The 72089-nt window shown below is 38.4% G+C and overlaps 1 protein-coding gene across 2 annotated transcripts; it reads right to left on the reverse strand.

The window, feature by feature from the left end:
- Window positions 1-2946: 2946 nt before the first annotated feature.
- On the reverse strand, window positions 2947-42647 carry SPOPL (speckle type BTB/POZ protein like). Of its 2 annotated transcripts, none has more exons than XM_060776131.2 (11): window positions 42287-42647; window positions 18946-19101; window positions 18442-18563; window positions 17350-17501; window positions 15575-15702; window positions 11251-11428; window positions 11106-11161; window positions 8861-8983; window positions 7765-7907; window positions 7618-7671; window positions 2947-7007 (listed from the first exon to the last, which is right to left on the reverse strand). In XM_060776131.2, the coding sequence occupies exons 2-11, from the start codon at window positions 19039-19041 to the stop codon at window positions 6863-6865; spliced, it is 1197 nt and encodes a 398-aa protein (XP_060632114.1). In that variant the 5' UTR covers window positions 19042-19101; window positions 42287-42647; the 3' UTR covers window positions 2947-6862. The 2 variants fall into 2 exon arrangements, with proteins under 2 accessions (XP_060632114.1, XP_060632120.1); XM_060776137.2 differs by having other exon boundaries at window positions 18964-19101; window positions 42287-42646.
- Between the last annotated feature and the right edge of the window lie 29442 nt (window positions 42648-72089).

Genomic DNA, 72089 nt, shown 5'->3' on the forward strand with positions numbered 1-72089 from the left:
TCCACCTTAAAAATAGTTTTAAAACCACAGTCAGTTTTAAAACTGTGGTCAAAAGTGCTACCCCTAGTTTAAAGAACCAAAGGTCAAGTGAAATAGGACTCCCTTAATTCCCCTCCTAATTTTTTTTGGTTACTATTTATTATTATTCTATTTATATCTCACTTTTCTCCCCAAATGAGATTCAAGGTGGCTTACAATTAAAAAGAAACCAACTCCATCTACCTGCAGAATGACAGCAGGGAGTAAATTACACTGGTTTATACTGTATAAGAAAATACATTATTTCAAGTAAGATTCAGAAAGGATGAAGCCATTCTGGTCAGGGGTGTTCTACACGTTGGGGTTCCCTTACAGATAATGTTCTTTGTTCAGCCTAATGTCCCCAGGGTAATGGACACCAAATAGGGACTCCAGGGAGGATCTTGGATTTTGAGCAGGCTTATATGATTCACCAGTTTTTCCACTGTCCTGACTCAATCCTTTTAGAGCAATTATGTCCAACTTTTGGTCCTCCAGGTGTTGGACTTGAGCTCTCTGAAATCCTGACTATTGGACAAGATGGCCATGGTTTCTGGAAGTTGGAATCCCAAACACTTAGAGGACCAAATGTTGCTTTTTGGGTCACCTTGAATTCTTTTCTGAAGTCATCTGGAAACTGGAGTAGTTCAAATGCTTTTCAAAAACAGTCCCATGTGCATCACATTTTAGTAGTCTAACCAGGAAGTAATAGATCTGATCTCCCTAGGAAAAGGTACAACTGTCACACAAACCAAAATTGGGCAAAGGCACACCTGACAAAAGCAGCTACCTGATCTTCCAAAGACAAGAACATCTGAAATCTATGAACCCAGTCAGAATGGGTGGAACCCAATTCAAGTTGTAATCACAACTTCATATTAATTTTCCTACCGACCAGCAGAACTTAGGTCTCACCTGGAGTGAGCTTCTTTTTATTTACCCATATCTCACCCTTCATTGCATCCAGGCAATGGCTCATATACTCAGGTTTTTGACAGGATTGGATTGAGGAAAGATCATGTGGCTCCTTTCCCTGCTTCAGTCAGATCAATTCCTCAAGATAGAAATGAAATGATGTGGGATGGAACTTGGGACACCACAGAAGTAAAAGCAAATTTCCCATAAGACTGCCTCGCATAAGCAGGAGTGATTTCTAGCTTGCTTAAAACTGCTTTGCCTCCAAGAAATGAGAAGTTGCTGGGTGCAAAGAAGCACCAATGTTTGCATACAGCACTGGTTGAGACAGCCAGCTAGGTCCTGCAGTTCCTCTCCCCCCTGGATTTCCTTGGATGGTTATACATAAGCCTTTTACTTCTTTCTTACCTGCCATGGCCATTTTCACCTTCTTCAAGGAGTTCATGGATCTTTTTGTTTCCTTTTCTGGGTAAGGAACAGCCATGGGCAAAAGAGCAGCCAACCCTAATAATGGCTGCAAAGTACATGCATAATAGGCAGCCAGTGGGGCGCTTGTAACCAAGCACAGGTCAACTTCTTTTTATCTGCCTCATTATTCCCCAAGGATTTTTCTGAGACAATAAACACATTTCATTTTTCTTCTTCACAAGAGCATTCTGAGTAATTAACTCTTGTTTCTAATATAAAGTCATATTGCACTACTCACACTCTGCATAATACATATGGCAAATATTGTTCATTCTTAGTTATAATAATTTGTTTCTGTTATAGACTATGTTGGCTGTCTTTTTGGGGAAAATAGTAACCATTCTGTTTAAATGAAAGCTGCATGAAGCATTTAAGAGGTTTGAGTCCTGAATTCCCTTCTATAGTTTTCCCTGTTTTGGAGTGTATTTGTGGAAGGTCGTGAGTCTTCACAATTGCTTTCTCTTGGAAAATCTGCTCTGGTAGGTAGGAGCAGCTTCAAAAACAGTTCTGAAAAGTAATTACAGTTAATTCCAGAGCATTTAAAAATATAGTTCCAGGCCCTCTACCCCAGTAGTGAATCAGAGATACAATTTTAAAGTACAGTTCATTTGAGCTGAGTGCAATAAAAAACTGGCTTGGGACTTGCATTCAGACCTACTTTTATTTCAGCCAGTGGTTTGACCTACTGACTTGGTCAGTGGTTCCCAACCTTTGATCCTCCAGTTGTATTGAACTTCAGCTCCCAGAAATCCCAGTTCCCAGCTGTTAGGAATTGTGAGAGATTAAGTCCAAAACAATTGGAAGAGCAAAGGCCAGGAACCATTGATTTAGGTGAATGTCAACCAGTGTAAATTAAATGCAGTCAAATGTAGCAACTTAAATTACTATTCAAATGTAGTAACTTATATTGGGCCCAGAAAAACTAGCAATGTCTCAGTTTCAGAACATTTTAGTATGCTTTCACCATATTCTCATACACACTGAGACATAGGCAGCAGCATTCTGTAATAGATGAAGTTTCCCAACCATCTTCCACAACAGTAGTACTTAAAGTAGTAGTTTGTGGACCAATACTGGCTTGCAGCATATTTCCAGGACACAAACACATGTAGCCAATGAGTATAAATATAATGGCTTATAACACATTGAAAGTAATTGATAACCCATGAGAAAAATAATTTGATGTATGAGTGCCAAATGTTTGAATGCTTCAACTATAAACTGTGCGTCCTTAGGGTAACCCACAATTTTAACAATAGCTTGCCATAACCTGTAATGCACTTTTGAATAAAGTTCTTCTATCTTCAAGTTGGACTCAGGTCTGCAGCTGGCACAGGTTGGGGGGAACAGAACATCTGAGGAGCTAGATCTATATAAAATGATTGCTTCAATTACAAGCATTTTTCCATTGGCTCTTAACAAAGATGAAATGGCAGCACATACCCTGTTAAGAGCATGTTTTCTCATGTTGCTATAATTCAAATAAAATGTAGCTCAAAGGAACAGTAGTAATGTTAAAGTTCAAAAGACAAGAAGATACACAGATTTCTGTATAAGTAACAACTTTATTGTAACTTGATGTTCTGAAATGCAAAAATATTTTCAGCAACAAGGTACAAAAAGTATTTCACTGTTAACCTCAGGCGGATATAAAAGGCTGGATGGTCTCTGATGCAAGTGTTTTATCATGATAGATAATGCGAGGAACTTTCAGCTAAGACCAGGTTTAAGTTCTTCCAAAGTTTTGATTCTAAAACAGGACTAAAAGAAATAAACCTTTATTCTGACATATCAAAATCCAGATTTTAACCTAAAAGTATGATCAACGCAAACCACAGCAAACACTGACAAAAATAATGAGAATCCATTTCAGGAAAAGTCCATTTGCTGCAAGCAGAAAGCAAGTAAATCAATGCAGTTGTGTTGTAAAACAAACAACTAGCAGTTGACAGGAGTCTTAAGAAAATCCAATCAACCCATCCAATAAAATGGAAACTGGGTGGGGTGGGTCAATTGTTTTAAGTAGCCATATAACCTAAAGCCAAACATCTTCAGCTGCTAACACTAATATTTTCTATGGGAATTTCATAAGGACAATCCTCTTCTATAGAAGGCAGCAATGTGCAGGACATGCATTGTATTGCTATCTCTGAAGTCAACAAGTGCTCATTGCCATTCCATATTTAAATAACGGAAATGGGGAAATTCCTACCAATGCAATTCCTATCCCTTACAAACCCCAATCCTTTAATCTGTCTCATCTTGAGTCCACAGAAATGCCTCCAATCATTTTGGAAGGAAATGAATAAATATTTCGGAGTTGCAGCTTTTGAAGACATCCAGGTTGACGAACACATACTTAATTTAATCGATATTCACAACTTGCTTACGTATCAGTCATATCTGTCTAGCTTTCCAAGGCATTTCCAGAATTAGCCATCTTTTTAATCTTACATTTCAAAAAGGCACTATGCTTTCATACTTCAGCCTGCAGTAAATGGACTGTCAAGATCGGGATGAGTTACTGAAGTTTCCTTCATTGAAAAACACTTATCACATAAGTCATTTAAGTGGAACCTCTGCCACTTTTAACAGCAAACGGAGTCCTATTTGTCCTAAAATAAAATCTTTGTTAAAAACCACACATTATTACACAACACATGCAGGGCGCTTCCTTCGGGGGAAAGTTTGATGGTGATGGCTGATGGGGCAGAATTGGCAAGCCAAACATGGCACTTTGATAACTGTGCTGAAAAATCCTTTAAGCAAGCTGTTGCCTGCCTTTACAAAACGCCTAGCTTTCAGCTAGAAAATACATTTAGAAATAAACTTTTTTTTCTCTTGCATTATTTTGAAATTCATCACCTATTTTTATGGAAACGGGAAATACAATCAGTCTACCTTTACTCAGAGAAAATCCTTCTTGCCAGCTCCTTCTGGACGAGGAAGAACAAGGCAAGTCTTTCACTGCAGAAAAGGGAGCGCATTACAGTGCACCCAATGAACAAAACATTTTTTGTGTTTGTGTCTGGCAGATAACATAGTAAATCAACCATCGTGATGAGTTATTAAACTCATGTAAGGTATGCATTTGCTAATTTCGATAAGTGGATTTCTATGGAGAGTAGATACTCTTACAGCAGTGTTTTGGCCATATTTTTGGTACAAAGCGTGCCGTGAAGCTTCTTTAAAACGTTAAACAAAATGCTTCAGATGTTCCATTTGTTCTCTGTATCTAACAGCAAGCTGAAATGGACAATTACAGTATTAAATATTCAAGTCACTTTGCATATTATAACTGCAAGTTTTTAAGATGCAAGGTTGTTCATTATGATTATTTGTTACACTGCAGCACATGTTTCTCTGTCATTGAGTGGCACATATTCTTACACTTCTGATAAGAACACTACAAGACTATAATTTAGATGAAGAATAATGTCAAATAAGTGTTAACAGATAAGTGGCATCCCTGTACCACTTTGGTTCACTGAATAATGGCCAAGCCCACTGAAATCACCGGGAGTGCAACTATAAAGACCCTTTTAACAGGGCCTAAAATATAGCAGTTCAAAAAGTTCACAGATTTCCATTGGAAGAACAAGTTTAGCCAAAATATGGATGTGTTTCAAGTTCTAGCACTGTGCTGGATTGGGAGCACTCTCCTCTCATCCCCCAATCACACTTTTAGGAATGGTTTACTCAAAATAACAGTGCAGAATAAACCTGCTCCAGAGCTTTCAGCATATCAGTACTTCCTTACTGAAAACAGAAAAGCCACATCCTTTGATAAGGTAATGAAATTTGTAGATAAAATATATGGGTTAGATGGGCCAACTAAAATATTTAGCAACAAATTCAGAGGAATTCCCTTTTCTCACAGATAAATGCAATTCTTCCCACACAACAGATACAGCACATCACCATTTTAAAAACTAAAATTCAATGTAATAGGGTCAAGAGACATTTACAATGTGCACTGCTGCAGACAAAATCCTCCCAATTGTAAACAATGCTAGAAAATATACTGGAAGTGGTGGCATTAAAGCTAAGGTTTTTGTTTTTTTTTAAGAATAAGAAACTGGCCCATTACAAGCAGTTTACAGGTTGTTATATCCTTTTCACATTATGCAGAAGTTCAATACCATCCACGATGCTAGTACAATAACAAATGCTAAAAACAGCAAGTCAGTGCTTACAAATACTGACGTTTCAGACTTCTATTCTTCCTGCTAAGTGTGTGTCTGTGCAACTCCCACTAGTGTGAACAGGCTTGTGCGTACACACACCAAAGGAACATAGGAAAGCCTGCCCTAAGTGTGAAAATAGAATGGATTCTAACATGAACACTTGAGATACTCACTTGGAATCAACACCTCTAAAGTCATGCTTTCCTTGTTTGCAGTAACAAAACTAAATCCCATGTGGCTGTGGGCATCTTAATGTATTTCAAAAAGTTAGGCCACAATTACTGTACCATATTTATCAAAACCAAAATATATATGTACCACACAACATACAAAAGTTACACATTAAAAGTGCATACTGAGAATCCATAATTTGGCCCATTTTTTGAAATTTACATTTGGTCATTCTTATGCGTCCTTGACCTTCCACGTATTCCATTTGAGAAACCACTATTTATTCCCAGCACATTTCACTTATCCTCTCCCCATACTAGTTTTCACTCAGGTTCAGTCCAATGCAAAACACCCATGGATCATAAAGTAAACACAGGCCAAAAGGGTCGCTGTGTGCTCCTTTCAACCCACTCGATGGACCCACTCACACAGTAAGCATTTGCAAATTCTCCCAAAAATACATTTCTGGGTCAAGACATTGCATATATCCCTCACTCACCTGAACCAATGGAAAATAAATTATATTTAGAGTAGTATATTGCCACAGCATGCCTGACAGTACTCTTCAAAGACAGCACTCAAAGCACAGTCCTTGGACTGGAGTGCTTGTGGGCCTTCAGTTCAAGTGCTTCAATGAGAGGCTAGCTGAAACCTTCCAGTTACCACAAGACCAAATGATAATCTTCATTATGAGATTGAGGGAAGAAATGGAGAAAGGAAGAAGGAAGGAAGGAAGGAAGGAAGGAAGGAAGGAAGAGTAGGAAGATCCCTTTCAAGAGCAGTCTTCATTTATCAGCATTACTGCGTTATGGAGCTAGTGCAATCCTACATAGCCGTGTCAAAAAGACGAGGCACAATTTAAGAAGAGAAAACCAAGGAAATCACAAATGAACTAGAGTAGTTGACGTTAAGGCCTTTCAGTGAACTGGAGAGTTATCAGTCTAATTTAAAGCTGATAATTAAACAATATATTATCCATTCTCAAAAGCTTTCAGGTTCTGTTCAGTGAACAAGGGTAACAAATTCGGACAGATGTTTTGTTAAAAAGAACCCCTCCGGACAGGGACGAGGAGTCATTAATTTTCTATAGTTCATGGAAGATTTCATGACTGTTTTAGTCGTTTGCGTGGAATGCCAAACTGTGGACACTGTGCAGACGCAAGAGCTCGGAAGGCCTCGGCTACTAAGTGGGGATGGGAGTGAATCATCGACTTCCAGCCTGCTGTTTCCATTATGTCTGTTGCTTGGCTGTAAAACAGAATAGACATGTAAAAATCAGTTCCTTGTTTAGGAGAGTAACATTGAAATAATTTACATGTCCACGTTGATCCTATTAACTTTGATGTCAGTGTAACCTAAAGAAGGTATGAAATAAAGATGGCCGAAATCACTTGCGTCTCTAACACAATTTTCATTTGGCTGGGGATAAGACCCATTGAACTCAATAAGACTTTTGAGTAAACATATTTAGGACTGTATTGTTTTGGTCTTATTTCCAGGTGTTTTTCAAACAATAATTTGCTATAAAAGAATACAATCCAATTGCTACAATTCTCTGGATAATCTATATCACACTCTCCTTGTTGCACGCTTGAAGCTAATGGTGACTTAAATGGAATTCAAGAACAAAATTAGGATTGGTAGTTCAAACGTTCAAAGAAGCATGTTTGGGAACCAACAACAAATTATGTATTCAGACTGTAGTTTTCTGCTAATTAATGAGTCATGGTTCAAAAGTAATAACAAGCCACTTCTAAACAGACCACCACAAAATTTGTTGTGATATGTGCATGTGAACAACATCAGGACAATGAACAATTGACTGCAGACAACGCTGAAGAGTGAATTGGGTACGTACTTGCTGTTCCAGTTTTTCCCATCTTTACAACCAAGTTGCCTAAGAACACTGCACCTGAGACATAAGAGAGTATCCAGATATTAATATGTTGCAGACTTTCCTTTAAAGGATAAAGAATTTGTTAAAAACAACAAGCTAATTACATGCCTGTTAATAAAGTCTATTGCTTGTGCTTTCAACTGTTCTGCACTGTGCAAATCTGCGAGAATCAGAATCTCTGCAACATTTTCTACTGAGAGGTTACTACACAGAGCTTCCTCACACATGATCTTCAGCCGTTCCAGTGCATACTAACAAGAGAGAGAGAGAGAAAAAAAGAAAGAAAAAGAGAGAAATTGCTCATTGTTTATATTTATTGTTTCCTACTATACTCTGAACAGCACACATTTCTAGTACTTCACAGGAATTCTGAAACTCTTGTCACCCCATATAATCATGCCAACTGTTTTAAACAGAGAGACTATACAGGCAGTCCCCAAGTTACAAACATGCGACTTACACATGACTCATAGTTAAGAGTGGGCGTGAGACAAAAGAAAGTGAGAGAAATATACATTTAGGAAGGGAAATCCACTCCTGAAAGAGTTATTCTCATGGGGAAAAGGTGTCTCAGCTGAAGTTTTGTCACCAATGCTTGTTTCTACAACAAGCCATTTTTTTCCAAATCCAATTATCATAGGGGCAGAAAGAGAGGTGAAATCATCTGAATAGGGACACAAACGGCAAAACAAACACCACAGGGCTGTGAACCCTGCACTATGTTATTCAAAATGACACACACACACATATACACAGTTACACTTAGTGCTATTTGCCATGGGCCACAGATTGGACACATCTGGTCTAAACCATGGATGGAAAAGTTGGGTTGGGAGGGTTGGGAGGATAGGTCAGCTTCCCCCCCCCCCCCCCCCCCCCCCCAAATCAACCAAGGCCATTGCCATTCATCCCATGCTTCCAAAGATTGATGGAAATCTGCTTCCAGGAATGCAAACTGGATTCAAAATAAGCAGAATGTCCCAAGACATCTCATTTTAATGCAACTGGGGAGCTGTACGTAATACATGGGCTCCAGATACCTGCAATAAGCAGATTCAGTACAATTCCTAGATCTTATTTTTTCTCATACATTTCTAGAAAATTTTCATTTTATAATTACATAAAAACTCCAGACTACTATTTTTGGAATAATGTATAAAGCCCTTGTGTGATCAATTTCATAAATAATGAATAAATTACTTACTTTGTCTGCTGCTGCCAACAAACTGTCAGCCATTTTATCAAGGTTTGGAGCTTTTCCCGTATAAATGAATCTCATCATCTCTTTAAAAACTTCAGGGTCTACATCACTTATTTCTACACGATTCTGTTACACAGAATGGGGAGGGAGGGAATATTGTTATGAATTCTGACTTAAATTAGCATGATCCACTTGCACTACATAATTTCTAAGACATCTTGACTATGCAATACCAGTGTTCTGATACAAAATGACTACAAGGGAAATTTGGCTTCCATTATAGTTATTAAGGCCTCTTAACCCAAAACCAATGCTGGCATACTCAAAATCTATTTGAGTACTAAGCAACCCAACTTTGACTCTTGAATATGAGGTGGATTAATTCTGTAAATAGTCATGAATGTTATGGAGAGCACTGAACAATGCCACTTGCTGGAATGAATGAAGTTAAACCTTTAATCATATGCATGCTTACCAGGGAGTGATCTCCACTAACTATAATAGTATCTAATATTGGGTATACATGCTTACTAAGAGTAATATACCCACCCTATCTAATTCTAAAATTTCTTTGTCTTACTCTTACAATACTATTCGGCATGATCTTTCTTTCACTTCCAATTTAAAGGGATCACATTTATGTTTGATTTCAATATAAATTTTAGTGAATTGCCTTTAAGATTTTTTTCAAGACAAATCCTAGAAAAATACAATATTTTCCCCATGACATATGTGGCATCATGATTAAGTTCCTCTGTGAAAACAGAAATATTCTTATTATGAACCAGAAAGACAGCAGCATTTGCTAGGACATGCTGATTTTGGAGATCATATCAAACTATATATAATAACAAAAGAGGGAAAACAGTGAGTCTCTGGTTCATTTCCAATTCATTCCAATTAGCAGGTTAAAGACTCATCTTTAAAAAGTCAGTGTTTCTTTTAATCAAAAAGAATGACTATTTGGAACTATGGGTGCCACTGAATTACAATATGGTTGCCATACAACAGTTGGTTAGACAGGTGTCTTAACGTATTTATTAGAGGTGTGCAATTCGGCCAAAAAGCATGCCCCATCAGGGTCCATTTACAACCTAACCCTTCATTCTGTTTACTGGAAAGTAACTCAAATTGGGAGGGGTGTTGCCCTTTACATTTGGCAAAGATTCGGCCCATTGGCTACAATGGGAAACTTTAAAAGCTCAATCCTCAGTCATTTTAAGGCCTACCTGCATGAAACCTAGCTCAGTTTTAGACCCCATTTATAATTGCAGGCCTGCCAAGTTTCAAAACAATTCACCAATCTACTGTTTTTTAAGAATTATTTTAAGTTTTAACCATATTTTTTTTTAAATAAGAAAAACCGCTAGAGTGTATTCTGGGAATTGTAGTTGAGGGTTGTGTCCATAATCGGCCAATCAGGCTTTCTTTTGGCTGAGAAACACACAGAGAGAAAACTTCAACTCCCATCATGTTCTGAGAGGAACTCAGAGACTTTTCAATGCCCGCCCCATGAAAGTGTTGCTGGGAAAGCTCTCCTGTTTTGCCAAGCTTTTCGGATCCCTCCTACCTAGTCTGTTTTCGAGGATTATATTAAATGGACTACCAAATATTACAAATTGTTTTCGTTCAAACTGATTCAGGCCCAAGCCTAGTATTTATATTATTAATATTTTAAAATGACCTTTCTGCCGTGGCTCTTGTGCAACTTTATCAATAAAAAAACATACAATTCAAAGAAAGGATGCTGCTGCTGAGAATTATCTAGCTTTTATTTAGATTAATAAATTAAATCTCCATACTTTTGCATATCAAGAAGGGCAATTCTGAATAGCTTTTCCTATATTTATGCATGCATAGACAATGCAGCAGGTGCCATTTTAGAGCAGGTGTTCCCTCTTGTGAGAGATGAAGTAGAAATATTGAAATTTATGGCACAGAAGCAGGCAGGCCAGACTGTGCCACATATCAGTCTTATTGTAAACGCAGCTCCTCCTGCGAGAGCATGAAGACAGACTGCCTTCTAATCTGGCACCCTATATAGAGCCAGTTGTTGTATTATAAATGACTATATTTCTTGAAAATTGCCAGTTGTCCAGCAAAAAATTGAGGCATTTTTTATTCCTATGATTTTTAATCATGTAACTTAGCCAATTAATTGACTTCTGAAATCTTAATCTACTCAAAAATACAAGGCCTTATACTGAATAACACAGGAACTGATTGTCAGATAACAACAGGCACTCACCTTTTTGCTTTCCTCCATTTCATGTTCAAACATTGCATTAAAAACAGGAGAACGAGCTGTAGTAAGGGATATAAGCATTAATATCATATACCACAACTGCAGTAATTGGATTCAACACATTATTAAACACAAAAGTAAAAGGTACCTGCAAGAACAGATTTATGAGCTTTGAATTCTTGCCCTCCTACATTAAAACTGCAATCTGTAAATCTTGTTGTCTCCCAGAGATTTCCTAAATCTTCTGATAGTCGACATTCAGGTACTTTTAATGTGTTTGTACTCGACTGTCCTGATATATTCACTGAATCTTGGACCACACTCACCTAGAAAAAGAGATCAAGATCATGTGATAGTAATCATAGTGTCAACAGCTACTAATCTGTACTGATCAGCCCAAAAACAATGAAAAAAAATCAAATATTTCAGACATTACTATATACAATACTGGGAGAAAGTACAAAAGTCACACAAGCTCACATTCATCTGTGTGACTGGCAGAAGTGAAACAGTCTCTACTACAGTAACCATGAAGCAAAGATACAGTCACAGCAGACTTTTCTTTGAACTTTACCTCCAAATAAACACAAAAGCAACAGGCAATATTGCAATTGTAATGTCTTTCATCCTGAGTGGACCTTATGCTAGTTAGCATTTTCAAAACACAATTGACCAAAAAATAGTTGGTACCCTACAAACTATGTGGGGAGAAGTCTAGAATGGATGTTTATATCAACATATTCAGCCCTCTGCTTTTGCATGTTTGCATTTTTACAGATTAATCACAGATTTGAGTAACACAAATCTCTCCACAGACTTCTAGGTCCTCCAGCACAGCTATATGGTCAACTTCCTAAGGAAACTGATCATACTTGTCCTGGAGGATCTAGAGATTACTCTCTTCTGAAGTCCACATTAGGCAGAGACTGCATCTTCAGTGGCAGATGATCTGCTCTATTCCCAGAGTCAATTCTTGGCATCTCGAGGTCATATGAGACTTTTTGTGGGGGCCAAACTGACTTGACTACCACATTTCCAAAATGGAAGGATAAGTAGAATCCAATGCTAAGATACAAATCTGAGGTTTTAGGCATATATGCTGAGGTATTTTTGGATAATGATTCACTTTGAAGGGAGCTGCATTGATTTTCCTAAATCAAATCATCCAAACTACTGCAATGCAAACTATTTCACATGCACTCCTAAACTCCATCCTTATTAAGTATTCCGTTACAAAATTAGTTTGATTTACAACACAAAGTATTTGAATCACGAATATTTTATAGAATAGGAATCCTTCCAGTCCTAGACATGTGATGCATCCACTTACCAACTGAATAATTGCATTCATAACAAATTCATCACACAGTTAATTTAGCCTGTCTATCTAACTAAAATAAGATGCAGTATATTTGCACCATTTAGTCTCAGGGGCCACATTTCAATTATTCTCCCTACACAGCATAATGACACATAATTAAGTTGTAATCTTGCCAAGAAAATTTTGTACACATTTCTTGTAAATACAAAGATCAAAGTAAACTTATTAGCACTTAGAGCGTCTATCATCCCCCTAAGCCCGTAATCAGTCCGTGGCAGCAGTGATAACCTGCCAATGTATATTTAACACTCACAGCACTGGGATCGTAACCTTCTTCACTAGATTCCATTTTTAAGCATCGTAAGCAGTCTTACTGGATTTGACTAAGACAGTTTAGGTTACTGGCATAATTTATAGCGATTTGCATATATTCATCTCTAAGGCTGAAGATCTATTCCACCAGAGAATCTCTACTCATTGGATTTTTGGGTTAATTCAAGTAACTTTCGTGCATCCAATTGCTTGTGAACAGTAAGGGGCACTGCTATTTTGTGATATCATGTTGAGATGGAACTATGCCATAACTATTTATTTGTAAATATCTAAAATTATCAAGGGGCAGTTGGTACAGAAACCTTATCATTAAATAGAAAGTTAAACTGGTCTTAAAGAAAATAATGATGTTCACATACCTGAAATTTTGTTAATATTAGTAGTTGACACTGCAGTCACTAACCAGGGGCATAGAAATTCAGTCCTCCAGTTGCCATTGGTGAATTTAGAAACAAAGACTGTAAATTTCTGGTGTTTTAACTTTGTTATGTGCTTTATTATAACTTATACTGTTGTCTTGTTGTAAGCTGTTCCAAGTCCCTTTGGGAGATGGGACAAGATGTAAACAAAGCTTCATTCATTGAATGAAACTCAATTTCAATGGCAGAAGTACTCTATGGTCAAGATCCAACAGTGTTGTTCTGCTCATAGAAACAGTTCTATCAGCAGAAAGAAAGGAGAGGAGGGATTTTTGTGTGGCTCAAAAGGAGGAAAAAGGAATGTATTTCCATGCATATGTATGCCACACAATAATGTATTTAATCCTTTATTTCCTTGGATACCAAGCATATCTACCATCCAGTTCTTTATTATGATAATCACAGAGTACCAACCAAGAAATCAACTACTATCCAGGATCAGTCCTGGTTAGTACTTAGATGTAAGACTACTAATAAATACCAAATATGGCTAGGCCATATTTCAGAGGAGGGAACTAACAAAATGACCTGAGTATTCCTTGTCTAAGAAAGCTTTATGAAATGAATGGGGTCAACAGGTCAGTAAGTCAAAAGGTGAATTGAAGGCACATTTACACACATCTGTCTTTGAAACATTTCATATCTTGTTATTTTATCAATCACTCCTAAAAGTTAACAGCTGTGAATGGTACACCTATGTCCTTGAAAAACCAGGAGCGATTATGCATAGGTGAACTCAAATCAGGACTGATGTCAAGTAGTTCTGAAACAAGATAGCAATAACTGGACATATCACACAGGCAAGCCTTCACATGCTATATCTTTGTAACTGGCCTGAATGCTACTGAGTACAACAATCTAATTAACTGGAGATGGTGAATTCATATAAGGATAGATCCAATTGATATTATTGTTGTTGTTGTTGTTGTTGTTGTTGTTATTATTTCTATCCCGCTTTTCTCTCTGCAAGAAGACAAAGCGGCTTACAACCTATAAAATCAGACCATTACAGTAAAAAAATCAACACAAGTCTCCATGTAACAATTAGCAAATGACAACATTAAAAAAATTCCCATTCCCCATAACAACAGATATAAAATGGACATAAAACATATTAAACATAGTAATAATAATAGTAATGATAATAATAACAATAATAATATTTTATTTCTAGATTGCCCTCTCTCCCTGAAGGGACTGAGGGCGGTTTACACATACAAAAAGGCATACAATTTAAAAGTCATATAATATCCTATTCCTTTAGGCCGTAAGAAACAAATCAATCACCAGACGTCTGCGATATATAGCTGGAGTATTGCCCACCATTATAGCTGTCCATCTAGTAATCTTCTTTGGGGAAGGCCTGCTTCCAAAGGAAGGTTTCAACCTGCTTCTGAAATGACAGCAGGGAGGGGGCCATCCTCACCGCTCTAGGGAGGGAGTTCCAGAGCTGCGGTGCTCCCACTGAGAAGGCCTTCTCTCTTGTTCCCACCAGCTGCACTTGAGATTGTGGTGGGTCTGAGAGCAGAGCCTCTCCTGATAACCTCAGGGCTTGTAGGAGGAGATGCGGTCCGATAAGTAGGCTGGGCTCAAACTGTTTAGGGCTTTATAGGCTAAAGCCAGCACCTTGAATTACGCCTGGAAACAATCTGGTAGCCAGTGCAGTTGTTTTAGGGGAGGGGTAGTTCTTTCCCTATACCCAGTTCCTATAAGAAATCTGGCAGCTGACCTTTGAACCAGCTGAAGTTTCCAAATGCTCTTCTGGGGCAGCCCCACGTAAAAGATCTGTTTTAGTTGAAATCTATGTTTTATAATTATAATTTAAGCATATGGATCCCTGAAGGTGTAAGTTTGCACATGCTGTGCTCCAATACTTGGGAATCATTTTGGAACAGTCAAGCTAGCATACTTTTAAAATCCAAGCCAGTTTTAAAGCTAACTGGTTGGAGCAGTTCTAGACAGGAGGAAGCCTCTCTTTATGCACTCTCATACCGACCAAAGGAGGTAGACATCAAGAATCATTCAAGTACTCTAGAAACCTTTGTGTTTCTTCAGGATGTGCCAAGCCAATGGGGAATCACTATCATTATTCAGACATTCAAATATGTTACTTCTTTCCAAACTTCTTTCCCACAAGATGAATATCATTTATATTCCAAGACCGCTCCTTAAACTTCCCTTCAACTTACACTAAGTAGCTACATTCCTGCATGGATAACTTATTTATAGAAAATTGATCTTGTATCAGTTACTTGACAGAACCATTAAGCTCAAAGCTTTGATCATAGTATTTTCTTAACACAGAGAGGATAAACAGAACATTTAAAACATCCCTCATTTCTCATTCATAGCCATGGAAACCAATATTCTATTTTTAAAAGTACTGGTTGATTACCTACCTCACAAAACAATGTAAGCTTATCATCTGGTAAAAGACCATTAGCTTCATCAAGTAAAAAGTCTCTTCGAATGAATTTTTTAAAGCCCCAGTCTTTGCCTTGAACAAATCGATATGCTCTTTGGCTTTCTATCAGCAAATAAATAAAACAGCAGATGTTCAATTAAAACAGACACAAAGTTTTGACATAATTACACATACACAATGAAATCCTATAGGCAAATACAATCAAATTTGAGACAGTCAACTGCTATCACTGATGCAAGTTTGCAAGTATTGTTTGTTTTAAAGGACTATCCCAGGTTGTATTTTGAAATGGCTGGCACTGAACAGAAAATTTACTGCCACAATTTCAGTGTCAAATGAAGCCACAGGTAGCAGTGAGACAATCTATATTTTTAGATGAAGCTTGAGAAGGGAAAAGGCATCATTCAGCACACTGGGTTTATGGTGATTTTTAAGGAACGTTTTGCAGAATAATTCTTACTTCAGATCTCTTTATTAGTCAAAACAGCCTTTCTAGAATACTGTTGTCATCAGCTTTTAACACAGCACAAGGGGCTCAAGGCCAAAAAGTCTTCAAGATGCCCAGCATACAAACTAAAGTGTCTGTATCTACCATTAGGACACCCTAGATCTAATGGCAAATGTTTTAGAGACTGAATGCCCAAACCGTGAGGGGGAGGACAGGACGCGGGGAGTGTGGAGGGGGGGGGACACAAGCAAGCGGGGAGGGAGAAGGCAAGCAGGGGGCGGGATGGCGAGCCAGGGTGGCGGGGCAATGGTGGGCAACAGTGCATGTGCCAAGAGAGATGGTGCTGAATGCCCGTTCTGGCACACATTCTATAGGTTCACCACCACTGCCCTAGACACTGGCTACTATACTTAAGAGGTATAGAATTAACACATTTCTCTGGGATTTTCTCTACATCCCAGCCAAAAAAATTGGCCTTTTAGTTATGAGTTTGACTCAGAAGTATAAAAAGGTATACACTTCTGACTTCTACAGGCATATTTTATATGAAAGCTGTGGACCACAGCCTACTGAAGTCAGGAAATCATGAACAAACACTCACATAGCAGAAAAGACTGTACCAAGTGATACAAAATGTTTATATAATTGTTCCCAGTTCTGGAACTCACAGTGCCACCTTCTCCATTAAAATAAAGTACTACTACTAGTAGAGGAGAGGCAGGAAAGAAATAAAATGTATTATTGTTACTGCTATTACTGTTACTACTACTACTATTACTCCTACTAATCAGCTTTTGTCCCAGTGCTGCTTCTCAGAAGCTTCACAAAGACGCAACATTATTACAAAAACACTGTTTTCTTCCACTTGTTGTGTGAGGTTATTTTGAGCTCAAAATGTGTGCTGATTATATTGGTGGAAGGCACTCCAAGTGGCCAGATACTGGTCAAAGGACATTTAATCAACTACCAAGCTTGCAAACTTTGTGTTTTGTCTGTTTGCTTGTTTGCTTTGTTAAAAATGTAATACAAATGTCTGGTTGCTCCTAACACGATAAATAAATATTGGTGGAAGGGGGTCTTGGGCAATAGGTGGATAATGGACTACATTGGAAGTACAGCCAAATGTGACACATGGGCCTTGCAACTGCCATGATTGCGTTACTGACAGAAGAGGATTTCTCTCTATATATCACAGTCATATAAAGTATAAACTAAACTAAGCAGTTCAAGTGGGGAAAGTCAAATAACTTTTCCTTTAAACTGAAAGCTATTGATATTGGACTATTTTCAAATGTACTTACCCATTGCTTTTGTTTCCTCTCTTTTTGCATTCAAGAGAGAAAATTTAAATTTTGCTCTCACTTCACTTTTTGGACAACTAACTAAAAGTAAATATAATGAAAGGTAATCCTTGCTTTCGTCATCTAACCCTTTAGGGTTTACTCTCAGGCACCTAGAATGTAAGAAGCAAGTCTTAGAAAAACTAATAATGCATTCATGAATTCTTAATTTGCCAGAGACTCTTATAAGCAGGCCTAATAGTCTCATGTGTTTTTACTTTTCTAGAATACGATTAACCAGTTTCAATGAGTTGATTTAACAATGCCTCCAATCCATCTTTGTGTCTTCTAAAAGCATATATTTTCCTCTTTAAACTAGCAGTCCCCAAATTTGAGTGACTAGTTTCTGCTGAATTTCCAACTGCTGGCCATGCTTGTTGAAGCTCAAGGATCTGGAGCCCAAGAACATTTCTCATCTGAATTTTGGAAACCATCATTTTCAATAGTATCCACTAATTTTGTCACATTTGTATCCCACTTCAAGAAGCTCAGAACGAATGTGTACATCATTTCATTCTATTAATTATAATGCCACTAAGGTATTTGGAAGTTATTCTGGTATCACAAAATATAGTTTACAACTAAAATAAGATGAAATGCAAAATTATATAATATCAGAAAAACAGAATTATGCCAACCTATCTAGAAGTTATATTAGGTAAAATGGTTATAAGATAATCTGCAGGTCTACAAATCTTGTGACATAAAAGCCAAAGATAACAGTGATAAAGACAATTCCCATAAGATGGGCCACACTGTATATTTGTGGACTAAATGATAATTTGTATCTTGAACTTATGTCTAAGAGTCCTATGCATCAGACAACACTGTTGCATGATATCACAAAACTGTATTTATGACATTTAGCCATACAGGTCCCTAAACTGTAGCTAATAATCTCTGGCAATTTTTGCTGGCTCCATTAGCAAAGACTCTTTCAATCTGAAGAAAATGTACAGTACCATAAATGTGATTTGATCCATGATGAATTGAAATAATTTCTAGAGCTTATGCTTAAAGGAGGGAAAATGGAAATGACTAATACCATCTTACCATTTCATTTTGTCATTTGGCCCTGATGAAAAAGTAGAACTCTTTAAAACTTCACCCATTTCTTCTCGGCAGAAACTGAAGTTATTAATGGTCCACATATAAGAAAATTTTACAACTTTAACCTGAATAAAAGATGCAGACAATCACATAAATTCACCAGGTTCATTTTTCTTCAGCTTAATTTTTTAAAAAGATAGATCAACTACACAGTTTAAGCTGCTTAAATAAAAACACTGTCTAGTAGAATTAAGGAATCAATACAATCTATGCTGGAAAAAACTGTATGAAAATTAATGTTTCAGGATGAGGCTCCATTCGTTCAGCTTCTCCTTCTGGTCCTCCAGCTATATGCTGAGGGGAGTGGTGCCGTTTTCTTCTTTCTTTGGATGAGTTTCCATTCTTGGGACTAAGTTTACTGCAGGGAAGTGTCTCTAGAAGGCTGCTATTCTACAAAACTAACATGAAGAAATTAATTATACCAGTAAGCAGAATTCCAACACTTACGCAAGATATGTAGTTTACCTGCGTATAACACCAGCTTTCAGCTATAGGCCCACTGGACATCTCTCCAGGTGGCGGTGGAGTGGCAGCTCTTGACATCCCCACTTTATTGTAGATTTTTACAATATAAAGGCAGCAATTCCACCATCAGTATTCTTTCTATATATAAAAAGGTAAAAGCAAGCAAAAATGAATATAAATTCAAAATACTTAACCAATATGTTAATACTATAAAGAAAACCATCCTGAAAACTGCATTATGTATACAGTACTTGTAAGGAAACAATAGTATAAAAGTGTTTCTAATACATAACCAACCTTTTAAAGAAGATTTCATATAAAAAGTAATGAAGAACAAAGATAATTCTATGAATGGCCAACTGACAAATGTAATGTTTTTATGTTGCGAATAAAGGATAATATCTATCACGTTTTAGTAATGAGAAATCTTGCTGCACTTACTAAAAGCAAAGGGAGATGAATTGGCTACTTTATGATAAGCTTTGTTTCCTCCTATGTTCAGGACACAAGTTACAGATATATATTAGGGCTGGGCGGTTTCGTTTCGTTAATTCGTAATTCGTTAATAATTCGTTATTTTTTTCAATTACAAAACGATAACGAACCATTCTGGAGCAATTTTTTTAAAAAAACGAATTTTTAAACACGTTTTGCAAATGCTTCGTATTTCATTATTGTATTCGTTTCGTTATTGTTCTGAGGTCGTTTCGTTATTATTTCCGCATGTCTGGGGCAAGTTTTTTGTTTAATTAGTGAAAAAAAAATTATAATATCACACCAACAGTCAACAACAGAGGGAGAGGGAAGCTTCAGAAGTTTTTGGAGGTTTTTTAGCATATTTCGCGGTCGCGTCCGCCATTAACGAATCGATTCGTTATTGTTTCGGAAATCGATTCGTTAATGTTTTGTAATTTTTTTCACATTTACGAAATTTCGTAAATACCGAACTTTTTTAAGGGAAAATTTTGTAATTATTTTAAATATCGAAACAAAAAAACCCCCCAAATACAAATCGATTTTAGAAACAAATTTTTCCGTTGTTACCCAGGCCTAATATATATGTGGGTGATGGGGGAATATTAAGGAAACTAAAAGCAATACATGGAAATATTACGAATCTGCATACTTTGTCATCTATATAAATAAAAATGTAATGTTTGTTTGTGAGAGTAACATAACTCAAAAACCACTGGACGAATTGACACCAAATTTGGACACAATACACCTATCAGGCCAACAAGTGACCATCACTCATGAAAACATGGAAAAACAACATATGCGCAAAACCACATATATATACGCAAAGACACATATACACAAATATACACACACACATATAACCCGGTGGCACAGTGGGTTAAAGCGCTGAGCTGCTGAACTTGCTGACCGAAAGATCAGTGGTTTAAATCTGGGGAGTGGGGTGAGCTCCTGCTGTTAGCCCTAGCTTCTGCAAACTTAGCAGTTTGAAAACATGCAAATGTGAGTAGATCAATAGGCACCGATCCAGCAGGAAGGTAACGGCACTCCATGCAGTCATACTGGCCACATGACCTTGGAGGTGTCTATGGACAACGCCGGCTCTTCGGCTTAGAAATGGAGATGAGCACTAGAATCCCAGAGTCGGACATGATTGGACTTAATGTCAGAGAAAAACCTTTACCTATACACACACAAAGCACATATTCACAGACTTGGCCACAGCAACACGTGGCTTGTGGAAGCATATATTTGGAATCTAATTTAGTCTCCTGTGAATGAAAAGTCTTCTTATGTCCCTAAATGAAGGCTTCTAAGATCCAAAAAGGCATTTGAAGTCCAAATAATATTACAAAAATACAGGACACCCTTACTGAATTACCTTTAATTTAATTACAAAATATTTTTTACCAGAAAGTAAACATCGCACAACTAGCTTTTCAATCGCCTGAAACAGGCTGAGTATCTCTTATGCTGAAATCCAAAAAGCAGTCAGTCCTGATAAAGTTTTATATGACCCTGGATATATAGCTACATAAAATAGACATGAAAAGCAAACATTTACTTATAATAAATAGGCATTGGAAAGACTTGCTAAACAGGCTGATTTTCCTTTTTATAAAGTATAGCTGAAGCATCTTCTGCAGAGTCCATTGTACACATTGCACAACAGATTCATGTGAATGTCTAAAACAGCTGCAAGGTGACTTTCAGAGAACTTTCACTGTTGCCTAATTTTTCGAGACTCCTATCACTGAACTAAGGGGGAACTCTATTCGGGGTTAGAAGCCACAGTTTAAGAAACAATGCTCTAAGGTTTTTTAAAAAAGTATGTTGTTTTGGGTTGCTGTGAGTTTTTTGGGCTGTATGGTCATGTCCCAATAGCATTATCTCCTGACGTTTCACCTGCATCTGTGGTCGGCATCTTCAGAGGTCTGTCATTTTTTAATGATTTTTCATTTTCACAAGGTTTTGTGCCTCTTGCAACAGAAAAAATTGGAGAGTTGTATTCCAAAATTGTCTACATGAATACCTGAGACTTTTACTTTCTGGTGGTTCAATGGCTGGACTATATCTACAAAGCATTATGATAGATTTATTTATTTATTTATCGTGTCATCAGCAACCATTGTATTACAATTCTAACAGAGCAAAACAAACACAGAGATTAGAAAGAAAAAGAAAAAAGGAAAAAAAACCACACAGATTTTGCAGATTTGGTATTTGGTTAAATGTCCTTTGACCAGTATCTGGCCACTTGGAGTGCCTCTGGGGTTGCTGCAAGAAGGTCCTCCGTGCATGTGGCAGGGCTCAGGGTGCATTGCAGCAGGTATTATGATAGATGAAGTAACTACAAATGTCAAAAATAAAAGATTTAAATGAAAGCTCTGACAATATGCATCTAAACATATGAAGTTACTTAAAATCCAGTGTGTATCCTGCACTCACTTGCAGCAGATATCAACTGGTATGCAACCAGGGAACAGAACCCTCCTCCACCCCAACATATCCTCAGTATGAATTATAAAGTCCTCAGAAAATTGGCAGCTTCTATTTGCAATGAGTAACTCAAAGCCTCAAGGACTCGAATGGGTCTCAAGTGGTCCCTTTTCTTAATTTTTAAATTTGTGCTAGCATTATTAATGCTTAGCAATCCCATTGTGACATGAATTGTACAAGACTGATGTTTCTCCCCTGAAGATCAAAGACAACATGCACCAGAAGCTCAGAAAAGCACAAGGTAACAGAGAGATTAAGATGAATAACTGTCAAAGTACTTCACAATTGCCTGCTACTGTCAAGTTTTCTTTCATGGTTCACAGGACAGCACAGGGAGACTTTTAAAGATGGATCTGATCTGAGGAGGTATGCAACAGCTGCGTTTCTGATGTTTGCGGTGAACTACATCAATGAATCTACTGCCCTGGGAACAAGAAGCTTGTGAAGTTTGATCAAATGGGCATCTCTAGAAAAGCATGGGTTTAAACATCTCAATGTTCATGATGAAACAGAGAAATATAGGTGGAAGGAAACAGATATGCAGTAATGAGCATAAATCATTACAATGGAACTAGGATAACATAAGAACAAATTGATGTTTTCTGTATTTTGCTAAATACCAGTATCATATATTGTGTTCCTAATTATAACACAGTGATAGAAATATGTAATACAGGGCAGAGAACACTATTTAAATCCTCAGCTTCTTATATTCTGTAGTACTCCAGTTCTAGAGAGCTCTAGCCCACCCAGCAATCTGAGGCAGAAGTGAGAATCACATGGAGAACTCAGATGTTGCTTGATGGCAACTTTTCCATTGCCTCACCATTGTCTACACTGGCCAGAGCTTGGGGTGGGGGGCGCATAATCCCAGCTCTGATTTCTGAAACAGTCTTGAAACTTAGGTATGCCAAATCGTCTTCTTGGGGTGGGGGGTATCTATAATAAAATTCACATATACATGTCATCAGTTTCTCCATCATAAAGACAGATGAACAGACTACTAGAAATCAGGGATTGTATGTTTATAGATGTAATAAACACACATTTCACAGAATGAACAACAAGCACTGGAGGCAAGTACCCGTGAGAAACAAAATGTTTTGTGCCAGGGTCTGCAGCAACTCTCAGCAACTTTCTACCTTTCCACAAGAGATGTTGAGTGAAACGTTTCCCAAAAATGGGAAATTTTCCAAAACAGAACCATTTCCAGTGCTACACTTCTCCATGGAGAAATATGGATATTTATCTATCACTAGCTGTCCCCTGCCACGCGTTGCTGTGGCCCAGTCTTGTGATCTGGAAAATAAAGTAATGTGAAAATGTTGGTTTCTAATATATGTAATTTCTTTAAGCTTGTTGGGTATGCAGTATTTCTTGCTGTTTCTTTGTCAGTGTTGATGTGGAGATTGTCTGATTTGCCTACTCTGGAACATGTCATATATTATTGTCCTTCTTTAGGGATCCTTTTCATATCTATGATACTATGTGTGTGTGTGTGAATCATATATATGGCTGAATGGCTCTTTGTCAGGAGGGCTTTGATTACATTTTCTTGTCCTGGTGAAGGGAGTTGGACTGGATGGCCTTAAATATTTTCTTTTGCTCATGGGGGTTCTGTGTGGGAAGTTTGCCCCAATTCTATCGTTGGTGAGGTTCAGAATGCTCTTTAATTGTAGGTGAACTATAAATCCCAGCAACTACAACTCCCAAATATCAAGATTCTATTTTCTCCAATCTCCACCACTGTTCACATTTAGACATATTGGGCATATGGAGTATTCATGTAGGGTTTGGTCCAGATCCATCATTGTTTGAGTCCACAGTGGTCTCTGGATGTAGTGAACTACAACTCCAAAACCAAAGGACACAGCCCACCTAACCCAGTATTTTCTGTTGGTCATGGGAGAACTGTGTGCCAAGTTTCCTTCCTTCCCCCCTTTTTCTTTACCTCCCTTTCTCTTCTTCCTTCTTTCCTTGTTTCCTTCCTTCCCGTCTTTCCTTCTTTCCTTCCCTCCATTTCTCTACGGGGAAGGGGGGCGGGGCTTGGAGGGGGCGGGGTTTGCAGGGGAAGAAGAAGGAGGGGGAGGAGGGATAGATTTGGACAGGGCAGGAAGGGGCGGGGCTTGGAGGGGGCAGGGCTTGCAGGGGAAGAAGAAGGAGGGGGAGGAGATGAGATTGGGGAAGAAGGAGGAGGAGGTAAGATTGGGGCATGGTGTGGCGTGTGTGTGTGCCGTGGGGGAGTGTGGTAACGTGTTGTGGCGTGTGTGTGTGCCACGGGGGGGAATGTGGTGAGGTGTTGTGGCGTGTGTGTGCCGCGGGGAAGTGAGGTGACGTGTTCGTGCTGGGCGGGTCGAGGGAGGGAGGTGCCGAGGGTGCGTTGGCCGTGTGTGTGTGTGCTGCGGGGGTATGTGGTGAGGTGTTGTGGCGTGTGTATGCCGTGGGGGTGTGTGGTGATGTGTTCGTGCTGGGCGGGGCGAGGGAGGGAGCTGCAGAGGGTGCGTTGGCCGTTCGGCCATGTGCGCACGCGCGCCGGGGACTTTGCGCCATTGCGTATGCTCAGTTGTTTTGTGAGTGTGTTGTTGTGTTGTTTTTCATTTTGATTCAGTTTGTTTGTACCTAGTGGGTTGAGGTATGTGCATGGGAATTTTGGTTAATTTCCGTTGGGTTTTTTTTTGAGTTTTGCTTCTCCGTTCGATGCCACTTTAGATTTATATATATAGATTGACTGAGCTGTTGTTTTGCAATCAATCGTGTTAGATGGTCTAAATATAGGCTACAAAGTTCTAGAAGGCAAGCATTGGCAAGCCCTAGTGCTCAGGAGAAGACTAACAAATGAATACACCAGTACTTCTATTTTAAATAATTTCTTGCTCCTCAATAAGTGACAAGTTCAAGTAGTCAAGATGAATGTGATAACTATAGACTCACATGTATCCTTCAGTGGAATAAAAAGTTCAAATAATAGCACTGATAACATTTTGTCTAGTTTAAATGCAACTGCTAGGAAGCACAGACTGTATGTTAGACTGAAGCTATAGGGTCTTTGGTCCACTTCTTCTCTCTCTTTATGTGATTCTCTCTCTACCTTCCTAGATGTAGGGTCAGTTTAGACCATGATTTCTTAAACTTTTCTACTCAGGACCCCTTTTGGCCCATTAAAATTTTACTTGACCCAGATATATAGGTATAGAAAATGAGTATAAAAATTTAAAATTTACTGATAACAAATCAGCATTTGAAAGGCTTGTGTTTAGCTGATTCTTCTTCTTCTTCTTTTGGTGAAGTACTGCTGCAGTATCTTCTAATGCACTGGCTCTCAACGTGAGGGTCCCCAGGTGTTTTGGCCTACAGCTCCCAGAAATCCCAGCCAGTTTACTAGCTGTTAGGATTTCTGGGATTTGAAGGCCAAAACCTCTGGGGACCCACAGGTTGAAAACCAGTGTTCTAAAGATCCACTGTAAACATTCAACGTTGCTGCTGTCAGATTCATGTAAATGCCTACAACAGCCACTAGGTGGCCTTCAGAAAATATTTACTGTTGTCAAATTTTTTAAGGCAACCTATTTGGAGTTTAAGCACTGGTTATCTTTCTTGGCTAGACTGGAGTTCCTACAATGAAGTTTACTTTTTAGTTCTCTAACTACTTGGTGTATTTTTCTCCTTAAAAGCTATTTCTCTGTACAAAATTACTAAAAAAATATTGTGTAAAATTACTTTCATTTATATAAATATATTTCATTTATATGAAATATAAATGCAGTTCATGGTTAGGCTTGGGTTCCATCTCTGAGCTATCTCATAACGTATGTATATGCAAATACAGATATTCCAAAATCCAAAAAGTAAAATCAAAATTTGTTCCCAAATATTTTTGGTTATGAAATATTCAACTTGTTCTACAGTTATACCCCAGCAAACAAGCAGGTATGTGTTCTTTCAGAAGTAAGCATTTTTCATTAGATACTAGCAGAAATTTGTTATTCTCTTTATATTACCAAACTATTCCAATAAAATAATTTCCACATAAAGCTTTGAATGTGTTTGAACATAATATATAAATGAAATATGCTAAATCAGATACCATTATTTAAAGCAGTTGCAATTTTTGAGTCCTACTAATTCTGGAAAATTCACACCATTTCTCTGCTAAGCAATGTGCTTCAGAGGAAACCCAATCAGAAATCCAGATTTCCTGGAGCAGTCAAAGTTAAGTCCCAGAAGCAGTTGGAGGCCACATTACTATCATGATGCAAAAGGATAAGGAAAGCACTAAAAGCATGAATGTCTCCATTCAGCTAATGCAGATATCTTGAAGTTCTTGAACTAAGATAAGACTAATCTGTAGACTGCAGAAAAGAAAAGATAAGGACTAGTGAGGGCTAAATATGATTTTCGATTAGATTCTCCTGCTTATTAACTTCTGCATATAACTGTCTTAAAAGAGCTGTGAGGGATAGTACATTAATCTACTTCATTTTGCAGCAAATTATCACCGCAATGTGTTTTTTTAAGAATAGGGGAAATAAAAATGGGAAATCAGTTTATGCAAGGATAGTGTAATAAGATGTTGCTACTGTTACGTGTATAGAAAGAAACAATCAGATGGTCCTTGCCTTAAAAATCAATGCAATGTAATTATTTGAGTAGAGAAGGGGAGGAAAAAATAGAGGTGGCTGAATTAGTTATGACATCTCTTCAATTAATGAAATGCAATTATATGGAAAGTATGTTACAACTAAATCTAGAAAATTAATCAATATAAGGCTGAGCTATGTAGTTGTAACTAGGCACAGGATTAGGGTCAGAAACTGCCAGGTATTAGGGACCACAGTTATCCTTTAATAAATCCCAATCCATTTCAGTCCAAGATCCCATTTTTTCCTCGTGGGAAAAATTCCTACATTTATAGTTATTAATAAACCACTTTTCCCCAAAACCACCTAATATGGCATGCATATTTCTAAGCCCTTTTCATTTACTCATGCTAGTGAAATAAGATTAGAAATAGTAACTGGTCCAAGGTCATCTGGTAATCTTCATTACTAAGTGGGAATCCCAGCTTTACAGTGTATCTACACTGTAGAACTAATGCAGTTTGATGCCATTGCAATTGATATCACTCGATGCTTCTCTGCCGAAGAGTGCTAGTGACTCTACAACTCCCATGACTGTAACACATTGAGCCATGGCAGGTAGAGCAGTGAAAAACTCTAGATGTACCCTCTGTCTAATTATTACACTATAAAACTGGTTGTGTCATAGTTTTTAAGATACCTACAACATTGGAATTGATGGCAATTAATGTGTCAGAATTGTATGCATGAAATGAAATCCTCAGAAATAAAACATTTGGGGTTACACACTCCTTGTGTGTACCTATTATCCTTCCTGAAATGGATTTCCTTTTTCCTGTATAGCACTTGGCTATACAAATCTGCATAAAGGTTTTGATTTCTACCATTATGCCATTCACTAAATGAAATGTGACTCTCAAGACATTGCCACAACTAAAAGTAAAGATCAATATAGACTGTGTCATTGGTAGAAATGAATTCTTTCACCAAAACACTTCATTGATCACAATTCCACTCACACTTAAGAAGTTCCTTTTGAAAACTAAATTTTTATGGAATGAAAATTATGAAGAATCATCCATATATCTGAGAGCACACCTTCAATATCAGGAACCGAACTATAAATGTGATCCCGGAGCATCAAAGTGGTGTGTTATCAGCCTGAGCATAAGTCTTGAAATTTTAATCAAAAAAATAAACTCAAAAACCTGGGATGACTTATCTAGGGGGGTCAATATAAGTACTGTACCATAGCTTTTTATTTTAAAAGGAAATCATCTAGTTTGAGTGGAGCGGTGAAAGGCGAGAGCTTTGTCTGTCCCAGGAGAACTTAAAAGAAGAATCAACCTCCTCTACTCTCTCTGCTTCTGGCCTTTATAAATGCACTTTACACTTGAGGTTCTTACTAACTTTGTTCATATCTGCTTTTCCAAGTTCCAGTGTTCTTTTGATTCCCAAGTTCAGGATCAAATGAAAAGTACAACCACACTGTGAACTTATGACTTTAGTGGAAGCATAACTTCCTAAGGTCTTAAGGGCTGTATGTACAGTGGGAGAGGCATCTATCGGTAATCATTTGAAACACTATGCTTCATGCTTTCCAGTGGTAATATGTATGATTCATGGATGGTTCGAGATTGCAGAGATATAGTGATTTCAAATTGGGTCAATCTTTTTGAACCACCCTATAGATTAAGCTTCAATTTGCTTCCCTTATGTAGTCCATTAATGTCAACAATCATTGATTCAGAATCAAAAAAGCTTCCTGAGATGGAAAACAGAAACATTTTTTTCTGAAATTTGTCTAACTGGTTGTGAAGCTCCAGTCGAAGCCAGAGTTGTCAGAAAATCCTAATGACAATGTAACTAAGACAAAAATATACATGTAGGAAAAAAAACCTCAGTCTGTCTCTTAATCAACTCTTCTCTTACCTTTGTTTTTTTAAAAGGATGAGTACATTTCTACTGAAATAGGTTTCAGAAGTAGTGGCATCTGAGTCCACCAAATTTGACTTCAAATTCAGCAGGCTATGTTAGACTTTAATTTGACAACCACTCACCACAAACAGTTAAGGGTCTCTATTGTATATGAGGGTATTTAATTCTACACAATGCTTAGCACAAGTCTCGATCCATCTGTAGTTGCATGGCACAAAATGAATTTATTTTTTAAAAGATATTTAAACCAATGACGGAAGAGCATGATTTCCAACAACCAAAGAACATACCAAAAAACCCAAAGCAGTTGATGAACATCCTTGTTTTAATGCAGAACTCCCATTTATACTTGTAAATATACCTATTTACAAAACAACAGTGCAAATCTGAATCATACCAGCTAACTTCTAAACAAAACACTGGCACTATTTTATTCCAACTTATGTTTTTCTTCGTTACTAACTCTTTATCTCTCTCTGTTTTACATCTTTTCTATCCATAGAGGACACACCTTTAAAAAATGCTCCAAAAAGATCACTTTAATGATGAATAGCAATGCCTGACATTAATATAAGAACTTCCGGTATCTGACATTTTGTCATCTTTCTTTTAATTATACAGTGGAACCTCTACTTAAGAGCATCCTAACTTAAGCGTGTTTTGAGTTAAACACAGCTGCCCCGGTTTTGCTCTAACGTAAGAACAGCATTTTGAGTTAAGAGCTAGAGAAGATGGAATGCTAATGTGAGAGTTCAGGGCGTTAGGGCTATAAGGGAGCAGCCTCCATGCCTTTGTTTTTTCACTTTGTGCTTCCTTGCCACAACGTTGTGCTTCTATCATTTTTAAGTTGATCTTTCTTTTTATATTGTTCCATGTGAATGTGGAGGTCATGCTTGCTGTGACATTGGCCAACATACATTTTTTGTCTCAACTGTGATTCTTTGCCACAACTTTGTGCTTCTATGATTTTAAAGTTGATATTTCTTTTTATTGTTCCATGTGAATATCCATTTATATATTATTTATTATCTACAAAGTACATTTTCTTTTTTAAAAAACACTTAACAAAAATTGAGATGAGGATAGGACTGATTAAGAGCATTTCAATGGGAAATTTGCTTTAAGATAAGAATGTTTTGAGTTAAGTGTTCATTCATGGAATGAATGAAACTCTTAAGTCAAGATATCACTATATCTTCTTTCTTCTTCAGTTTGCTCTGACCCAGCCAGATCCTTGTGAGAAAAAAAAGGTACAAAACTAATGAATTGTCTGGTCCATGACTGCTGAGAAGATGTAAATCTACAGAAAAAGTGTTGTTGTTTTTTTAAAAGACAACAAACTTTCATATTCCATTTAATTACAACAGTATGAAAATAATTAGAAAACGGTTATAAAGGGAACAGTATAGCATGTTAATTAAGAGAATTTTCTACACAAATAGTCACCTAAGCTTGTTTAAACACACACAGGAAGAGTATCTGTTATCTGAAATTTTTGGGACCAGACTTTTTTCTAGACTTTGAATATTTGCATTTGCATATACATGCATAATGACATACCATAGAGTTGAACCCAAGCCTAAATATGAAACTCATTTATGTTTCATATAGATCTTATACATGTAGCCTGAAGATAGTGCTTTACAATATTTTTAATCGCAGAATCATAAAGTTTGAAAATATTAGATCCAGTCCAACTGCCTGACCTGCAGAAATACATGATCAAAGCACTCCTGACATCCAGTCTCTTTTTTAAAATCTCGAGAGAAGAAGACTCCACCACATTACAAGGCAGTTTATTTCACTATCAAACAGCTCTTATCATTAAATTCTTCCTAATGTTTAGACAAGAACATATTTTCTCATAATAGCTTTGTGCATGAAACAAAGTGTGTGTATACTGAACCATAAGAAAGGAAAGGTGTCATAATCTCTGACACCGATAGAGACAAATTTGGATTTTGGAGCATTCTGAATAAGGGATGATCAACTTACAATTTTTTATCTCTTGGTGAAAGAAGAGCAGAGAAGGACCTAACCTAGCATTGTGTGGAGCAGCTCTGTGAGCAGACACAGAAAAGAGTTTCTGCAAGTACTGATCAGAAAGGCATGAACATAGGGTGGGAGAAAAGTTCCCTGGAGGATCTTAAAAAGCAGGGAGGCTCATATAGGGGGACATGGACCTTCAAACATCCTGCATCCAAGGATATATAGATTATGGCCATCACTGGGAAGAAAAACAGGCCAGCAGTCAGTGAGGCTATTTCAACAAGGGAATTTAATATTCCCTATAACCGCACTGGTCAACATTCTGGCAAAAGTGCAGTTTGCAAACAATTTGCAAAAGTAGCCACACATAGGATCTGTTCTGAAATCCAAACAGGGTGCAATCAATGTAAATGCCAATGCCACTATCCCTGAGATCTCTAGGAACAGGTGCAGCTGGTGAAGTAGTTTTACTTGTGATCATGCACTCCACTCCTAACTACTACTGAAAACTGGGCATTGGGATCAAGAATATGTCCAGGAGTACAACCAAGCTATGAACACAAAATTTTGGAGAATACCTTCCAGCACAGGGTGCAGTGCTATGATCTGATTTCCTTTTACAATTAACTATCTTGTCAAGGTGAAGCTTCAAATTATTTAGCCACATCATCAGCATACTGGGGACACCAAACACCAAATAACGTCTCCCAGTAGTCTTCTGACAACTCCCAAGACTCAGGAGAGATTTGGGGTGCATATACACTGCAGAACTGATGCAGTTTGGCACTGTTTCAACTGTAATGGCTGAATGCTGATATAGATGCACCCTTAGAATATTCTTATGCAGCAATGGCTATTGCAGTATTCTGCAGATTAGACTAAAGGAGGCCATGATTTTGGGAGATGTATATTTGAGCAAGATGGTGAAACACCTCTGTAAATCTCTCCAATTACTCTATCAGCAAGCAGAAACGCTTAGACATCATACGCTGAAACCATAATGGAGAACATGTTTGTCACATGATGCCAGATTTGTACTTACTCCACTCCATCCTTAGCACCTGCATTATATTCCGAATCCTAAGATCAGAATCACAATAAAAGTGATTCAGCCATATTTGAATATATGCATGAAAGCTAGAATTCTGCTGCAATGTCTCTATTTCTAGAACTGAATTTATTTTTATAATAGAAGATGTAAATACATTCATTTCTTTATATGTTTGCCCATTTATTGTGAAAACTCTAGTTTGTATAATATGAAATTGTCTTCAAGTTTGACCGGGAGCCAATTTCTCAATTAAGTAAATATGTTTCCAAATTTGTCTTAGTGTATGACCTCTGCATCCAACAAACCTTAGTCTACTGAGCTCTGAAGCTAAATTCTCTATATTTAACTAAAGGAGAAGACCAGGGGCTTCAAAATTAAGAATAGAATATAATTTAGTGCAAGAATCAAGAATATATGCATTCCTGCTTGAGTCACATTACAATTCCCCCCTCATGCAGTATATGGTTGAAAGAAGGGTTTTTATTTTGTTTGCTTTTTTCCAGAATTCCACACATTTGACATTGTATTCCAAATACTGCTTATTAAGCTCCACGTGCACTCTTATGTGTATATTCGGGAAATGTGAAAAGCAGCTAATTATAGGAAGCGAAGTTCAAACAGATTAGCTGCAAGTTTATACATGCAAACTGCCAGCATGTTTATTTTAATTGAAAGAGAGAACAGGGCAACCCTCTGAACCTTGTTTAACTTCTGCTTTAGTAGATCCATTTATGAAAAACAGATAAACAGATCTAGCCTGGACAAGAAACACAATCTTATACATCATACTGTTAACTCAATGCTGACCACAAATGACTTTCAACAGTTAGGCAGCTCACATCTTTCATTAGCTCTCCTCATCCCATGACCTCAGAAGAGGCATTTTGGATATCTAATAGGAGCCAGGAAAAGAGTTTTCCACAAGTCCCCTTTCCCAAGAGTTGACCTGGACCCAGCTCAAAATCTGTTTTTGAAAAATATGAAGGGCAGATATATTAATCACACTCAAGGCCTATGATGACCTGGTGATCTTTCTGAAGTCAAGAGGGCCATATTTCACATTTTAACTGAGTGTAGTTGACATTAGGCTAGCTACAACAATCTTACTTTGATATGACAAAATAGGAAGCTACTTCCCATGATCCCAAATATTAGGATCTAAGACATCACTAGACTATAATCCAACTCCCTTTTCTACTGTATGTCTGTAACTCCCTCATAAAAGACAAAGGGCTATTAATTAGCAATAACAAATATACTGTAGTAAAATGGTAACACAACACATTTTATCACTTCTGAATGAATCATCAGGCTACCTAGACTGATAGAACATAAAATACATTTAGTTTATTTAAATTTATGTTTTTAAAAGCCTTTCCTCAATTTTAATGAAAGCAAATATGCAACAAACTAAACATTTGATGTTTTAAAAGTAAATCGTAAGTATAAAATGAAATGTTTGAAGCCAAAGTCAGTATGTTTCTACTGATCCCCCCAAAATTGCATCTGGTTTCAACTCGACATACTTGCTTATTACTTCAAAATCCAAAGAGCATCAGAATGAGTCTTCCAAATTTCAATTTTCCAACATGTGTGTGCTAATATCTCCACCGAGTCTGTCCAGCTGCCATTTACCTCTCCTGATTTGAGCTACAGAGATACTATAGTAGCTCCAAGCTCAAGGTTAGAAGTAAGCATTTTTGGCCACTGTGTTGCAAAACAATGCAAAGAGATTCAAGGACAGATATTGCTCCCTGCAAAAGAAGCTGCCACAAAATGCCAAAACATGGTTTGGCCACTGATGTTCAAAACTCAGATCTACACATTGCCCTACTGTCCCCTTCCCACAGTAGATAATTCATAGTCTTGCCTAACTATGTTGTCTACTCTTGCTTTCTAGCCTTCACCTTCACTTTAAATCAAAATTAAATTCAACATTATACAAGTATATCTGCTTATGAAATGGGAGTTTCCCTGTCTCTCTTTCCCTTACAAACTCTTGCCTTCAGCAACCCTCAAATCTTCTTAAGGTCTAGCAACTCTTTAGGGACTACAGGGCAGGTTGTTGATCCCCAGTTAGATAAAGCCACTTCAATCTGAGTTTTAACTTTCCAAAACATTGCCAAATAGCCAAGCAAAACAAAAAACAAAAAAATACTTTTAAGTATTTTCTTTTTAAAAAACCCTAAGTGATAATATGATAAATCAGTTTACAAATTGCACAGTACACATATCAAAGGGCTCCTACTGCTTTCAAATTCATATTGAGTCTAACCTGGATCAAATCTGACTTTGCATTATAAAACAGTTTAAATGGCCTAGGAAGTTACATTGATAAGTGCAAACTTGAGAAAAGTTTCCGTGCTTATGCTTAGATAAACCTGTAATTACCTAAAAGAAAGAAAGAAACCTTGCATATGAGATATGGCTATACAAAGCAAGGATATGAGCCTCCAACACATTATGAGACCTATGGGAATGATCTTGCTCTCAAATCTACTGGGCTTAGCGTCTATAGTAGTATGCTTATATAATTCCTTCTAAATGAGTATCACTATTTCAATTCTTCCAAGTTTTTTTAAAAAAATAGTAAATGTTTAGGCTACTAATAATTGTTAGTATTGATCTTTCTTAAAAACTCATTTCGTTTTCAGTTTCAAAAGTGTTATTGGAATGCTCCGTTAATCAATTGTTGAATTATATTTAAATCTTGCCTCTTCTAAGCTAAGTCTAACAATTAATAAAGCATCCTAGACAAGTACCCTACAAAAAGAGGTGGCAATTGGCAACAACTTCATAACTGCAGAGCCAGTTGCAAATGAACTAGGCAGTCTTAAAACCTACCATTTTTTTTTTCAGGGCATTTTTTTTTCATCCTAAACACCAAGCACTTCCCTTTTCATGTTGGGAGGATATACACTTTCTCCCCATGACGTAGCGTGAGGCAGTGCAATTCAAAATAGTTGACATGTATTGATAGTATTAATTAGAAGTTAATTAATGACAACAAGAGATCCAGGCCTTCCTGCTAAAGAGGAGGAGACACGTAATTTGGAGTAAACAGAATGAGTCACTGACTACAGTGTGACTGCAGCAGTGCAAACAGCAATAGCAGTACACGAGCAATTCATTTCCTGTGTAGGAAAGGAAGGTCATAACCTACTAATTTAGGACAAATAGGCCAGCATACTGGTTCCAAACAAGTAACAATGAACTACTATACAAGTAATGTGCCTTCATTTAGGACTGGGTGGGTCTGGTAGTCCTTATTTGACTATCAAACTGCTCACAAATATGTGGTCCACACTGAATCTCAAGTTCAATACATATCAATGCAATTCCTTTTCTCATTCCTCAGAGAGGTACAAAGCAAACACAATTACTGGTTTCGAAAAGGAAAGTATGGTATTTGTGTACAACTTGCTCCTCAGGAATCTGAAAGACAACTTTTCACCCCTTTATATTTTCATTACTAACCACTAACCTTCCCTAACATGTGAACTCAAACAACAAACTACAGTCCCAACCTGACCTATTGCCAGCCTGCAACTATCTTAAGGTCACCAACAAGAACCATGACTGAATATGACCTCAAGAAGCTTACTGTGCTTAAGCATTTATGTTCAAAGTTCACTGCTGTAACATAAAAATACCACTTTAAATGGTATTTAAGAGAAATATATATAGACATATATAGAAAACTATGACATGCATGGAGAGAGCGAGCATGGTACTGTACAGTGATTTGATTGTTGGTCTAAAGCTGCATCTACACTGTAGAATTAATGCAGTTTGACACTACTTTAACTGTCATGGCTATGAAATCATAGGTGTTGTAGTTTGGTGCAGTGCCAGCACCTTTTGACAGAAAAAGCTAAAGACCTCATAAAACTACCGCTCCCATGATTCCACAGAATTGAGCCACAGGAGTTAAAGTGGGGTCAAACTGCACCAATTCTACAGTGTAGATGCACCCTAAGACTGAATTGCTGCCCTGCCATAAAAACTCACCAGGCAATTTTGAGTATGCTCTACTCTCTTAGCCAAAGAGGAAGGCAATTGCAAACCTGCTCCAAATATTGTTTCAAGAAATCCTATAATAAGGTTGCTCAAGGGGTACCACAAATTGGAGCCAACTAGAAAACATGGCATCAATAATGGCGCATATTGGTCAAGTTCCAGTATGATCACTAGTGAAAAATGCATCTCTTTTGTTGGTCTTCACCCCTGCATGCAACTTCAGGTGATGGCACCCAGGCATAACCCCACAGCCAGTCAGGGGGCACTAAAACTAGCCCAGGTACAATTCAATTGCAGTTTTATAGCCAAGAGAAAGAAAGGACTGTCATTCTTCTGTACTTCCTTCACTAGTAAGCTGGAGCAAGGGAGGATGACAGCTTCTTCTTTTTCTAGTTGCAAAACTACACTCATAATGTGCACAGGCTCTTTGCCTTCACTAGCTACTACTGACTGGCCATGGAGGGGTGAATTCAATTGAAGTTGTACACGGAGGAGGATATTGTACAGGTAGATCTTAAAAGTACATACATTGGAGTAATGGGAGCTGATCCCAATGTATGCCACCAAGAGGATTTTAGCCACCAATAACAACTTCTTAGAAGAAATTGCTTAAGTATTCCTCCAGGAGATGGCAGAAAACTTTTGGCTTGTTCAATGTATGGTCGAAGGCTTGTTGTAGTATTAGATTTATATAGTGAGATCAATGTAGAACTATAACATTGATCCATGGCAGTTAATGTGGTGCCAAACTGCTCTAATTCCGCAGTGTGTATACAGACCAAAAGTCTCTGGGTGCAACTTCACTGTGGAATCAAAGTAGTTCTATACTACTTTGATTGCCATGCCTCTGTACTATGGAATCCTGGGGTTTGGAGTTTGGTGAGGCACCAGGACTATCTGGCAGAGAAGGCTAAAGACATTGTAAAACTAGAACTCCTCAGGTCCAATGACAGTTTAACTGTATTAATTCCACAGTGCATCACAACTGCAGGCAAGGCAACCAAATCTTTTTAGCTTATTCTCACTGTTAGTTGATTTAGAATCTAGCCAACAATTTACAGCCAAACAATAGATACGGGATGGACAGAATAATAATGTAAAGTATTAGAAATATAGTCATTTCAGGTTTCTCAGACACACTTATTTACAATAGTCATTGAATAGTTTACTGAAGAGGAAGGGAGATATGTGAATATCTGTTAAACAAGAACTGCAGCTTCAGGAAAAGGAAAGGAAGTTGGCTGCCTGTTCTCCAAAATGCACCAAGAATATGTTTGCCTGACAGCAAAAATATGGAGACAAGAGCAATCACTGCCGCAATACCTTTTGTCAGTCAGAAATAAAGAAAGCAACAGATGGGCAATATGTGCACAAGGTTCACACAAAAGCAACTTCTCAATGAAAGAATGAAGGTTGCTTTGTTGCCATGACACAAAGGCAGGGACTCCCCTGCCACCAAGGCACCATTAACTGCCAATGTATTTCATTTGCAAAAACTGTTGTCACCAGGGAGAAACAATTGAAATGTTGCTGCCCGTGTTGTAGAAGAACTAAAATTCTGTTAAAGTCAGCTGGGCATAAATATTCAGTTCTGGAAGATGGTGAAGTCATAGGCAAGGAATGCTATCAGTAGCAATGAAGACTGCTTTTGTGTGCTTTTGGAAAAGCCTCCACATCATCACTATTATGTTGAAAAAGTTTGGCTTATGTGCATCATTATTATATGTAAAAAAAAAAAATCATGCTCAGACTAATATTTCTTTCACAACTGCATTTGCAGACCAGAAAATTGTGACATGTCATTCCAGTCTAGTCTCTACTTCATATATATCCTGCTATTAGGAGAATAGCAGGATATATATAAAGTAAATAAACAAAATTTTACTTCTAAGTCCCTGATTGTCTAGGAAAGACCACACTGGGCCTTCAAACTTCAAAGGATCATTATTTCAATCTCAAGAGTTGTCACTCCTCCTCCTCATATGTTTTGTTTAACATGAAGCCCAGGTATATCAATAGCACTGCCAACACACATTTTGGTGCCTCAGCAGGTTATACTGCTGATTACAAAAATGGCACCAGTTTCTGCCTATCAGCTCTAGTTTTTGAGATATAGAACATATGCCATCTACCAGTTTCCATTTGCTCATCCTTGAAAATCATAACCATATCTAAGAAAGAAATATTTTTGAATGTATTTTTAATTCTGTTTAAATGCCATTTTAATTGTATACTGTTAGGCATCAAATTGCTGCCTGGTTGGAAGCCACCTTGAGTCACCTTCGGGTTTAAGAAAGATGGGATATAAATATTGTAAATAAATAAGTAAGAAAGAAGGGCTGATGCAGTCTATCCAATGCACTTTTCAGAATCAGGAACAGGCCTAGAAACCAATACACCAAGATTTTTTTTTTCTGGGTTGTGTAATCATTTTTTAGTCCCATTACTACAGGAGCAATTTCATGGTAGCTTTTTATTTATTTATTTATTCATTTACTTCCATCTCTGAAGCCAAGAAAGAACAGTGGATAAAGCTGATAACAGAAGTCGATATGAGCAGTCAGTAGGCGTGGAGACTATTAAGACAGTTGAGCAATGATCCCTCATAAACTAATACCCATGCCAACATAAAGGCAGATCAGATAACGCATCAACTTCTGAGGAATGGGAAACCCAACCTTGCCACCAAACTAGGAAGCAAACCAATAATCAGACAACCCAGATAATGCGAACAACTTCATGAACCTTTTACATCTACTGAACTGGAATTGATTCTTAATAAATCTAAAAATGGCAAAACATCTGGCCTAGACGATCTACAGATGGAAAAAATTAAGAACTTTGGCCCAAAAGCAAGGTGCTGACTGCTGAAATTGCTAAACAACTTCATTGCATCCTGTCAGATCCATAAAACCTGGAGGAAAGTAAGAGTTGTAGCCATTTGAAACCAGGCAGACAGTAATGATCCAAAAAGCTATAGACAAATATCTTTGTTATGCCATCTTTACAAAGTTCTGAAGAGACTTATTTTGCATAGAATTATGGAAAAATAGACCCATGTATGATTCCACAGCAAGCTGGTTTCACGAAAGGCAAAAGCTGCACTTGATAGCAGCTACTACCCAGACATTAATGATGAATTTTAACTTGCACCTTATGTTTAATTTCCGCTTTGTGTATTTTAATATGTATTTTGAGGAAATATGTTTTAATATGTATATTTTAAAGTATGCTTTTAGGAGAATGTGTGTTTTAGTAATGTTGGAACTCGCCTTGAACAGTTAGGAGAGGCAGGCAAGAAATATTATTATTATTATTATTATTATTATTATTACTGTTTCTAATCGATACCTTTGACTTGGATTTTGGTGCATTTTTCTAAGAGGGGAGGTTAGTACAAGAAAAGGACCTGGAAATTAAGGGTGTGTCTGTACTGTAGAAAGAGTGCATTTTGACACTACTTTAACTGCAATAGCTTAGTAATAATAATAATAATAATAATAATAATAATAATTTTATTTCTTACCCGCCACTCCTTTCTTGAGGCGGGTTATGGAATAATCAAAACACATAAACATTGTAAAAATACCACAATTACACATATTAAATTTTATTTCTATAAAAGATACGTTCGGCTCAATACTATAGAATCATGGGAGTTGCAGTTTTACAAGGGCTTAATCCTTCTATGCCCAACAGTGCTAGTGCCTTATCAAAGTATAATTTACAGCAGTGGTTCTCAACCTGTGGGTCTCAAAGTGACTTTTTTTGATCTACAATTCCCAGAAATCCCAGCCAATATACCAGCTGTTAGGATTCCTGGGAATTGAAGGCCAAAACTTCTGGAGATCCACTGACTTACAGGATTCCATAACATTGAGCCCATGAACAGACTGCGCTCTGGCACCACGAGATGCAGAGCCAATCTTAGGAAATGGGGCCACAAAGTGGAATCCACAACATGCGAGTGCGGAGAAGAACAAACCACTGACCACCTGCTGCAATGCACCCTGAGCCCTGCCACATGCAACATGGAGAACCTTCTTGCAGCAACACCAGAGGCATTCCAAGTGGCCAGATACTGGTCAAAGGACATTTAACCAACTACCAAATTTGCAAAATCTGTGTTTTTTTTTCTTTTTCTTTTTAATCTGTGTGTTTGTTTTGCTCTGTTAGAATTGTAATACAATGGTTGCTGATGACACGATAAATAAATAGCCCATGGCAGTTAAAGTGGTGTCAAACTTTCTACAGTATAGATGCACCCTTTTGCCATTTGTCCGATGAGTTTCATTCTAAAGAGATTTCAAGGATTTTACACTGTTGTTCCTTTTAAAAAGACATTAGAAACAAAATGTTCTCCTCCAAAATATTTCATTTGAGCATAAAATAAAAAGTAAGAAAATAAAAGGGAAGAGATGCAAATACATTATAACTGGTCATTCGTATCTATGGATTCTTTATTCACAAATTAAACCATCCATGTCTTGAAAATATTTCCCTACCAAAAAACAAATTTTGATATTCCCTTTTTCCATAAGAGATGTTATTTTACTATGTCACTGTATATACTGGGGCTTGAGAATACATGGATTTTGGTATCATTGGAAGGGCCCTGGAAACAATCCCCAGTGGAGATACCAAGGCCTATTGTATTTCACTGTAATCAATGCACATTTAAGAAAGAAAGAAAGAAAGAAAGAAAGAAAGAAAGAAAGAAAGAAAGCAAGCATCAAGAGTTTTTCTAACAACACACATCCAGGAAAAAATGGTTAAGCACAAAGCATCCCAGGCTGGCCTTTCCCTTTGTCAAAAGAAAGGCTTTTCCTTTTGGCCTTTCTCTTGACAAAAAGGCCCTGCTCAAAAAACATGGACTCAAAATTGGCACAAAATTCCCAATTCTGATTTTTTTTTAGGATGGCAGATTTAGGGAAATGGGAAGATTTAGGGAAATGTGAAGGAGAAGGAGAGGAAGAAGTAGGGCGCCAAATCTCACCCTGTGAAAGAAGAGAGAGATGCAGACAAGAGGGGACTCAGCTTGGCTTCCAGATTGACAATAATTCAATGCCACATTGAAACATAAAAGCATACATACAACACATTAAAATCAGAGAAGAAATCCTATAAATACAGTTATTAACTGTTCAAAAGATAACACCTCATCCTGCAATCATAGTCCAAGCTCATTTGTGTATATTACACTATGGTTGCACTACATTATACAAAAGAGAAATGCTATGGAAACGTTGGGATTTGTAGTTCGAGGAAGCACGAGCCCTCTTTGGTAGAGAAAGTGAAAGTTGTCAAATTACAACTCCCATGATTCCACAGCCTTGAGCCATGGCAGCTAAAGCGGCCTAAGGAAAAGGTTTGCCCTGACATTAAGTCTAGTCGTGTCCGACCTTGAAAGGTGGTGTTCATCCCCATTTCTAAGCTGAAGAGCCGGCGTCATCCGTTGGCCCCTCCAAGATCATGTGGCCAGCATGACTGCAGAATGCCGTTACCTTCCTGCTGGAGCTGTACCTATTGATCTACTCACAGTTGCATGTTTTCGAACTGCCAGGTTGGCAGAAGCTGGGCCTAACAGCAGGAGTCCCTGGATTTGAACTGCCAACCTTTCAGTCAGGAAGTTCAGCAGCTCTGCGGTTTAACCCGCTGCGCTATCAGGGAGCCTCCGGTGGCACAATGGGTTAAACGCTTGTACCGACAGGACTGCAGACCAATAGGTCATAGGTTCGAGCGTGGGTGAGCTTCCTCTATCAGGGGATATAAGAGAAGCCTCCCACAAGGATGGTAAAACATCAAATAACCAGGTGTCCCCTGAGCAATGTCCTTGCAGACGGCCAATTCTCTCACACCAGAAACAACTTGCAGTTTCTCAAATCACTCCTGACACGAAAAAAACGGAAAACAAAACAGGGGCTCCAAGTATAGTGCATATACAGGAATTCAAATGCTAGAATAGACAATTATGAATAAAATAATTAATTATAACAAAAATAAGGACCACAGATGGGTTAGGTAAAGGCAAAGGTTCCCCCCTGACATTTAGTTTAGTTGTGTCTGACTCTGGGGGGGGGGGGGGGTGTGCTCTTCTCCATTTCTAAGCGGAAGAGCTGGTGTTGTCTGTAGACACTTCCTAGGTCATGTAGCCTGCATGACTGAATGGAGCGCTGTTACCTTCCAGTGGTCCCAATTGATCTACTCACATTTTTTGCATATTTTCGAACTGCTAGGTTGACAGAAGCTGGGCCTAACAGTGGGAGCTCATCCCATCCTGCGGATTGCAACCGCCAACCTTCTGGTATGAGAGAGTTGGCCGTCTGCAAGAACGTTGCCCAGGGAATGCCTAAATGATTTACCATCCTGTGGGAGGCTTCTCTTATGTCCCCGCATGGGAAGCTGGAGCTGACAGACGGGAGCTCACCCCGCTCCCCGGATCCGAACCGCCAACCATTTGGTCAGTAAGTTCAGCAGCTCAGCGGTTTAACCCGCTGTGCCACCGGAGGCCTGGACTGCATTAATTCAGCAGTGTTCAGCATTCACCCAATGGGCTGGCCCTGCGCAAGTCACACTCTCTCAGCCTCGGAGGAGCACATATATCTGAACAGGAGGATTGCCATAGATGGGGGGGGGGGGGGGAACCAAGAATATTATAATATTATATTTTAGCAGCAGCAATAGTACATTTAACAGGGGCAGTTGGTCACAGCCAATGAGCAGGCACCCCACAGAGACATTGCACCGAGCCGTAAGAGGCATGGTCACGTACCAGAGCTGGGCACCGGCGGGGGGGCTGGGCCAGCCTCATCCTTGACTTTAAAAGGAGGAGGGGGGGCTTTGTGGGCGCCCCTAGGCGGTGGGGAGAGGAGAGGGGCACTGAGGCGGGACGATCGCGCCTCGGCAGCGGAGCCGCATTGCTTCCCCTCAACGCCGCCGATGCCGGGGAGGAAAAGGCGAGGAAGGATTCCACCGGGTCTCCCTTCGAGTTCTCCGGTGCCAGGCCCCTCGCGGCTCCCGTAGGCAAGCAAGCCGTGGAAACTGGGGGCAGCTGCTTGTTGCTGTTACCGCTGCTGCTGCTGCCGCCGCCGCTTCCTCATTTCCGGGAGCGACGTCACGCTCCTCCGCCGCCCTCAGTGATGGCGTGTCCAGCGGGGAGGGGGAAGAGGAGGAGGCTTGCTCTGGCCTTTAGGCAGCGCTAGATGTTATTGGAGCTGCCTGCCACGACTTTGCCGCGCGGGGTTCTGGGATTGGTAGTTTAATGTAGAGGAATTTTGAGTCTCAGCTAACGAGTGCTCGGGCCTCGCTGAACTACAAGCCCCAGGATGCCAGTGAAAGGGGACCACACCATGGCAGTTTAGGCCATTGGTCCTCAAACATTTTGAACAGAGGGCCAGGTCACAGTCCCTCAAACTGTTGGAGGGCCAGATTATAATTTGAAAAAAAAACAAACATGAATGAATTCCTATGCACACTCCACATATCTTATTTGTCGTGCAAAAAAACACTTAAAAACAATACAATAACTAAAATGAAGAACAATTTAAACAAATATAAACTATTAGTATTTCAATGGGAAGTGTGGGCCTGCTTTTGACCGATGAGATAGGATTGTTGCTGCTGTTGTGTGCTTTCAAGTCGTTTCAGACTTAGGTTGACCCTGAGTGAGGGCCGGGTAAATGACCTTGGAGGGCCATATCCGGCCCTCGGGCCTTAGTTTGAGGACCCCTGGTTTAGGCTGTCAGGACAAGTCTTTCACTCCTAGGGAATTTAGCTCAGGCATGGGCAAACTTCGGCCCTCCAGGTGTTTTGGACTTCAATTCCCACAATTCCTAACAGCCAGTAGTCCTGGGAGTTGCATTTTTCCAAAGTTTTGAGCCTTCTCTACATTTGATCCCATAGCATTGAGGCATGTAGTGTCAAACTACATTAATAATAATAATTATGTATTTGGTTTTTTATGCTTATTTCTGTTTTATTTTATAGATGGTTTTATGAGTTATATACGTTGATTGTTTTGGACTTGTATTTCTTTTAATATGTTGTCAGCCGCTTTGGGTCCCATTGTGGGAGAAAAGCAGGATACAAGTAAAGATTTATTACTACTATTTTTGTGTCAGGAACAACTTTGAAAACTGCAAGTCACTTTGTGTGTGAGAGAGTTCGCCGTCTGCAAGGACATTGTCCAGGGAATGCCCTGATGTTTTACCATCCTATGGGAGGCTTCTCTTATGTCCCTGCATGGGAAGCTGGAGCTGACAGATGGGAGCTCACCCCACACCCCGGATTCAAACTGGCAACCTTTTGGTTAACAGTCCTGCCAGCACAAGGGTTTAACCTGTTGCGCCACTGGGGGCTCCATTATATTATCATAATAAAGCTTTATTTATATCCCACCCCCTCTCCCCAAGGGGACTTGGAGTAGCTTAGTGTCAAACTGCATCAGTTCCACATTGGAACTATCATACTATCAAAGAAAAAGTGTTTTTTCCTAGAAGGCAAAAGTGAAGGGCAGCATTATCCCTTACCCAAAATGTTTTGGATTTCAGATTATATATATATAATTTTTAAAAATCTGAAATCCAAAATATTTTGGGTAAGGGATAATGCCACCCTTCACTTTATTTATTACTAGATTGGAGACCCGGCGATGCCTGGGTTATTTGAAAAAGGCAATGCTTGTTTGGGGAAGGTTTCGTAATGTGTAACGCTTTATTAGAAAATATGTAAGCATGTGGGTGAACTGCAATTTCCAAAAATTGTGAGTCAGTCACTCCCAAATCCCAGCCATATTGGCCATGTTGGGTTTGTGTGGCAAGATTCGTTGTCAGATGGGTTTAGGGTGAACTATAAGTCCCGGGTTCCAAGGTCAGCCCCCCCCCCCCATACCCCTCTACTATGTTCAATTGGTCACCAGGGTTCTGTGTGCCAAGTTTGGTCCAGATCCGTATCCTATTTAGTCTGCCTCGGCTTCCTTGGGTGAATATATGCCAGGGGTCCTCAAACTTTTTAAACCGGGGGCTAGTTCACTGTCCCTCAGACCGTTGGAGGGCCGGACTATAGTTTTTTTTTTTAAAAAAAAAATCAATAAAAAATTCCTATGCACATTGCACATATCTTATTTTGCTGTGATGAAGGGCCCTTAGAGGGGGTTCTTTCTAGCCCTCTTTAGGCAGTAATTCCAGGAGCAGAGAATGGGAAATCTTCCTATTTCTAGTCTGAACAAAATCTGGCTACCAGTATTAAAAAAAACTCTTAAAATTATAACTGTAAATATAACTGTAAACACTCAAACACAGGGGAACTCCAGACAAGAAACAATCAGGGCCAGCTAATCACCCTAAAAACTGTCATGCTATGAAATGGTAATCTAGGTGGCCAATTGTAACATTCATACCTACCTCCAACAGACAAGAGTTCTTTCTCCCACCCTGGATCTTCCACAATTTTCCTAGTTAAAGGTTTTCCTCTGACATGAAGTCCAGTCATGTCTGACTCTGGAGTGTGGTGCTCATCTGCATCTCTAAGTCGAAGAGCCGCCGTTGTCCGTAGACACCTCCAAGGTCATGTGGCCGGCATGACTGCATGGAGTGCCAGGGCAGCCTGCCAAGGGAGGAGCAGCGAGTAGGCTGCTGTGTGTCAGCTGTGTGCCAGCTGTGCCATACCTTGAGACACCTGATTTGGCCATGGTAGTCCACACCTTAGTCACATCCTGTTTGGACTACTGTAATGTCCTCTATGTGGGGCTGCCTTTGAGGATAGTTCAGAAACTGCAATTAGTGTAGAAATCGGCAGCTAAATTGCTAACTGGAGCGCTGTATCTTGAGGTAATAATTCCCATGCTGCGACAGCTCCACTGGTTGCTGGTCCGTTTTGGGCCTAAATACAAAGTGCTGGTTTTTACCTATAAAGCCCTAAGCGGTTTGGGTCCAGGCTATTTGTCTCATCACATCTCCCTGTATGGACTACTACGTGCACTGCCATCTACAGAGTCTGAAATATATTGAAAAATGTAGCCAGCAACCTAGCAATTTCCAATTGTCTAAAAAAGTAACCTTCCATGAATTTCATTGGAATTGTGCTTCACCACATGTTGGACTCCAGGGAACAATGCCCTACATCACCATAATCTCCTAAAATGCCTCCATACACCTAACAATGGAGCAAACCAAAGGTCACAGAAGATGCCCATTGCCCTCTTTTGTCCTCTTCCTGGAAACTATTCAGACTGATTAACATAAATTGTCTCACCAGCACAGGTCACTATCCTCATACAGGCCGGGAAACTACCATCATTAGCATCTTATGGGACATGAGAGAAGCCTCCCACAGGATGCTATCACATCTGTGCGTCCCCTGGGCAACATCTCTGCAGATGGCCAATTATCTCACACCAGAAACAACTTGCAGTTATCTCAAGTCACTTCTGACACAAAAAAGCATCAAGTTCCTCAAATTCTTTCCTTCACACAACCCATGAGAGGTGGAACCAGCAACAGCCAGAAAACTTCAAACTTCTGATAAACTAAAGATGACCTTATCAAGGATTTCAAATACCAGTTCCCACATGGGATGCCACTTTTCATCCAAGTCATCAATTGTCCAGTGCCCCCTTGTTTCTACCTTTCTGGCTGTATATTTCCTTTCCATTCCCTGGACTTTACAAGTGCTAAAATATGTCTTAAAGCAAATCAGTAGCTGCATGTAACAGTATTTTTGCAGCATGGGGAGTTGGTTGTGTGGATGTATGTAATGAAAATTACAGGCAAAGGGGGATAATATGAAGAGGGGAAATGGTTAGTGGGGAAGAATTAAGTGTCCCATCTCTGTTTGTTTGTAGCATCTGCCATCTCTTTCCATTGTTTAAAAACCTTTGGGAGAAAAATACAGTGCACCTCTGGCATCTTTGTGTATTATGTACACAATGTGTAATGTGCCTCCAAAATGAAAAGAGAGGTGAGCAGAATGAAAAAAAAATAGAAAGAAAAGTTGAAAAAGGAAACAAAGTAAACCTCCAAACACATAGCGGTGAGGAATTTCTCTAGATTTCAGCCATTGCATTTGTTTGTCTAACAACTGTTATAGCACTCTCCCCCACTCTTAATAGGATGTAACATAATATATTTTTTCCTGAGCCAGTAGCTTCTCAGAACTCAGTTCTGAGCATCTTAGAAATGAAGCTATGCTGGGGGAAATATGATACCAAAGACAGTGAAAATCCAAAGTAGACCTTCTCATTCCTTTCCCTCCCTTTCATCTCCAGAAAAAAAGACACTTTATAGAAACATCTAAAATATTATTTTGTTGAAAAGAACATCTAAATGTGTTTTTAGAGATACTCTCCCAGAGTAGTAAATAAGTTTGCCACTTTTCTAATTGAATGCTTCGTCTGATCTCTAAAGGGGCGGAGGAGTGCAGAAAATTTCTCATCATGTTCTTTCCTTTGTGGTCATTGAAAATGATAGGATGTAGGACTTGAAAGCTCCTAAGTCTTATTCATTGCCACATTCTCAAATGAATGCAGAGAATTTAACATGCTTCTGTAGGTTAATGATATCCGTTCACCCCCAGCTGAATTGTTGTAAGTTCAAGGGAATTTCTTTGCAAGAGGCATAAAAACACATGGGATTGTGGTGATGAATACTGTGTGAAGTCGGACAGAGAAAACAAGCTAGTTGTAAAAGTACATAGTTTACACAGCAAGAAAACCTAGGAAATGCCTAGAGAGGACATATTTTGTCAATGTATTGTCGAAGGCTTTCATGGCTGGAATCACTGGGTTGTTGTAGGTTTTTCGGGCTGTATGACCATGTTCTACAAGCATTATCTCCTGACGTTTCACCTGCATCTGTGGCAGGCATCCTCAGAGGTTGTGAGGTCAGGGAACTACGGCTCCCAGAGTGCCTCAGCTAGCACAATCCAGGCACGTCACTGCTGGGGCTGCTGGGCATCATCATCCAGAGGCACTTCCTTGGTCCTAGGGGAGCCCAGTGGTCTTCGGAGGAGATGAGCAGTGGGGCGGAGGAGGGTCTTGAAAGTAGAGCAGGGAGAGGGGGAGCTATGGGGACAGCCCAGCGGGCAATCATCCCCGGCCGGTCTCCGTGGCAATGTGCCTGCCATTCCTCCTCCCCATGCCCTCCCTCTGTCTTCCTCCTCCTCCTCCTCCCTCCCTCCTCAGTCCGCGCCACTAAGGGAGTTGGATTTTATTCTTTTCTTTTACTTATTATTATTATTATTATTATTATTATTTTATACCTGGCGTATTAGACAGCTCTCGACTTTTCATAAGATTTTCCAGGGTTAAAAACTTGTCTAATACGCCGGAATATGCGGTACTTTTAAATTCTATTTTAATATTTATTTAAATGTTGATTGTGTTTTAAGACATCAAATCGCTTGTGTCTAAAGCCACCTTGAGTACCTTCTGGGGTGAGAAAGGCGGGGTAGAAATGTCATAAATAAATAAATAATTTAAAAGGCAAATAGACAAACTCTGTCAAGTACATAAACCAATGGTGATACTTAAAGTGTGAATCAGGGACTGTGTAACACCCGGGTCTGCTTTTTCAGCCCTACCTCTCTAGACGTTCTGCACTGTCTGCCCCTTTTGGTGGCAGCAAGAGTAACAGTGTTAGGATTACATCTCCTGGAAGCTTTTAGTAGAGACAATTAGATTTTTTTTTTTAAAAAAAAAAGGTTGCAGAATTCCCTATTCCATAGTTTGACATAAAAAATAAACAATTTTCAAAATGGAGTGGCAGTTTAGTCAGTTCAAATTTCTTTTGGTTTTGTCTTTTGGCTTTTTTGACAATTCATGTGGCTTTCAGAGGGTTCCACGGGAAGATTTATGGGACTGGCTAGATACAGAAGTAGCTATACCTATAGATATATTAGAATATGGGGATAAAATAATCAGAATATATAATATAATAAAATAGGAAGAAAAGAGTTCTGTAGAGCAACTGGCAAATCCCTTTTAGTCATTGTTGATTTCTGATCTAGATCAGGAAATTCCAAATCAGATTCTATGTGATAAACTTTTTTGAGAGAGAGAAATACCTTCCTCCTTTAAATCATAACTTCTTAATTTCTCCTTCAAACTCAGCACTGTTTCCTGTGAGAAAGGTTTTGGAATATATTAAAACTTTCCAACAGTTAAGGTAAGGAAAGTGTTATTTAAATGATTTTATTCAATATAGAGCTGAATACTTTAATTTCCATGATGTACAATAAATTTGGAATGAGCTGGAAACTGAAAAGAAGAGTCTCAATTAAATAAATATGACTTAAAGAAGGCTAATCAAAGAAACCTTAAAAGCCTTTTACTGAGATATGGAGGAAATCTCTGTATATGGCTTCAAATCTGGAATAAATCTCTGTGGCTTGTTTTCAACTGTATTTCTGAGTATTTCGGAGTAGTCCCTCCATCCCTAGAACTAGATCAACAGTGGAAAAAATGCAGCCCATTGGATGCATGTGCCCCCAATTTTATTTTCATGGCCATAAATACCCCCACCAGTTCCCCATAACCTCAAATTCTCCCTCAGTATTTAAATTTAGGGACCTGATTCTCCAAAAAAAAAAAAAAAAAAAAAAAACCACTCCAAAATTGCACCCTAATCTACCCAAGTGCAGAAACCACACGAAAACGCCCTCTTCCCAAGAAAACCTATTGCCTTCTTTTCATCCATGCTCCAGTTTGTGAAGCCATTGGTAAGGTATAAAATAAGAGAAGGAAAAGGGAAGCAGTTTTAAGTTATCATCTCAGCTTCTAATTAGATGAAGACTGCATTTTTGAGATTCTAGTTATTTTTATGACTTCTCTGTCAGCTTCACGAACAACCCTAATGTTAATTACTAAGGAAATTTTTATACACCAAGCTCTCTGTCTTGTAATACTCAACATTTTAATCACAGGAATAAATAGAAAGAATCCATGGTCTCTAAAGCTCCATTTCATGTGGCAGAAATGACAACTTCTGCCGAGGCACAACACTAGATCTTCTGGAATAGTAACCTGGAATCCTTTCTTAAGTTTCAGTAGTTCATGAGAGCCCTTTCAGTTGTGTTTATTATTATACATCCATTTATTTATTATCATTTATTCATTATGTCTTTCTTCACCTCTCTTCCCAAAAAAATGGATCTAAAAAGATTGTCTTCGTAGAGTAATGGCACGCCAAGGAATAACCAATATTGTAGACTATATTTCAGAGGAAGGAATTGGCCCAAAAAAAAAAAAAAACCCTCTGATATTCCTTGCTTAAGAAACTACTGTGAAATTCATAGGATCATGGTAAGTCAACAGGCAATGTGAGCTCCATCTCCACTGATCATTTAATGTAGTCCAAAGCTAGCCTCAAACTGTTTCAGCTAGAGAAAAAACTTTCACAAAAGTGTGCGAAAGAAAGTTGAATGTATATCAGTTCTTTGTGGTTTGCGTAATAACCATTCGAGCCTCAAACTGGTTCCAGGGTTTCCTATGTAATCATCTTACATACCTTCAAACAGTTCTAACAAATCGGAAATAAAAGATAAGTGGTCAAAAATTTGATGCTAGCTTCTTAGTATAGAGATTGTTAAAATTTTGTAGCAGAACTTCTCATGAGCCATATAACATTGATCACATTTTCGAGTGAGAAACTTGGTAAATATAGTCTAAAGGCCATTTGTGGCCCTCCAGATGTTGTTGGACTGCAATTTCCATTAGCCTTTACTAGCATAGGCAATTATGTGGAATGATAGATGTTACGATTCAAGAGCATCTGTAGGGCTGTAAGACAGTCTTCCCATTACAAACATAAGGAGATCCAGACTGGATCTGAAATCTTCACATCACCATATTGAGCCTATGATAAAAATAAGGCACTGAGGGGACAAAGATTCTCAGTGTGGTAAAAGCTGAACCTATAATCTATATAAATAAAAATGTAATGTTCGTTTGTGGGATTAACAGAACTCAAAAACTACTGGACGAATTGACACCAAATTTGGACACAAGACACCTAACAACCCCATGTATGTCCTTCACTCAAAAAAAATGATTTTGTCATTTGGGAGTTGTAGTTGTTGGGATTTATAGTTCACCTACAATCACAGAGCATTCTGAACCCCACCAACGATAGAATTGGGCCAAACCTCCCACACAGAACCCCCATGTGGGCTACAGCAACGCATGGCAGGGGACGGCTAGTAAATGTAATAAATTCTTGCTTTGTAACAGAAATCTTCTTCTGAAAGAGTGAGCATTCAGAATAAGTTATTGAAAAGTGAAATAATGTTATGACATTGAATGTCACAGATTTTAATTTTGCAGCTATTAGCAGGGGCACCACATATTACCACCAGTCAAGGAAACTGTGGGTATGCTAACATCCTAGAAAGCATTGCAAGAACAGTTTTGCCAAATGATAGCATTGGCACATGTGTAAAGAACGAAATAGCCAATCAATCTAAAAATTAGATACTACTTTGTCAGGTTTATTTTTTCTAATGTCAGTACGTTATATGTTAGAACTGTTAAAGTAATGAAATGTATGGTGTGCGGGAAATACTGTAGCCATGTTTGCATACACATATATCCTCATTTTCTACTATTTGTATTTTTGTAAGCTATTTTGAAAACACAGCTTGGCCACTGGAGGCTAATATATATTTTCTTTTCAGAAATACATCAATATGCCTTCTGACCATTCTAAAAATGGATGTCAAGGGAATTAGCATGCATCTAGCAGTCTGGTCTAACAAAGACTCTGTATTAATAACTTTATGCAAGCCAATGGAACATGAACTCCTTCTACTAGGCTTCTCATCCTTAGACATCAAGAGCACTTTGGTTTGGATTACATATCATGACAGAACTTTTGAAGAGCGTATGATGACTCAGTTTCGTATCTGAAAATATGAAAATTGTACCTGTAAACAGAGCTATCTAGGTAATAACACAGCTGTGTAAATATTTAGGCAAAGGAAACTACCAAGGATCAATAAAGAATGTACATTGTTATTGCTTTGATGTAGGTGACAATATTACACACAAATATGCACAAAACCTGGTCTCTTTAATTGAATGGAGGAAAAGTGGGATTTTGCAGGCAAGCTTCACTGCAGTCATTTCCATTAGGCCTAGCTAGGATCTCTATTCATCTAGCCAAAGTAATAACAAATTTAATACACATACAACTGTATGCATAACCATCAGGAACATGCATGGGGAATCCTTAGATAATTACACAAATGTTTCATGTGTGAACCCCTCAATTGCAACCTATTTTTAAGATTCTGGACAACAGCTTATTGATGAGTTAGTACAACTATTGTACCTTAACTCTTCTCAAATAAGAAACTATCTCCTTCTCTGAGTAGAGTGGCAAAAGGCAAGAGCTTAGTCCATCCCAGGAGAACCTTTTAAAAAGCAGCAACTGCCACCATGGCACAGTTTCTGGCTTTTTTGTGTGCCTGGGTGGAGAAATGGCAGCAGTGGCCAGGAGCAGCTGGCTCCTTGAAGTTGCTCCTTCATGGGTCATTTCAAAATCCATAATTTTGGCCTCAAAACCTGCCCTTGGCTTATACATGATATCAACTTATATATGAGCATATATAGTTTTTAATTTTAATTTTTTTAGCCAGATGGTAGATGTGCTCAGTCATGCACTCATATGATAACTATTGTTATTCTTTGAGAAATGTGTTCTATGTCTTCTAAGTGTCCATGACTTACGAGGGGAAAGGTTATATAAACTAGCATTGTGATCAGGTACTGAACTGATTGCAAAAACATCCAAAGTTGTGCATTACATTACTATTCTCTTATCATGCTGCTTGCAGCAATGTGACCAAAGATGCAATTATAATTGTAGCCGGTGAAACAGTAACATTTTGCATCATAAAAATTGTCTTCTTTTTTTTTTACAGTAAAGGCATAAAATGAAGCCTAATGAAATTACATTTTATGTGTGAAAAACATAAACTGGACTCTTTCAGAGCCAAACTGAAATTAGGGTTTCAATTCCTTTTCTATGTGTCAAAGGAAAATTAAGACTGGATTCCAAGTTCTTCAAAGGAATATTTTGATTGCATTATAAACTCCAAGAATGTCTAATTACTTTTTCATACAGCATTGGAAATCTATCTTTCTAGGCACCCCAGATTTCAAGTAGAGTACACAAACATTTCTTATCCTATTTTCCAAACAGTCTATTTGTGTTTGGACATTGAAAGTGAAAAGTCATCTGGAAATATGTCCCTCTGTTCCACTGGGATGCCCTTTTATACTGGTAAATGGGACCTCTAGAGATAATAAATAGTAGTAGAAACCATTAAGCTGTTCACTGGTTACACTGACTGCATGAAACTGGTAGATGCTTCTTCTTTGGATATCTTTACACTGAGGTTAGATGGCTATCTTTCATGGGCCATCCAGTCCAACCTCCTACCAAGAATCAGGAAAATCACATTCAAAGCACCCCTGACAGATGGCCACCCAGTCTCTGTTTAAAAACCTCCAAAGAAGGAGCCGCCATCACACTCTGGGGCAGTGAGTTCCATTGCTGAACAGCTCTCACCATTAGGAAGTTCTTCCGCATGTTCAAGTGGAATCTCCAGGGCAGCAGAAAACAAGCTTACTTCCTCATCCCTATGAGTTCCCCTCACATATGTATACATGGCCATCATGTCTCCTCTCAGCCTTCTCTTCTGCAGGCTAAACATATCCAGCTCTTTAAGCCACTCCTCATAGACCCTTCATCATTTTAGTCACTTGTTCTCCAGACCCTTGATCATTTTAGTTGCCCTCCTCTGGACACATTCCAGCTTGTCAACATCTCCCTTAAACTACGGTGCTCAGAACTGGACACAGTATTTCAGGTGTGGTCTGACCAAGGCAGAATAGAGGGGTAGCATGACTTCTCTGGATCTAGACACTAGACTCCTATTGGTGCAGGCCAAAATCCCATTGCCTTTTTAAGGTGCTGCATGACATTGTTGGCTCATGTTTAACTTCTTGTCCAGGAGGACTCCAAGATTTTTTTCACATGCACTGCTGTCGAGCTAAGCATCCTCCATTCTGTATCTTTGCATTTCATTTTTTCTGCCTAAGTGGACTGTCTTGCATTTGTCCCTGTTGGACTTCATTTTGTTCGTTTTGGCCCATCTCTCTAATCTGTTAAGATTTTTTTGAATTCTGCTCTTGTCTTCTGGAGTATTTCAGATGTGATTTAGTGTATTGTAGTGTGTCCTGCTTGGCAAAGTGGTGGACTAGATGTGATCATTACCACCTCTTTTATTCTCTAACTGTATGACATGTACTTCATAACTGCTTAGTTACATCTTTTATTCTCTTCTGCATCGAAGAAGTGGACTCCATAGATTCATTTAATTTCTCATCAAAAATACATTTCCTCAGACACCTGTGTTGCCTGTGAATTAGGGAGGAGGCTGTTTTATATATGTACTTTCAGGAGATGTGCTTAATAAGTATGTAGGCATTTGTCTATTTTTATCTTTTCCATGCATATACAGAACCACCAGGGGAGGTATCAGGTCCAATAAAACAGTTAACAAGAATGGAAGTTGCTTCTACTTAGTGCCTTCTTTTAAAACCCTCTTGTTCTTTGTAATATATTGGCACTATTACAATTAATAATACTCTGTTTTAATTTCTATTAAATCCTCCACTATCGGTGGTTTTGTAACTCAGGCATAAAATTTCACTCAAGGCTGAAACTTGTTATCCAAGGTCTCAGCCCAGAAGCAGTGCTTTTTTAAAAAAAAAAAAAGCACAACAATTTGTTTCATTAAACAATTTGCCTTTAACAGAAAGCCTTTCATTTTCAATTAATTCCAGGCTGTGTGATGCACATTCTCTCAATCTGGCAGCACAAAATATTCAATTGGGAAGCAAGTGGCTTGAACATAAGAGCCGTGGGAGTGATGAGAGAGGGGGAAGAACCATTGGAGCAACTGGTGCCCCTAGGATTGCTCTTGAAGCCAGTTTAGGTAGAGACTATGGCCCCTTCTACACTGCCATATAAAATCCACATTATCTGCCTGATTATATGGCAGCGTGTACTCAGATAATCCAGTTCAAAGCAGACAATGTGAATTTTCTGCTTTGATAATCTGGATTATATCGTAGTATAGAAGGGGCCTGTGTGTTAACAATAACTCTAAACTAAATCCTCTTAAAAGGCCACACTTCTTCCTAAACACTTACAAAGCCTGAGTAGCAAATATTTTTTAAGTTCTCATTTATTTCAATGGATGAGAGAACTACAGTTGGCCCCAACATTTGTGGATTTTGATAATTTGATATATATATATAGCCTTTCTATGTCCTCTGGTGTGACCTCTGGCCCCTTTTACACTGCTATATAAAATCCAGACTGTCTGCATGAACTGGATTATGTGGCAGTGTAGACTTAGATAGTCCAGTTCAAAGCAGATAATGTGGATTATCTGATTTGATAATCTAGATGATATGGCAGTATAGAAGGAGCTTCTGTCTTAATCTTTTTATACTGGTTTTGAACCACTTCATTGGATTGTGTTGCAATAGCAGATTCTCAAATCAGTTCAGTGTTTGCACCTTTTTGTTATTTAGTATTTAATGTTTCATTTACTTAAGAGATGGTGATCAGCTTCCATCACATGTGAAGAGGTCGGTGGTGCTATAAATTTGTCTTCAGAAAGGGTCCTAGGACTGAAAAGGCCCAGAATTATTATTATTATTATTATTATTATTATTATTATTATTACTTTATTTATGCCACGCCACCATCTCACCAAGGGGATTTGGGGCGGCTTACATGAGGCCAAGCCCAGCAATTACAACAATGCAAACATACAACATAAAACTACAGCAATAAAATATAATAAAAATACAAGAAACAATACAAAATAAACATAGAGTGCAATATAAAATCACAATAATTGAACACAATGGGCAGGGCCAGTTGCAAAGATTAAAAAGTTAAAGATTAAAAGTTAAAAAAGTTAAACCTTCATTTAGCCATGAAGTGGCCAGAGTGAGTTTGAAACAATTACCATTTGTTGTTATAATCTACCCCATACTCTACAACTACCCTAGTTTGGCAGAAACAATCCTTGTTAATCTTCTGTCATCCCACTTTTTGATCTGTGATTAAAATGTCCCAGTTTCTCCCCCCCCCCCCCTTTGTCCTCAGCTTATTTCAGTTGCACACTGAATTCAAAGCAAAAAAAAGTACTTTGCAATCAATTAATTCATGAGAGATTAGAGGAGGAAAGGAGAAGCACCATAACTTCCCTGGTTGGTTTTTGTGCTCTTCCTTCTTAATAATGCTTGCCACCTTGTCCACACTCTGATGTTACATAGTCAGATGTGTCTGTGTATTTATCTGTGACATGCTGGAGAGTTTGCTATGAAATTAGGTGAGAACTAGTACACAGCTCTGGCTTTAGTGGAGCAGATGTGGGTCATTGTGGTGTCTTATTCTACAACTCCCATCAGCCCTTGCTCTTAAGTGGGTAAGGATTCTAGGAGTTTCAGTCCAAAAATATTTAAAGGCAGCAATAGCTCACTCCTGCCCTAGAGAAAGAGTAGGATAGATTGACAAGAGCAGTGCCTAGTTGCATCTGCAATTGAATCGATCCATCTGTTTTGGCATCATGCTCACTTGCTCACACTGTGACCCCCATAACCTTTGCAGCAATGCATAGTTTCCCAATATCTTATTCACCCTGTCCTTTGTTACTGCTGTCCTATATAATATATGTCCAATTGGGAATAATCATTCAACTCTTCTTGTATGTGATCTCAAAACTCAAGTTCATTTTTTAAAAATAAATCAGATACTATAACGAAAAGAAGAGCAGCAAAAGTTGTTGGTGTTTTGCTAGTACTCTATTAGAAAATGGGAGAAAAATATGTCTTCTTTCCTTAATCAATCTTCCCTTATTTCTTTCACTTCAAGCAGCTGGAGGTGATGGGATTTATTGTGTCATTGGATATAGTAGCATCAGTCTCTCAATTCGCCACAGTAAATAGAATTTTTGATTACATCGCTGCAGGAGTTATTTCTTGTCATTGCACCTAAGTAGCAATATGTACTGTTGGAGGCAAAAACATTGGGTGCTTTCTCTTTCTCTCCTGTTGTCTTTTGAGGGAGAGAAGGAAATTCTCTCTTAAATTACAGAATTCTGCTTCCAAGGGAAACATTTCCACTAACTGCTTGCAAAAATACATTTGCATTCCTAAGTGTTCATAAATTATATTCAGACAACAATATTAACAAGATTAAATACTTGTCCAAACGCCATTTTTGGAACATCTAACAGCAATACAGAGATGCTTTCATTTTTTAAATCTTCCAGACCATTGTTTTCTCTCAGAATCTCTTGATTCTTTAGCTATGAGGAAGGTATGTATCCTGCTGGTGGTGGCAAGCACAAGGGGAAATAACAAAATAGAAATGACTGACATTGTAGCAAAAGTATATAGGGAAAATGAAGAACACATGTAAAAGGGAACGAGTACATACACTGGCAATTTCTCCTGCTTAAAAAAGGGGGACGACCATGCCCAGTACAGTACCTTGATAAACCTTGAAAGAGATTTAGTGGAAATTTCATTCATAATGAAAGCGAAAGTAGGATGTCATTGGCTAATATTAATGAAGACTGTTGAAAATAAAACTCCATAGAAGAGTAACTATCAGGGATTAACAGAAAGACTGATGTATTTGAAAGAAACTGGGAAAAAGCTTGACATTTTTGGCTTTTTGATAAGCAAAGGAATGACAGAAAGAATGAACTGAACTAGGCACTAAAAAGGAGACAATATTAAAGATTACAGGAGAGTAGCAATGTAGAGCCCCAGTTGATCTCTTATACTCTCCCCTTTTCATGTGTCTCTCCAGTGAAGCTATTGAAAGTTGTAAGAGTGCTTCCCAAGCTAAGCCTTTGGTTAACTATGAGCTATATTAGCTCAAAACTCTAGACTCACCTCAAATGGAAGGCTGTCTGCCTTCATGACCCACAGCTACTTCCAGAGTTTGTTTGTTTGTTTGTTCCAACTAGCTTTGCCCATTCTAAGATACTATCTAATTTTCTGAAAACCCTGGAATATCCAATGGCTTTAGGCAATCGGAACAAGTAAATTGGGACGGATTCAACCTGATCCACTGTCTAGATGGGACAGTGGTGCTGTTACCCTTTTTCTGTGCTCATCCACACAGGAAAAGGGAATGGACAATCAGTTGCCAATAGCAGTAGGACTGCTAGTAAAACATTTTTTCATCAGCTCTCTTCTGCCTTAAACTGGGTCACTGAATGCTACCATTGGCAGAATAGATTCAATATTTTCTCTTTTCAGGAAAGAGGTTATTTAATTATCACATCATTTATTTAATAGCCTAAATTTTTAAGAGACCTTACTGACTCCTGTTCTAGAACCGTGGTCCTCTAGAGAACCATAGGTTGGGAACCACTGTTCTAGAGGGACAAGATCAGGACAAAAAAAGCATGTTGTTAAGACCAAATAGTCAACACCTTTTTGTCAATAGTAAATAAATAGCCAAAACAAACCAATATCCTCCAACTCATAAAATCAACCATTTGAAATGTGAGTGGATTGATCCTTAGCGTTTTTATAAATTTTGCACCACTTACAAAAAATACCTTTTAAAGTTTTCCAATGAAAGTCAATATGGAAATATTAAGATTAGATTCTGGATCCAGACCAGACTACATTGTAATATGTATTGTCTTCTGATATATAATGTGTTAGAGATGGGCACTTTGGGTTTACTCCAAATTGGAAAATTATTGAAACTTCTAAAATTTAAAAAATGCCCATCTTCTCTGACCTAGTTGGAATCATTTGGTATCAAACTGAGATTTCTTTGGTTCAATTTTACAAATGGATCTGAATGAAGAGACTACTCTCACTGTCATCAGCATTTCATCAACCAGCTTTCACTTTAATTCACATCTACTTTTAACATACACCAGCAATGCTTTCCAACCTTATTTACAAATAACTCTCCGCCCCTCCTCACCAGGCTAAATATGGTTTACTCCCTAGGAAATATAGGTAGGATTACTGCCTTTGGCCATGGATATTTTTTGTCTCCCACTGTTCTTCGTACATCTGGAGCAAATGGAAAATACCAAGAACATAAAGGTTAATCGAAACACTGACAGCCCCTTAATTGTAGCAAAGTAAATACCTCTTTGCAATTATAGTTAATGCTTATCTTTGTTTTTCATGCAATGATCAACCAATGAGGCATGCCTCCAGCATGAGATGAAAAGCGGGCATCTGGATCTGTTTGTATAGTTATCACACTAATGCAGAAATAATGCCCGACTCATTTCCTTGGCATACCCAGCTCAGTCTTTGCTTAACTCACCTGAAAAAATGCAGCAAAATCCACCCAAATAATATGTGTGCTTACAGCAGCATTCTAGTTTTCTTCCAAATGGCTAAATGATATAACAGAAGGTTTTGAGTGGACAGTGATCTCTATTGTTATTCTTTGACAAATCCCATAAACTCCTGGCTTCATCATCATATTAACTGTGTGCTTTTAAATACATTTTAATTCTTTTTCTAAATAGAAGGTAGGTATCCTTCTTTTAAGCAGCTGTACTAAACACCCAGCTGAAGGGGTTCTGCAAATTGTGAACAAGTGAACATTGTATACAGACACTTCCCAAATTACAAACATCTGAGTGTCAAATTACTCGTAGTTAAGAACAGGGATGAGACAACAGTAAGTGAGAGAAATCTACCCTTTGGAAAGGAAATCCACTCCTGAAAGAGTTATCACGGGGAAAATGTGTCTCCACTGTAGCTTTATCACCAATCCTTGTTATCACAACGATCCAAAATGTTCAAAATCCAATGGGACAGAAAGTGAGGTGAAATCTTCTGAACAAGGGCACAGGCAGCGAAACAAACACCACAGGAGTGATGGAAAGGATCCATGCATATATATGACTGGAGTTACACTAAAAAATTATCTGTTCCAACATATGTACAAATTCAACTTAAGAACACACAGAAACTATCTTGTTTGTAACTTGGGAACTGCCTGTATTTTCGAATTCTGGGAATTGTAGTACATAAGCAACTTTCTGAAACTGTGACTCCTTCCTCCTTTACTTATGTATATCAACTTAGAGTACAAGTGTATCCAACAATTGGCATCTACTCTGAATAAATAATTATTATTCACACTTTCTTAAATCCCTGAATAATTTACTTTCTTAGTATTTTTTGGTTTTTTAAGAGCCTGTGTTTCAGGTTCTTAAAGGATGCTTCTTAGAGATTTCAGGATGCTTCTTACAGATTTTAGTTAATAAGGAAGCTGTAATTGATATGAAACATCTTCACAGCTTCAAGTCACACAGGAATAGCAATAAAGGAATGGGGATAGTAGTTGCAATTAAAAATGAAGATCGTTCTCTCCCCCTGCCTCCCCCCGCCACACACTTTTAAATACCAGCATTTTCAGCAGACACTCAGCATAAACAGTTACAAGGGAGAGAACAATATCATCATTCGAAGAACTAGTTTTTAAAGACCAAAATAAAAGAAACCACTTTCCTTCTCAAAATTACTCATTTGAACAGCAGTTAATAACACACAATCCCATATATAGCAGTGGTTGAGAAGTAGTCGTGTTTAATAGGAAATGGGTTCCTAGGAAACTTGAAACCGCTCATGAGCCCCAATTGTTGTGCAGCCTTCCACACATCTGTAACTCCCCAATTCAGCAGAATCTCATAAATACCAGACAGAATTATGTATTTGTATTAGTTGCATTTAAAAATCACCTTTTCTCCATGGAGCTCCAAGCATCTCTCCATTTTTATACATGGAGTAATGTCCTGACATGCTTGAAATCACTCAGGGAGCTCTATGTCCAAGCAGAGGACGGAACCCATATATTTTTCATTCCAGTTTAAAATTATTATTATTATTATTATTATTATTATTATTATTTAAAATAATCTTTATTAAAGTTTTCTTAAAATATACATATAAATGAAAAGAAAAAAACTTTAAAGATAATAAAGAAAGAGCAAAGAAGGAGAAAAAAGAAAAAAATATTATTTCAGACATTTATATCTCGTCCTTCTCACCCCCAGAGGGGGACTCAAGGTGGCTTACAACTGGCAACCATTAGATGCCAAACAACAACAACAAAAACACAGTTAAATATTAATTAAAACATCATCTTAAATTTAAAAAAAACATTTGAAAGAGGCAAGTCCAAGTCCAGAGTCATAATTCAAAATCCATCCATTGTCACTCACTTGATTCCTTTATAATTGTTACTCATGCAACTGCTGCGACTGCTGCTTGAAAGCTTAGTCGTTAGGGAGTGTATTCCACACTGCAATATGCTAGCTATCCCGATATTTCATAAGTATAAAAAATACAAAAAATGTCACCACAGTCTCTCTCTTCTGGCCATCAATTGTCTGATTATCTGGTTATCTTTGGTCTTATGACATGGACTTTTAAAAAAAATAAAATAAATTGAGGCCTAACGTCAATGACCTTGTTCATGGATACAGTACTTCCAACCCAAAAGGACTTCTGAGTACTTGCCATACCCAGATTACCACCACATTACTTAAAGTAGGTCCTGTTATTTTTACTGTTCCGTAAATCAAATTCTGGGTCTGTAATTGAAACATAAAGAACTTTTAGACTTGTCCATAATAATAACAAATTATATATTACAGGATAGACAGTCAAATTGAAATAAATTTGACGGTCTTTACTAGAATAAGAAATTATTCTAATTGAATTTCACTTTTTATTGGAGTTTTAACCATGCGCAGCCCCTCTCCTGCTCAACACAGATCAGGAATATTTTCTTTTCTTTTCTGCTGCTCAAAATAGATCTCTCGTCTTGACTGTGTCATTTGTTCAATACCTTTGCTCTCTATACATTATGAACATTCCTATTCATCTCTGTATAACAACAAAAAGTCCCTCCACAGGCTTGCTGTGAGTTTTCCAGGCTGTATGGCCATGGGAAATTCACAGCAACCCAGTGATTCTGGCCATGAAAGCCTTAGATAACACGCCCCCCCTGACTACAATACCCTCCAACCATCCCAGTTTGGCAGGCACAATCTCAATCAAATCATCTGTTTGCTCAATTTTCCAGTTATTTTTATAATGTTAGAGCTGTTAGTAGGATTTTTTCCTTGGTAGTGATTTAATAACTGTCCCAAGGGACAATTTTAGAGAGGATCAATGCAGTTTATTGCACTCATTTAAACCATGTTCTACTGACTTCAGGTAATCTTACTCATATATAAGCATCTCTAAAAAAGGATTACCTGGGCCTTCTGCTTGTGTTATTTTGAAAGATACAATACAGCTTGGACAAGTAACTTTTGATAATACAACACCCAATATTCTGAAGCCATATTTAGTACCAGTTTTTCCTTGTTTAAAGAATTGTACAAAACTGCAATCTCTGGGCTGACTCCACAATTATGCCACATTATAGTATTCTCTAAGGCTGCTTTCCAAGAGTAAATCCTAGAGCTAGCAACCATAAGAAATTAGTCATTTTGTCTTCCTCACCCAAATGAACCTCACAAAAACTGTGATGGGAAAAAAAGGTTGGAAGAAGCTGTAATAAGATTCTTGAGGGTCATAAAATCAATGCCATTGTAATATGGATCTGCCACAAAATTGTTCATGTGAAGCTGGAAAAAACAGATAAACTCCAAAGATACAGGACGTCATCACACTGATGAGGTTATGCGGGGTGATTTGCCAGCCTCTGTGGCAAATTGTCATGGCAGCCAGGCAATCCCAGTGCCCCACACCCTGTCTCACTTGTAGCATGCTTCCCTATCACACATGGAAAAGCATCGGAGCAGCTTCCCCATGCATTGACCCCGTTGTTTCTAATGAACAGGAAGCCTCCTGTGTTCTGGGCGCAGCATTGTGGGACACTTTCACCCCAGTTGATCCATGGAAACCAGCCAGAAATTAGCATGGGTCATGTGATGGATGGTGTCGGGCTCTGTGGATCAACTGGGCAAAAGTGTCCTACAACACTGCCGAAAACATGTTTGATGAAGTCCTAAACAATATTTTTATAACAAATACATTCAGACAATGATTTTTAAAAACCTAAAGGCATTTAAAATCTAACAAAAAGGAGAGAAAATGTACTGCCCACAATAAAAACACTTTCACACAATGAGTCATTATCCAAAAATCTGTCTAAATAAAAATGGCTTTTCTTGAGATCCAAAGGAGAACAGTGAAAGGCCACTCTTATTTTGCCATGGAAGGGAATTCCATAATAAGGGAGTAGCTACTAAAGTCACCTTTTGATCTCAAAAGCTATCTATAAGAATGGCAGGACTAAGAGAAAACCTTCCTATAAATATCTTGAAATGTAAGCAGGTTCAAATCAGGGGATACAATCATTCAGATAGTGCCAAGCTATATATATATATATATATATATATATATATATATATATTAATATATATTAGGGCTGTCCAACCACGGAAAAATTTGTTTCTAAACTCGATTCGTTTTTAGGGGTTTTTTGTGTTTCGTTATTTAAAAGAATTCTGAAATTTTTCTTTAAAAAAGTTCGATATTTACGAAATTTCGTAAATCACAAAACAATACAGAACAATTATGAAACAATTACGAATCGATTCGTTAATGGCGGACGCGACCGCGCAATATGCTAAAAAACCTCCAAATGGGACAGGGGAAACTTCTGAAGCTTCCCTCTCCCTCTGTTGTTGACTGTTGGTGTGATATTTTCACTGATTAAACAAACAACAACTATAAAACTTGCCCCAGACATGCGGAAATAATAATGAAACGATTTCAAAATGATAACGAAACGAATACAAAACAAATTCAAAACAATTACAAAACGAATTTAAAAATTTGTTTCGTTTTTTAGATGCTCCTGAATGGTTCGTTATCGCTTCGTTATAAAAAAAATTAACGAATTTTTAACAAATTACAAAATTATGAAACGAAACCGCCCAGCCCTAATACACACACACACACACACATATATATATATATGTCATAAGTGGTGCTTGGAATTGTGCCCAGAAACAGTCTGCTGAAGTTGCTTAAACAATCAGTTTAATTAACCAGCTCCCTAAACCATACCCTCTGAGGAACAGATTTTGGAACTGGGTATAACCTGGAGAAGGGAAGGTTATGAGGGGACATGGTAGTCATGTTCAAAAATTTGAAAGGATGTCACATTAAGATGGTGCAAGTTTGTTTTCTGCTGCTCTAGAGAGCAGAGCACAAAGCAATAGATTCAAACTGCAAGAAAGGAAATTCCACCTAAGAACTTCCTGATGATAAGAGCTGTTTCTTCAACAAGCCATCCATCAGGAGTTCTTTGATTGTGTATTCTTGCATGGCAGAATGGGGTAGAAATGATAGGCTCTTGTGGTCTCTTCTGATTCAGAGAGTTTATGTTATCCTGGTGTTTAAACCCATGCACCATCTCTAATATTACTTCAAGATGAACATCATTTTTGGTGTGCCATGTCTAATCCACATGGTCTGGTGTGGATTTTCTATAATCTTGCCTTTTTGCATTGTTTTAAACTTTGATTGTCTTCTGTATCTTTCTACAACAAAGGCACTGAGTGAATAGAGCACACAGCAGGCTTAAAACACAGTGCAGTGTTCCTAACTATCAACAGATTGTGGTTTAAATCAATTACTGTGCACCCTTCTTTTAGCAGCATAGTCCTGCCAAGTCCTTACTGTCCCACAGCAATTCATGCTGCAAAAGGGCAAATGCAGCTGTTTCTTTATGACTCCCTTGTCATGTCTCAGAGTCTTCCCTTCTATAGGAGTACCCAGCTTGGAAGTACAATATGATTAGTACTGCATGAATGTCCTTGTGATCCAGGTCCAGATCTGGTCAGTGGTGCCCAATGAACTAAAAGCAATGGGACACTTGGGAACCATAGAGAACAGCTGTTCCAGGGCTTGCAAGGTCACAGCATGCCCCTCTTTGACCTGTGTAGGCAGTTCCAGGCTTCTTTTTCAAAGTATGGTCTAAGCAAACAGAAGTCATTATCTAGAGTAGTGCCTCTGTGAAAGTTGTAAAGATTTGTGGTTATATTTGTTAGGCTAACTTTTAGCTAGTTTTCTTCTGTTTGAGCAAATACAAACAATTTACATTGATCACCAGGGATTTCATTTACCAGAAACAGAATTGGGAGAGGGTTGTCTTAGTGAGCTGAAAGAAGTTGTATGCCAAACCTACAAGCCCTTTGCAATGCCAATTCACATCAGCGGGGAGCTTTAAAAAGGGAAACGGGAAGGGGGAGAGAATCCAGTCACCAAGGCATAGGAGTAATATGATTAGATAAGTGACTAGGATTCATGGACAAACAGAGTGTACTCTGATGTTAGTAATATTAGGGAAGAACAACATCAAAGAAACTCACTTTGGAATAAAATTCAGAAGGCATCAATTTACAAAATATGTGCTTACCTAAGTTGGCAGGATTTTTTGAATTATTATCTCTTTGTCGAAGTGTAACTTTTATTCCTTCTTTTTCCATTTGCCCCTTAAGTCCACCTATCGCTTCATTATAGTAAAAAGTAATTTTAATACAGCAACCTCAAGCTGCCACTAAAAGTCTTCCTTTTATACATTTCCTCAAGCTGCAGAAGTCAACTAGGGACAAACCCACTTTGATAGGTCTATCTCTCACTGTATTCATTTTTTTTTAAAAAAAAGAGCCTCAATATTTGGGCGTTCACAGAGAAAGCCTTCCATGCTTCATTCACAGAATTTCAGACATGATGCAAATAGTGTTGTCTTCCATTTGTGGCCCTGTTGTGTCTCCCTATCACTTCTTCTCCCTTTCATGATGCTACAGAAATGTATTGAAGAGCAAAAGGATTCATGATACTTTCAACTGATAGTATAAAAAGCTGCCTTCCAGGCAACAAAAATGATCTGAAGCAATTTAAGCATATTTGAGTAGTTATAGCTACCTTAACTAGATTGCAATTAAGATCGCATAATGCAGTGTGTAGAATTCTAACTGCTTCACAAAACCGAATGATAAAGACCAAATACTGCAACAGAAAGTGCTGCTTTTCACCTGTCTTACCAGACAGAAGGTAAAATCCAATTGTGTTTGTCTGCCAGAAAAATGGCATCCACCCACTAGGTGGGTTACTTCTCACACTGCAGTCTTCCGCAACATATCCAAAATCTGTTCTGGAAGATTAGAAGAATCCCTAGTGGTATTTTGAATTTTCCATGAGGAACTGCAAAGTGAGGGAATGGTTTTCTACATAAACAAATGTCTACATGCATAATATTAGATATAATATATAGGTATGCCTCATGTTTTCATATACATTGAAATCACATTTAGAATACCAACATAAAAAGGAAATTAGTTGAAGTAGATACACAATCTCATCCAATTTTTGGAGCTTAGCCAGGTCAGCCCTGATTAGGACTTGGATTGAAGACCCCCAATAAATACGATGTCCTGTAGGCTATATTTCAAAGGAAGTGACTGGTAAACCACCTCTGAGTATGCCTTGGATGTGGATGTGGAAACAAGCAACTTGGAAGCAAGAAACAGGTAAACTGTAGAATGACACAGATAAAAAATAAGACTGAGAATGGTTTTACATGATCAGAGTGTCAAAGTCCAGATCGACCCTGGGATGGTTCTTACCACTATCCCCTGGACCACTGCAGAGGTGGGAAAGAGTCCTTACTGCCAGTCCCCAGGTACTGCAGAGGCTGCAAGCAGCAGTGAATTTGGTTTGGCACCACTGAACATCACCCGTCCATCTTCATCATAGTGATGACCTCCAGGCATGACAGGTCTGGTGGCCATTGTGTGTTATTTGGGGTGCCAGAGCAATGGGGGAAGGAGAGGGAGGGGAGGAATCACTTTCTCTTTTTCCCTCCTTCTTTGATCATCTTTATGCACCAACTGACATCACTCCAGGTGACAAGTGACTGCCACCAGTCATGTTGCACCCAGAGGCTGCTGCTACAGTGAGTACCGGAAGGGGATGGTAAGTGCCTTCCTGTGTTCCTGGTCTGCCCCAGGCCAAATCCATTTCAGATCCAGTCCAACTCTTGCATTGGTCCAAAGTTGCAGTTTGCTTTAGTTCATGCAGCTTCCATGGGGCTGATTTCACCACCCCTTCAAGTTAAGGTGTCCATGTAGTTCCAGTCATATAAGAATCTTAAAATGTATACAAAAACTCTATATTGAAGTTTTAATTGAGTGCCTTGCTTTCTTTATTGGGCCATTTTTTTCAAACAATTGCCCCACTCACTTAATATTATTGGGGCCCACAGTGTGTATAGAAGGCTACAGTTAAACCTAAAGCAAACATATTTTCAAGTTCTGCATGATATATTATTTCCTAGAGTCTATTCTCAACCGAAACATAAGAACAGGATAGCTTCCCTTACTTTCTGAAGTAGTATTGGTGACTTTCAGAGTGAATTTGGAGGAAAATAGGGCATTTGTTTTGCTGATTATGTTCTGGACATCCAAATGTCATTGTTTTGATTTGGTCACAACAGGTTTACAGCTTATTCTCTGAACTGTGGATCTCAACTGCACAGCTTTTCAAAGACTAGTATTCAGTAACATACACTTAATTTTCCATAATGATTGCACCATTTTAAAAATCATTTTGTTAGGAAGTTCATTCAATTACACCGGTGTCAGATATCTTGGTATATGAAATCAGCTCTGAGGAAAGTAAGCTGCTTTAATGTCTGCATTCTGTTAAGCCATTCAAAGTAAAATTGATATATTTGGGTTCAGGTTTTTCTGTCTCTCTCTTGTATGTATGTGTGCATGTGCGTGTGTGTGCTTGTACATGTGTTTGGGGAGGCAGATGCATACAATTTAAAAACATCTTTCTAAATTCATTTGCTTCATTTTGGGGTAAAAAGGGTAATTGTTAATTAATTATAAACATATTTATTCTAAAAGTAGACAGAAAGAGTATTTCTCATTTCCAAAATCTGATTCAGCTTCTGAGCCAGAATGGGGATTTCTGAGAACGTGCAAAGTGCATGCCCCTTCAGTGGTACATAATAATGTATAAGGTTTGCTTCATACCAGTTTGCCTTCTAACCCCCGAAATAACGAGACTGGACAACAATCGTTTGGATTCAAATTTGGGCAACTTTATTAAATGTTACCTATTTAGCTTTTACCTGAACTAAACTATGTGTCTTGGAACTTGGTGGCAAAGCCGAGGTAGTGTCCTCGACTATTCAGTGTGTAATATATCTGTCTCCTGGAGCCGAAAGCCGGGCAACCTCTAAGGTGAACGTCTGGAGAAGCCTGTCTCAAATTATTGATATCAGATAGGGCTGGGCAACCACGGAAAAATTTGTTTCTAAAATCGATTCGTTTTTAGGGGTTTTTTGGCGTTTCGTTTTTTAAAAGAATTCCGAAATTTTTCTTTAAAAAGTTCGATATTTACGAAATTTCGTAAATTACAAAACAATACGAAACAATTATGAAACAATTACGAAACAATTACGAATCGATTTGTTAATGGCGGACGCGACCGCGAAATACGCTAAAAAACCTCCAAATGGGACAGGGGGGACTTCTGAAGCTTCCCTCTCCCTCTGTTGTTGACTGTTGGTGTGATATTTATATTTTTTTTTCACTGATTAAACAAACAACAACTATAAAACTTGCCCAGACATGCGGAAATAATAATGAAACGATTTCAAAACAATAACGAAATGAATACAAAACAAATTCGAAACAATTACGAAACAAATTTAAAAATTCATTTCATTTTTTAGTTGCTCCTGAATGGTTCGTTATCGCTTCGTTATAAAAAAAATAACGAATTTTTAACGAATTACAAAATTACGAAATGAAACCGCCCAGCCCTAATATCAGACTCTCCTGTTTCTGGGCCATATGATGTCCCCTCACCCATATGATGACCTGGAGGTGAATGTTTGTTGTGTACTGACCCACACCCTTAAGGGGTGCCTTGTGTATATAGCGATCTTTGTGTTTCCCTATGCTATTTATGCTAGGCCTATTTAAAACCGCACCATCCCAGCTACCCCCTAATAACAATATAGGGTAGGCGAAAAAACCCCACTAGAACATAAGAGGGCAAAAAATTCCTACCCGGGTCTGGAAGGCAACCAAATAATTATACTGTCAGTGGGCGGGCGTGGTGGGCTGATGGCTCCAGCCAGAATACAGAGGGAGGCTGGCTGCAACAGTCCACAGGAACCAACCATTCTCTGTTTCAGGGGAAGAGGCAAATTGCTCTCCCACCCCCCAACTGTGTTGGTGTGGAAAGTCTCTTGCATGCAAAAAGCAGCCAAAGTTAGCTGGTTCCAAACTTGTATTAAATCTTCAGGATGTCAACTAAAATCTAAACTAGTGATAGAAAATAACACTCAGAAACTATTAAAGGAAAAGGTAGGTAAGGGAGGTAGGGAGGTAGGTAGCTAGGTAGGAAAGAAGGAAAGAAGGAAGGAAAGAAAGAAAGAAAGAAAGAAGCTTCCCTCCAAACTCTCACAAGGATAATCTTATACATATGCTTTTCTTATTTAGTTCCAGCCCCTTAAACAGAAATCGGGCTATGTTCCAATAGCCAGTACACAAGGACAGCATCTTCATTGATGTGAAGCTATCGGAACACAGGCAACAAAGATAATCTCTCTCACTCAGCTGCCCCTGATATTGGGGTGCGGTGTTTGTGGGAGGCCACAACCTCCATAAACGTTGCTTGGCTACCTCCTTCAGACATCATGCACAGGGATAGTCAGGGGAGTCAAGGGAAAATATGGTAGAATAAAGACAATCCTCACTTTGTTTTCCCCAATGCACTACTGTCAGCCATCACATTGCTGAGTGGGAGATGGTAGGGTTTAGAAAAATGTATATGATAAGTTTACTTTCTCTTCCCTTGTGAGATCTGCATAGTATCTGAAGACCTAAAGCTGAAAAGAAAAATGATTAGATTATTTAAATTGAATATTTTTAAACTAGCATATAGTCTGATTATCAAGTCTGTGGCGTAATGTAAAATAAACCACATGTTGCTCACATTTGATCAGCCCATACACTGTCTTGCCAGGGAAAGAAAATACGCCATGCAGATGAACGGTAAAGAACAAGTAGTTTACTCTTCGTTCAGAACAACATATGTACAATATGATCCGACGTACTAACCATATTGTCCTTTTATGAGAGATTTAAAATGATCTTTCTTAGTCCATATGGATAAACCCCTTCAGCAGTTCATGAAGCAAGAGCACACTCCAAATTTGTCTCTCTCTGCTTCTCTCTTCTTCTCTCTATGCATGTGCATAGCTCAAGCGTGAACAAAATGTAACAGTATCCAAAAGTCCCAGGCTCAGCCTGCTCTCCAGGCACTGCGTGACCAATCCGCTGCATGCATCTTATTTTACAGTTGACACACACACACACACACACACACACACACACACACACACATACTGATTCCTTGCATGCGCCAACAAAATCTGATCAAATTTTATCCATAAATGTCCATTTTAGAAGTGAAAGAATATACAGAGATCCAAAGTGTTTATTTGGAAGGTACTTAAAGTGGTTAATGGGCTGGCCTTATTATATATCATTACCATGTTCTTTGTTTGGACCTATCAGATAACAGTCAAATTGGGTGACTATGTAAAATAACTGAGAGACAGGTGAAATTATAAATTACAGTATAGATGTTTTAAAACTATGCATGCTTCCTTTTTAAAGTGTTAAATAATCAGACAAATACTTCCGTATTATTTTGCTCAGAGGAGCATTTGATCACAGTTAGCTTATAGACATTGTTAATGATTCTTGGGTTTTTCCTCCCTCCACATCATTACACTGGTGAAGCAATCATCAATGTCCTGTTAATCGCTTTCTCATGGGCTATTACGTCCTTCCTCCCATACTTGCTGTTTTACTGATCTGCCACTGTATTGAGAATAAGCTGTTCTTTGCTTAAATTACTTAAATATCTAAAAGTGTCAGGTATTTGTCTTTCAAAATTATGCAAGAAAAGTGAAAGAAGGAGTGTGCAGGCCTTAAGCTCTTAAGATTTACTGTTCTAATCTGGGACAATGCAGTAAAAATTACAGCACTGAGCTGGCATTTGCCAACGCAGGAAAACAACACTCCTTGTGAACAACTGCCATCGGCTAAATTAGTTTTCAACAAATGGATTAGGCTGTACACCTGGGTCACTATATGATCCACAGGTGGCAGGATCAGTAGTATTACTAAAATACAAATACAAGTATGTGTCCATAAAATTATGGCATGTGTCTCATAATGCAGAAGTAGCAAATTTGGGGCCCTTATCAAATTTTGGCATACAGCTTCCACCTATAGATCATAATGCATCCCCAACCATTGGACAAGCTATGTGATGCTGATGGTAGGATCCAGGTCTGTAAAGGACCAAGACAATACCAGGCATCTTTTCTCTATACAGTGTTCCCTCGCTACTTCACGGTTCGCTTTTAGCGGAATCACTGTTTTGTAGGTTTTTGAAAATATTAATTAAAATATTAAATATTTACGTCCAGTGGAGGACAGGGACCCCGGAAGTGCGGTGGCCTAAGGCACAGAAGGGAAGGCCTGCCTCCCTGGCCTGCTGTTGCCTGCGTGGCCCCGGAGGTTCTGCAGAGGCCAGGGAGGCAGGCAGGTGCCCTTGGGATGGGCTGGTAGGCGGGTAAGGAAGTGCGGTAAGAAAATAATATATAAAATATATAAAATAATGTATAAATATTAAAATTAATATGGCATCCCTACTACATCCCATTCCAGGACCACCCGCAATAAGTGAATCCCCGTGATAAGTGAGGGAACACTGTAACCCTAAATTCATTCTTTCATCCACTGGAATTATGAAGGCAGCAACTCTCACATTATGTAGTTGTAATATGGAGTTGTAGCAGGTTCTTTAATAATAATTTTATTTTATCTATCTAGCAGAACTGTACATTAGTACAGCAGTGATCATGTGTTGCACTGATCCTACATTTTCTTTTCCACAGCTGCCGTGCAGAAAAAGCTTTCACCCAGGAATATAAAAATCACCTTATGGGATTCCAAAATGATGCATCCATTGACAGCTTGAGCTCTGAAAAAGTCATGATTTACATTTCACTTGTAACTCTACAGTTTATGCTCAGAACTACATTCCATTGATTTGAGTGAAGTATGCTTAGGATCTTTGGAAACTGTGGGGAAGACAGGTCTTTCTCTTCCCAGTGTTGGAAAGATCATTAAGCAGATGCACTCTGACATGGAGGATCAGTGATCATGAAGTTCACAATTATTTGGTTCAGAATGATTGGTACCTTTATTTCCATGTGGAGGTGCAAATGTTATGCCTCATTCCAGTAATTTTTCTGCCTTTCCTACAAGGAAATATTTAATGGCATATTTTAAACACCTTGTTATATGAAGATAATTCTGTTTTAAAAAGCCCTGATAGGATAAGAATTATCTAAGAGACTGAACAAAAA

The sequence above is a fragment of the Anolis sagrei genome, chromosome 1, assembly GCF_037176765.1.
Source record: "Anolis sagrei isolate rAnoSag1 chromosome 1, rAnoSag1.mat, whole genome shotgun sequence".
Taxonomy (NCBI): Eukaryota; Metazoa; Chordata; class Lepidosauria; order Squamata; family Dactyloidae; genus Anolis; species Anolis sagrei.

Excerpts from the sequence above, each read along its gene's own strand:
- SPOPL (XM_060776131.2), bottom strand. The coding sequence starts at position 19,041 with ATGTCAAGAGCTGCCACTCCACCGCCACCTGGAGAGATGTCCAGTGGG. Across the intron at positions 11,162-11,250 it reads TCATAAATCTGTTCTTGCAG|CTCGTTCTCCTGTTTTTAAT; the intron begins GTACCTTTTACT and ends CCCTTACTACAG. Across the intron at positions 8,984-11,105 it reads AAATGGAGGAAAGCAAAAAG|AATCGTGTAGAAATAAGTGA; the intron begins GTGAGTGCCTGT and ends TCTGTGTAACAG.